The 72,089-nt window shown below is 40.5% G+C and overlaps 1 protein-coding gene across 1 annotated transcript; it reads left to right on the top strand.

Moving 5' to 3' along the window:
- The first annotated feature begins 39,414 nt into the window (after positions 1–39,414).
- Positions 39,415–58,501, top strand: LOC145389542 (uncharacterized). The gene is made up of 2 exons (XM_080264813.1): positions 39,415–39,926; positions 58,375–58,501. Exons 1-2 carry the CDS (start codon positions 39,415–39,417, stop codon positions 58,499–58,501), a joined length of 639 nt encoding a protein of 212 aa, XP_080120939.1.
- The last annotated feature ends 13,588 nt before the right edge of the window (positions 58,502–72,089 follow it).

Here is a 72,089-nt window from a genome sequence, read left to right as displayed (position 1 = left end):
AGGCTATTGCAGTTAACCATATATTTAACCTGTTTTTTGCCATTACATTATCCTTATGAGTCCTGAATGTTTTGTTGTTAGTTTGAGCATTAAACTTTAACTTGTAATTTTACCTAACTCTTTTGTTTTGAACCCGGAACTTTGCGGGACAGTAGTGACTTTTAGTATTCTCACTTAAAGTGAACATTATCTTTCTCTGTTCCGTAACAATATATATATATATATATATATATATATATATATATATATATATATATATATATATATATATATATATATATATATATATATATATATATATGTGTGTGTGTGTTTATGAATTCACATGTACCTACATATGAAATGAAATGCTGGGGGATGGAGGGGTTTGGTCTGTAAACAATACTCTGTAAAAATAGGTGTTGTAGGATTAGTGGTTTCAGCGCAGTAAAGATCATTTCAAAATATCTTCAAGACATTAAGTACTAGGAAAGTAAATAAAACAGGCTTAAAGGACGCAAATATAGAAGTAAAGAAGAAACCAAAGACCAGGAGGCCACAAATAGTTTCCTTCAAGATAAAAAACAAAAACGAGATAACAGAGAGTCAGATTCAAGATCCGTTCATTTCGAGATTCCTGGACACATCTTGTTAGCGTAGTCGTAGGTACTTTCAGGGAGATAGGGAGGTCGGTTGTAGATCGTCGGAGCACTGCCAGAATAAAGTCGTGAGACGTAGCATGGCTCGAACTTGTTGCTGCTTATTACACGGTGTGTCATCGGCTAGACTGAATAGGTAGCTCTCTCTCTCTCTCTCTCTCTCTCTCTCTCTCTCTCTCTCTCTCTCTCTCTCTCTCGCTTACTTTCCCCCTTTGTGTATCAGTGAGGTGAGTTAGAGCACTCTTGGGTCACGGAGGTTGTTGTACAGTTATATCCAGTAATGATTTACAGTGTAACGTAATGTGACGCAAGGCCTCCTAGGTGACCCTTGTGTTACCGGGCCTTCTCTCCAACCCCTTCTGATATGAAGGGAATCTCTCCGACATTACGAAGTATTTACAGCTTGGAGAGGATGTGTGGTGTGATGTAGTGTCTGGTAGATTTCCATTCACGTGGACTAACCAACTAGGGCTGGTTACTCTAAGTGTTTGAATACTTCATGAAATTTTTGGTCGTCTAGACTAAAAAGAGATTGTTTGATATACAGTTTATGTTAAGGATTCGTGATGGTTTGGACAGCAAGATCGTGAATATGCATTGAGTGGATTGACATTCCTAGCCAGAAGCTGTGTATGTCTCCAGCAGGCACACTACATCCTGTACGTTGTGTTATGAGATATATACTAGTGTCTATAACTATATAGTTACGTACTGTAGTTACATATAATATTGTGACATATCATATTGTGCCTATGCACACTGCATTTGAAAGACTAGAGATCATAGGCAGTAGGAAATACAGACAGAGGAAGACATTTCCAGAGTTGACCTCTTTCATACATGAATGACTCAGAGTAACGGTTAACTCTTGCATTAGAGAGTTCGACAGAAAAGGGATGAGAGAGTGTTGCTAGACGGGTGCTACGCGCCCACTGTAGCGGTGGAGGGATGCAAGCAGACAGTCAAGAAATGCAGTTAACACTGAAATAGTGACAGAAAATAAATAAAGATGCAACAGCGCAGCTAAGAGACAGGGGTTGAAAGGAGCCAGAAAAAGGATGAGAGTTAATATGACGTACAGCCTTTGAATCCACCTTGTTAAGAAGAGCTGCATGTGTGGAGCCTCCCCACACATCAGAGTTGTATTCTACACAGGAGCGAATAAAACTCGTGTATAAAGTCAAAAACTGTGCAGGGGTAAAGAAAGCACGGAGTCGGCTTAGCATCCCCAATCTCTTGGAAGCAGATTTTACGAGAGGCAATATGTTCTTTCCGAGGTAAATCCCGAGAGGATGAAACCTCAAGTATGTTTAAAGATGATTCAGGATTGAGCTGAATATTGTTAAAAATTGGAGAATACTCCTGTGAAGATTTTGTCGGACTGATATATGTAAGAACTAATTTTTGATGCGTAAAAAAAAGAAAAAAATTAAACCAATCAGAGATATGAGCCAGTTCAGAGATCAGGTCTGCCATAGCCCCATCCCATGTTTGTTGAAATAACTGCTGAGATGGACACTGCGGGAAGCGAATGGTAAGGTGAAGGGTGGAATCATCACCATATGAGCGGATAGAGTTACAAGTACAACTTTGAAGGTCATTGATGAATAAAAGGAAGAGAGCTGGTGAAAGGACAGAGCGCTGAGGAACACCACTATTGATAGCTCTTGGAGAAGAGCGGAGGCCGTCTACGACGGCAACTATTGAACGACCAGAAGGGAAGCTAGAGATGAAAGCACGGATAGAAGGATAAGAACCGTAAGAGGGCAGTTTGGAAATTAAAGATTTATGCCAGACTCCATCGAAAGCCTCTGACGTGTCAAGTGCAATAGAAAAACTTTCACCAAAGTCCCAAAAGGAGGATGACCAGGAGTCTTAAATTTAGGTGAGAAGATCGCCACTGGAGCGTCCCTGGCGAAACCCGTTCTAATGAATCGAAAGAAGCTTGTGATAGGAAAGATTCTTCAATTTTTCTTTTTTGTTAGGAATAGACTCGAAAACTTTTGAAACACAGGTTGTTAAAGCAATTGGGCGGTAGTCAGAGGGCTTGGAATGGTCACCTTTTTTTGGTACAGGGTGAATGAGAGCAAACCTCCAGCAAGAAGGAAATTGCAAGTTGGCAGACGAAGGCGAAAAAGTTTACCTAGGCAGGGTGTAAGCACAGAAACACAGTTCTTGATGACTGCAGGAGGGACCCCATCCGAACCATGTATCTCTTTAGTACTGATGCCAGTGATGGCAAAAAATATGTCAGTTAAAGAGATTTTAATGTCAGCCATGAAGAAGTCAGAGGGGGGAAATGATGGAGGAACAGTACCGGATATCGTCTCAGGTGGAATTGCAGGAGAAAATCTGAGCGTAGAGTTCTATTTTATCCATCCATCCATCATCCAATCCTAAGTCTCCCCACAGAGGAGCGTAGGAACCCGGGGCTAGGCAAGTTGGTCCTGACATTTAAGATGAGAGTGAATAGCCTCACTCATCCCTGAGTGGCATTACGTGGGCAATAAACCCCCATCAATCCGACTGGAGTGCCTAATTACCCACTAAACCACCAGGCGCCATAATTTGGTTATACGGTTACCACCCAGCGTAGTAAATGGTTTCCTGGTGTACAGGAATCCATTTGGCTTGTCACTCAGTGTAGAGTCACCCATAGGCAGAAGGAAGAGGAAAGAATGAAGGAAAGAAAGACAGAAGAGAGAGTATAAAGTCAGCCGCAGGCAGAAGAAAGGAGAAAGAATGAAGGAAGGAATTACAGAAGAGGAAGGATGGAAGAGAGGATAGGGCAGGATCTCAAAGCAGCACTATATCTAATGAGTGGATGGTGACCGTCCCCACTTACCACATCTACTTTGTCAGTAAAAGAAATAGCTACAGAGCCATCAGAGTAGGAAAGAGGAGAGGGTAGGATGATGAGGTACAGTTGTTAGAAAGATTTTTGGCAAGGTGCCAGGCGGAGCGGGAAGAATTCTAGTTGGAGAGTTCAGAGAATTTAGTACGAATGAAATTATTTGCAGCAGAGTGAAGAACAGACTTAGCACGATTCCGGGCAGAAACATAAAACAGATGTGATTCGGGACTGGGTTGATTTAGTACCTTTCATAGGCCTTCTATTTGTTATGGACAGCATTAGTACAAACGTGATGAAACCAAGATTTTTTTGGAATTAGTCAAAGGATACGAGAAAGGAATATTTGTTTCCATACCGGAGAGAATAATCTCCGTAATATGCAAGGAACACACTGATGGCTCTCGGCCATGGAAACAATAACCATTTTAAGGAAAATCAAAGAAGTACTGCCTGAGGGCCTCCCAATCAACAGCTCCAAAGTTCCACAGCCGAAGTTTCTTTGAAGGGTCCTCAGGCCTTACTGAAGAGATAGGACAGGTTAAAGTGATAAGGTTGTGATTGGAGGAGCCAAATGGAGAGGAAAGACTAACAGCATAAGCAGAAAGATTAGTTGTAAGGAAGAGGTCAAGTATGTTGGAACTCTCTCCAAGGCAGTCAGTGACACGGGTAGAGTGCAGTACAAGCTACTCTAGGTCATTCAGGATAGGCTTGTTCACCAGGTGGATCAGTGAAAAGAGAGGAAAACCAATGGTGGTGGCGAACATTGAATTCACCTGGAATGGAGATTTCAGAGAAAGGAGGATAGTATGTGTTCCATCTTAAATGTAGCATAGTCGAAGAATTATTCATAGTCAGTAGAGTTAGGGGATAAGGAAACATCACAGATATATTTAGTCAGAGAATGACAGGAAAGCCGAAGTCAAAGAGTAGAGAATTCAGAAGATTCAAGTTCAGGAACACGAGATCAAGAACTGTCATTGCATACATATACACAACAGCCACCTTTGGGCTTGAAATTAGAATAGAGAAAGTAGGAGGATACAAAGAAGGGTTTGCTGTCAGTTGCCTCAAACAGCTGAGTCTCAGGAAGAGGAGGTGAGGTTTAGAGGAGGAAAGGTGAAGTTCAACAGAGAGAAAAGTAGAGGAAAGGCCGCGAATGTTGCAGAAATGAAGAAGTAAGGCAGACACTGATTCCAGGCATTTCGCTGGGTCGTCACCGGGAGAGGGGCGGATGGTGGGGGCTTTGATGGTCCCCCCCTAACCTCTGGGGACTCCAAGGCTATGTCTTGAGATGTCATTTTTTTTTTTTTTTACGTGCATGTAGTTTGGTGCTGACAATTAGAGGAACTTGTACTGAAGAGCATGCTGTCCTACTCCCTGTGTTACTGAAACACTGAGAAGGTTCAGCAAAGGGAGATGGTCAGGGGCTAGTCCCGAAGGCTGATGAACGGGAGCTCCAGCTCTCCCTGTCACCAGCTTTCCATCCACCTTGGGAGAACCGCCCTGCTCGACTGGTGCTTCACACACACACACACACACACACACACACACACACACACACACACACACACACACACACACACACACACACACACACACACACATACATGGCACTCATTACCAACATCTCGCCAAACCCTGCCTGTATGGGCGGGCCGAGAAGGACACTGACTCTGGCTTTCATCGCAGACTTGCTTGTAGTTGAGGTTAGCACATAAATTAAGTCAAAGCGTGGAGAAATTTGTGTTGCCAGATGGGTCCGTCAGTGGGGTGGGTGTAAACGTGTTGCTTGGGGAGGCGGGCGAGCACACCACCGCACCACAACATTAACCTAAAAGCATAAGCCGGCCACCTGTCGCCTACACATCTGGCACTCGGAACGGAAATTTTGTCAACCTCACTTCGGGCATGAAAAACTCGTGACGTTAGTCAGCTTCAGGGCTAGTATGTCGTAGAAATTTTTCAGCGTCTGTATCTTGTGAAACTTACGAAGAGCTCAGAGAATGTTTCACTGATTCGTGTTCAATTCTATGCTTAGAAGTCATCGCATCCCTACCGGATAAGACTATTACATCCGTTTATCATAAATTGTTAAAAAATGAAATTTTGCATCGTTTCTATGAATCAAATACACGGAATATATCCCTACAGAACTTGTATGCATTCCCAGTGACTTATTTCACTGACTGTTCTAGGCTCTTCACCTCGTTGGTCAACAGTAAGACTAATTGTATTCATATAAGTCTGTCTTTTCACTTACTGCCAGCTTAGTTTGACAACTTTTTCATCAAACGATAAGAAGACTTGATAATAAAGTCGGTGTCTACCAGAATCCAGCTCATCAAAAAATATGCAATACCCAAAGTATTTGTATGCAGTCTTTTAACGCTGGTAATATTGCTGACCCTGCAACTGATAAGGATTTCTCAGCTCAACAAGATCGTCTGATGATATAAAGAAATATACCCCAATGCGCCTGTTGTAATACTCGTAAAAGGGTAGAATTATTCAACATCTGTTACTCAGGCTGTATCAACTGTCTCGTTCCTTGTTGTAGTTCACATTCCTATCGAGATTTCTGTCTTCTGTCTTCCTTCATCTTCCCTTTAGTCAGTTACTCCTCCCCTCCCCCCCTTTTTACTGGATGGTTCATAAGTGATGCACAGTGAATTATCCTCCATTTACTCTCCCCAGTTCTTCATGAATATCACACTTTTGTGTCTGGTGCTGTCTACCACTTCTTTGTTACAAACTGCAGAATACAAGCTTAGACTGAGACGAGGATGAAAATATTGTAACCAAAGCGCTCTTGTGTTCATCATCGATTCTGACAAGCTTGTTTTAGAGCGCTGAGCACACTTGGTGTCAGCGTTCTTCAAATTGTCTAAAGTAAATATTAGCATTTCATAGTCGCCTTTTTATTCCACCTATGGCCAGAGGATTTTATGCAGCAGACTGTAAGTTAACGAAGCCTGAGAGTCGTAATACCGGTACCATTAACCCTCTCATGGTCGGGACAACCCTAGTAGCTTTTTCCAGTTAGCTCCTGACAATTTTATTCAGCTGAGGTTTAGTAAAAGAATTTGAAAATGTTAATACGCTGTGTAAAAATGTTTCAGTTTCAAATCTTAGGTGTTCTTTCACCGCAAAGTCTAGTTCCCAGGTGTGGGCTGCTATTCATTCCGATCTTTACAATAAATCCATCGTGAAAACCTGAAGAAAGATATCAGCAACCACTGAAATTTTATTTATTTTTTTAATCCTAGATACTCCTATCAGACAAGATATTGAATGTTCACAGTGCACCATTACATTCCAAGCCAGACCAAGTAACTTGTGTGTGTGTGTGTGTGTGTGTGTGTGTGTGTGTGTGTGTGTGTGTGTGTGTGTGTGTGTGTGTGTGTGTGTGTGTGTGTGTGTGTGTGTGTGTGTGCGTGCGTGCGTGTGTGTGTGTGTGTGTGTGTGTGTGTGTGTGTGTGTGTGTGTGTGTGTGTGTGTGTGTGTGTGTGTGTGTGTGTGTGTGTGTGTGTGTGTGTGTGTGTGTGTGATAGATTTTTGCTAATATCATTGTAATGTCCAATTAGTAGTTTAAGAGGGAACTCGCAAATATTTACTAAAAAAAAAAAAAAAATAGTCTTGGGCATACAGATGAACAAATAGAAGCGTTCAAATACGAGCATATAATAATACAATCAGGGACAAAACTTCACTAGATATATCTCCTTTGCTTCTTGAGTCCCTCTGTTGGCTGATATCTTAAGCTGAGAGAGGGTTGGTGGATGTCTTTGGCCACAGATGTTTCTCTTTGATACATTGAGTGAGGGAGGAGTGTGACAGACATGCTGAAACTGTGCATTAGGCGCAGCCAAACTGTGGGGGAAATTATGTTCCTGACCTTACCCACTATTAGACTGATAGTCGTTGCGTTTCATCACCTATATTTCTGGCGTCTGATATTTGCTTGATAATTGTTCAGACAGGCAGTCATATATTTCGTCATTTACATTCATTACTTGGAAGGTTCAGTGTTATGATCCTACACGAGAAATCTTAACAACTTAGCAGTGCATTATACTGCAGCAGATACATGATACCATGTTATCCATAGGTCAAAATACGGTCGTTGATAAAAGGACAACTCCTTTCTTGTACTACTGTTTTGTTTACTATCATTTCAGTTAAACGGATCAACAACGCAATTTGGATCATAAAATCTGATAAATCAACCAGCGCTACGTGTTTTACATTCAGTAATTGCTTTGCCCCTAACTACGAACGTTGTCCCCAAGTTAAGTACAAATTTGAATGAAAGTAGAAAGAAGTCAGCTTTACCAGATTGTACATTTAAATTCACAGAATCTATTATTCAACATTCTTTTTAGTTGTCATCATCGCTTTTTATGTAACAGGTCATTATCACCCGCATTTACAAGGCGGAGCGATAATATTTTTACCCGACTCTGTGTGTGTGTGTGTGTGTGTGTGTGTGTGTGTGTGTGTGTGTGTGTGTGTGTGTGTGTGTGTGTGTGTGTGTGTGTGTGTGTGTGTGTGTGTGTGTGTGTTCCTATTATATCTCATGAACGGCTTGAGCTATCAACATGAAACCTTCAGGGCTTCAAGATATGGCCAAAATCTTGGACGAGTTCGAAAATGTGCACTCGGGGTCAAGGTCAAGGCCACAAAAATGGCTGTCAAAGGTCAACTAGTTTTTATCGCCCGCCTTTTGCATCATTATATCTCATGAACGGCTTGAGCTATCAACGTGAAACCTTCAAGGTATCAAAATATGACCAAAGTCTTGGACGAATTCTAAAATGGGCACTCGGGGTCAAGGTCAAGGTCACCTAAATGGCTGCCGAAAGTCAACTAATTTTTATCGCCCTCCTTTAGCACCATTATATCTCACGAAAGGCTTGAGCTATCTACATGAAACCCTCAGGGTATCAAGATAAGGCCAAAATCTTGGACTTGGCCAACATCATATTCTGGTGGGAGATTAGCATTCGGCTCCCGAATACTTTTCTTTCACTTTGTTTTAATTCAATACCTTTATCTGAAAGGTGCATGTTATGCTACAATGGTATCATCTCTACTTTTCGTTGTCTGTTATCGACTTTCGTCTCTATGATGGGACCTGCAAAGAAATTTTATATTCTACCTCGTAGCTCAACGGATCAACTCAACGCTTTACATAATAATGTATTAACAGAAATTCTCCGTTTGTCATGCATGTTTCAATAGTCGGACACTATTAAACTTGCTATTACTTAATATTCTTCGCTGTCGTAAAACAGTGTTCCCTAACCTTTTCACTACATTCTTGGGGAATCCTAGTGATCCCTGTAAACCCTTCTTCATTTTTTCCATTGTCAGCAAATTACTCATGAAATCAAAGATAGCTTGTTTACAGTAATGCATTTCACTCTCACGAGTCCTCAGTTACTACCTTAGATTTGGGTTGGATGGAATGACTTATGTCACATGCCAAGTTTATAGGACAGGCTCACACAACCTAACCCATATTATAAAGCACTGAACAGCACATGCATTTATCCGTGAAGGAAACCAATAGAACGACTCCACGGGAGCAGATGCTTACCAGTGATCGACGAACCTGCCGAGTTCGGCATGACCAGGGTAGAGCAGCGACCACAGCAACAACAATAACAACATACATGAGCATAATTTTGAGATGTCACTAATTTCACAATAAATCCTAGTAGGGTTTGGATTATCCAAGTTAGCTAGGAGAGATAAAAGAAGATGTATGGATGAAAAGGCTGCAGAGACTGAAATCTTAATAAACAAAAATGATGGACAGAGTCAAAGAATAGCATATGAATCGATTAGAGAACTGAGTGGTAATGCAGGTAAACGCAAGGAAATACCAGTTAGAGACAGGGAAGGAAATTTATTGACCAAAGATGGAGATATTAAAAACAGATGGAAAGAGCATTTTGAGACAGTTCTTAATAGACCAATACCACCAGAAGAGGATATACCGTCTGCTCAGGAAGATTTAAATATAGAAACAGGAGAGTTGAGGCTTGCAGAAGTGGAGAAAGCAGTAAAACAGTTAAAGAATAATTAGGCACCAGGGGAGGATGGTTTATTTCCGGAAATGTTTAAAGTGGAGGGGGATAGATTAATAATGATCTTGACCAAGCTATTCAATAAGATATGGATGACGGGGTTACTACCATCAGTTTGGAAGAATGGTGTAATTGTTAAAGTTCCGAAGAAGGGAAACCTTAGTGAATGTGGTAATTGGAGGGGAATCTCTTTGTCACCAATAGCTTTGAAAGTTTTCAGTAGAGTGTTGTTAAATAGGTTGGAGCCGGTGGTTGAGGGTATTCTGAGGGATGAACAGGCTGGTTTTAGAAAGGGACGTGGTTGCAATGATCAGATCTTTATAGTTAGGCATTTGATGCAGCAAGTTAATGAAATGAGAGTACCGTTAAGTCTTTGTTTTGTTGATTTTGAAAAGGCTTTTGATAGTGTTTCGAGAGAGACTATGGGGAAGATCATGAGACATTATGGAATACCAGAGGAGTTTGTGAGGGTCATTATGAACATGCATGAGGACACATTTTGTAAAGTGAAGGTTGATGGTTGTCTGAGTGATTCGTTTGAAGTCAAGTCCGGAGTAATTCAAGGTGGTGTTCTATCGCCTTTACTATTTATATTGGTCATTGATTACATTATGAAACGCGTTGGAACAGAAACCGGTGCAGGTATACTTTGGGGAGAGAACAGGAAACTTTTGGATTTAGATTATGCAGATGATATAGTTTTGATTTGTGATGGGCCAGAAGAGATGCAGAGAGTGTTGGACTGTTTGGTGAGTGAAGGTCGCAAGGTGGGTTTGGTTATTAATTGTGGAAAAACTGAAATAATCAATATGAATATGGAAAATGCGCAGGAATGTGTAATTGGAGGTATGGTTGTAAAGCAAGTTGATAGGTTTAAATATTTAGGTACTTATTTAGCCAAGGATGGTTCTTTGAACTTTGAATTCGAGGAAAGGTTAAAGAAGGCTAATCAGCCAATGGGAATGCTTAAAAATATTTGGAATAATAACAATTTCTCTGTGCATACAAAAATCAAACTTTATAAGGTAATGGTTAGGAGTATCTTAATTTATGGACACGAGTCTTGGTACAGCACAGTGACTATGGAAAATAAATTCTTGGTGTTTGAAAATAAAGCACTTAGAAGAATATTAGGAGTTAAGTGGTGGGAAAGGATACCAAATAGTAGAATTAGAGAAATAACGGGAGTGCAGCCGGTCGATGAATATGTTAGATTCTCACGATGGAAGTGGCTAGGACATGTGTATAGGAGACAAGGAATAGTACGAGGTACACCAGGGTGGGTGGCACTTGGTAGGAGAGGTAGAGGAAGGCCAAAAGAGACGTGGGTGAGGACAATGAGACGGGAAGCTGGAGATGAGTGTTGGGGAGATCTTGAGGAGTTAGCACAAGATAGGATGTGGTGGTGTGAGTTCATCGAGGCCCTATGCATCCCCGAGGGTGCCACAGGAAATGATTGATTGATTGATTCATTTATTTCAGATTTTTCATGTTCATATAATTTCTAACTATACATAACCCACCAAGTCCTACCGAAAAACCGTGGACTCCTTAGGACCATGCATGCCGTTATGGAAACCCACGTAAAAAAACTTTCGAGGTCCCTATAATTTCTTCATGTCCATATGCATAATAAGCTTTGGAACTTACCACTGGCAAATGTTAGAGGTGAATGAATAAAGTATGCAATAAATGGAGATGCACAAAACAAGGGTATCACCCCATGTTTGACTTTACATTCGATAGAATGGCTTTACCTGACATGTGATATGGAGAAGAATTTACATGTGGAGGTACTGTAGGCGTGATGGAGTCGAGAATTCGGAGAGTTCAATAGTGAGTGAAGAAATGTATGGTCTAATTTAGTGGACACTGTTCTGATTGATCCACTTTCTTGCTGTCCATTTAATGTTTTTTAATCTTACGCACTCCCTTTATATATAGTAAATTGAAAAAGCGATTTTGAAGGTGCTGATAATAATGACTGATAAACATGATAAATTTGATGATGATGATGATGATGATGATGATGATGGTCGTACATTCAATAAAAAAATAAAAGACATACTGAAATCAGTAAGACAGCAGTCCTTTATCTTAGTCTCCTTGTACTGTATTATAAACAATGCATTTCATAATTCTGAATTTAATCCAGCTCTGAAGTCTGTCTATCTATCAAAATTTTGTCAGACACTTTAATCCCGTAAGGGGAGGCCACAAACATATCTCCCCCATGTTGCCCTGTCCCTCGCCATTTCACTGCCCTTCCCCCAGCTCACACACCCCTCTCTCAAATACCTCTCCTTTCCATCACTCCATCTCATCCTCGGGCCCCTCCCCTCCCTCTCCCTCCCTCCACCTCACTCATATACACTCTCCTCGTTAGTCTCTCGCTACCCATTCTCTCCACATGGCCAAACCACCTCAGTGTATTTCTCCTAACGCTTTCTATCACATCCACATCCACACCACAACGCTCCTTCACTTCCTCATTTGTCAGCCCCTCTCTCTCTCTCCATGTAACTCCAGATGTTCGTTTCAAGTAACTCATTTCCACTGCTTTCACTCTTGACTTTTGTCCTTCCATCAAGATTCAAGCTTCACTTCCATATATTGGTATGACAATACTAGCGGCTTTTTTACTTCCATGTTCACTTCCCTATTTCATATCACTGCCAACAACGAACTGCCAACCTTTCTCCACTGTTACACCCTTTCGAGCACTTCACCCTCCAAACTCCCTCCTTACTCGTCACACTAACCAAGTATTCAAATGCACTCACATTTTCCATTTCCTCTTCATCCAAACCCACTGTACATTCAGTGACTTCATTTCTCTCGAAGGCCATAATTTTACTCTTTCCTACATTCACCTTTAGATTCCGTTTCTCCCAAACTCATTCATCAAGCCTTGCAGTTCCCCATCATCTTCACCTAACAACACAGTATCATCTGCAAACAACGGTACAGGAAATTTCCAAACTCTGCCCTCTCTTATTAGGGCCGCTCCAACATCCACTGCCCTACCTTGTATCTCTTTTATATCCCCATCCATGTACAGATTGAACAACCATGGAGACATGACACATCCCTGTTTCAATCCAACATTCAAAAAGAGAAATTCATTGGGTTTCCTCCCACACACACTGCAGCCTTAGTGCCTTCATACATACTCTTCATGGCATTCAACAACGTCCCTTTTATTACACATATTCTTAATATTATCCACATTTCTTGTCTATCCACCCTGACATATGCTTTCTCCAAATCCACGAAGGCCGCATATAACTTTTTTCTCTTTTCTGGAAATTTTTCCACTAGAGACTTAAGAATGAATATTCGATCTACACAACCTCTTCCCTTCCTAAAACCTCCCTGTGAGAGTATAAAATCTGGCATATTATCACGATCGTAATTAGCACTTCATACAGAGCCTCTCAGAATCATCTTCACTCCTATAGTGTGACCTCGGCCTCACTCTTCCTTTCCACCTCTTCCCTCTACACCCCTCCACCCCCACCTCCTAATTTCCAGCTTCCTTCTGCTCCACATCTTACGCTCCAATAACCAGTTTCACGAGTGTCCAGCTGCGACTGCCACAGCTATACACACACACACACACACACACACACACACACACACACACACACCACGCTGCTGTACTCAGTTAGGTGTGGTAATCAAATATACTGTATACCGTAAGTGTCTGATGAAAGTGCAAGGTTGGTTTTTTGAGATGGGCGAATATAAAATCAACAAAATAAATAAATAAATAAATAAATAAAGCAACAATATGATTAATTAATTCTATTGCTTATAAACTGAAGTCAGATATATTTTTTCATAATATTTATTTCATTAGAATCTAATACCGGAGCTAAAAAAGAAATAATAAAAAAAAAAGATTGACCTATAGTAGCAAGAACTGTAGTTTCCCTCTTCAGAAATTTCTCATTGTGAAAGATGTACTAGCACTTTCCTGCACGTGTCTCCTCCTTACAAGTGATAACTGCAGGAAGAATTGGGAAAGTAATTATCGCCGCGACTTCTTTGTTAGTCCGAATCTGGGGTGAAAGAAATCTTGATTAAATCTTCGCCAGGTAATCGGTACACGTAACACTGTATATTTTGGATACCACCATACAGTTTTCTTCAGGAGATGAAAACAGCTAGTGGGCAGAAAGATTACTGAATGTCGTATACACTACTGAACTAAATAGAGCTGAAATCATTTTCAGGGCTAAAGAAATTTTATTCATTAAATGCCGAGTACACATATCAGTTCAGGATAAATAAATGCCTTCATAGCGAGCGGAATATGATTGTAAAATAACACCGCTTATCCTGACGTCAGCTAGGCAAGCATTACGGATATATATATCTATATCTATCTATCTATCTATCTCTCTCTATATATATATATATATATATATATATATATATATATATATATATATATATATATATTTAAATACACATACACACACACACACACACACACACACACACACACATATATATATATATATATATATATATATATATATATATATATATATATGTATGTATATATGTACATACACACACACACACACACACACACACACACACACACATATATATATATATATATAAACAATTAGACAGAAAGATAGACAGATATAGATATAAATATATACAGTATATATAAGCTGAGAATGTGTACCTTTATGATCATTAAAGTTTTGACACATCGGAAATTCAGACAGATATACTATAACATAACGCTAGTTGACAAAGATATAACTTTCCTCACTTTCTATCGACTTTTCCCTAATCATACTTTTAGGGTTTGAGTGCAGCTCATCCCCACAAGTGGACTTTATTATATCTAAGAGTAGAGTGGAAAAGTCGAGGGAGAGACGGCGAAGTAGCACCTCGAGCTTCATTATCATCTCCTGCAAGGAAGCGTGTCATCCCCTCCTGCCAATGTCACACCTTATGTCTTGTCACTCCACGATACACCCAGGAGAAAGAGAGAGAGAGAGAGAGAGAGAGAGAGACTCACACACACAGTATTAGATTATGAAGTGGATTTAAAAGGGCAAAAGTAAGGTGAAAGCACAAGCATATTAGCCTTCAAACCTAGGGAGGTCTCCCAGTTGAGAGAAAAATCATCCAGCGTTGTCCATGATAAACTTGGTAATTCGTCTTCAGATGTTTAAGCTATCAGAATTTAGGGAGAATTTCTACTTCAGTTTTCATTCTAGTTAACCTTTTCTGCAGGATTACGCTTGTTTTTTCTTTATACTTGTCACCACCAGACAGTTGTATTTAGCTTTTGGAAACCTCTCGTAGTCTAGGAGTTAGAAAAACTCTGCTCCCTCTTCAATAGAATAATGATTTTTTTTTTACTTTTATTTTTGCCACAACTAGATTATTTTATTCACCATATGAGGACTAAGTTGCAAAGACTTCTGGTTCATGGTTCAGTAAGAATGTGACGAGACTTCAGGTTTCATGGTAATGCGCAAGACACTGCTGATAACATTGTGTGTGTGTGTGTGTGTGTGTGTGTGTGTGTGTGTGTGTGTGTGTGTGTGTACAACTCTGGCCATAGGCATGACAGTCGGTCCCCAGATGGCCAGCATAAGTACCACACATCTCTTTGCGTCATCACTTCATCGCCAGTTGCCCCCGACCAAACTAAACACTTATTACAAGGCTGTCTCTTTCAGGACTGGCGTGACAGTATTAGCGAAGGTGTTTTATGGCATGTCGGTAGGTACTGGGAAAGATAAGTTAAGCCTATTATAACGAAACTCAAATAACCAGACTGTTTCCTGTCCGAGCCTGGAGTGGGACTCGCGTTCTTTCAGACACCACGCAATTTTTCTGACCACATAACTTACTTGACTTGTGCGCATTTTATCTTCAAACTTAGAGTAATAAACAGAATTATGAACACATTGCTACTGACCGTTTTTACTTTTAGTATTTCAATGTTAGTACCTGTTTTACTACCGTCAGACGAATCTATATAATACAGGGAAGACCTCTCGTAGTAGCCTATAGCTATTAGAAACTAGAATTATCTCCGAAGTCTCAAAGCAACGACCCCTTGTAATGGAGGGAATTATGGGGGCGGCGGTAAATGTAGGGTGTTCCTGAAGTGGGTCCCACTCATCTTCCGGAAGTGACTCACAAATCGCAGCAGCAGCAGGTAGTGACCGCATACCACAGATCATCAGACAGTGGTTCCAATTTCACATAAACCTTTTTTTTTTTCCAAGTATATAAAAACTATCCGAGGTAGGGATATATATTGCTAGGTGACATACAGGTTAAATCGAAGTACATGCTAGCACATAAAGTGATCTACATTTTCACTACATACTAATGTAAAGATGGTCTCATACCCAGTGCAGGAGGAAAGCGTTCAAAGTAATTCATACCATATTGAAGAGTGCATACCTACTATACCTACTAATTCACTACTGAAGCGAAATCTGATATTCTCTCTCTCTCTCTCTCTCTCTCTCTCTCTCTCTCTCTCTCTCCTTCAACTAGCGTTCTGCCACTTGTATCTCTTACCCTTGTACTAAGTGCTGGAGAGGGGAGGCTGGTCATAATCTAATTAACCAATGGAATGTTACACTTGATTGCGTTGAGTGCATTGTTGCATCACTCTCACACTCCACTGGTCACTTCCTTACTCCATCACCTAACAAGCCTCGTACACAGTAGTTCATCAAGTATCCAACTAATAATTGTGGAAAGTACTGGACATTTTACAAGAAATAAGCATTACTCCATAAGCTTGTATTTCGGTTCCGAAATCATTACAACTTCGTACACATATGACAGGTTATTTTCGTGAAGGCTATAATATTCCATATGTAACCGAAGTTTTGACTAATGAAAACAGAAGACTTCGGCAAGGGAAACGGTGTCTGAACAAGATGCTGAGACTGACCTGCAAGCCTATGATGAACTTTAGTGCCTCCCAGCCAACCCACTAAGATGGATGCAACAGTAATTTCAATTGTTAATTGTTACAAGTTGTTTGAGGAGATATACGAAGATAGGCAGACAGAGAGAAATATAATTGACATACATACATACATACATACATACATACATACATACATACACATATGCATGCATGCCACAATACATACATATTATATGGAAGTGAATCACCGTACAAATTGGTAGTTTTTATTTCTCATTTCCCATGAGTGGTTACCCTTCAGTAAATAGATTCTTTAGATATTGATTCCTACTATTCCCAAACTATTTTTATTCTATTTAATGTAGACCTCTTGTGGCTGAAGAGTTAAAAATAAACATAATTTTCCATTTCCGTGTGATCCCATCTCTTTCTTGCTGCTACCAGACGATTTATGTGCGGGAGAGCTTTAGTAGTGAAGGGGTTGAAACCTCTCCAAAATTGAGTTACATTATGTGATTCTGCTAATTTGCTGCAACTGCCATTTTTCACCAGTATAATGCGTAACTTCTTACATGTTTAAAAATCTTCCTAGCAATCGACCTGTCAAATTACGGTCCTGAAGTTAGTAAATTCATTAGATTCTCTCGCGCGTTCATTAGTTTAAAAAAAATAATAATATTCTTACTTTTATAAGCATTTAACATAACTAAAACCATTAACCCTGTGTATACTACGGGGCACGTAGATACTATGTTCTGGTTACAATCGTATGATTGCAGTCAGTTAGATGTAACCATTGCCACTGAAAGGGGTATTAGGGGCACAACACCAGACAAAGAGATTTAACTGAAGTCGACCGTATCGCGGGTAAAAAAAAAAAAAAAAAAAAAAGTTTTATCTTCCAAGTGTCCCTGTGCTATCGCAGATACTGCTCCCACGCGAGAAGAGAAACTTGAACTCGTATTCATGTATTATCCTAACCATTTCTTTAGGAAAACTGATCGAGAACTGGCAAGTTAGGAAATCTTTCCAATATTTCGTAATCACACAGACCAGTATCACTGCTTTGTAGATCACCCAGTGGTAGAGATGCCATCAAGTGGTGGCACTGATATAACCTGGTGGTATTGTTCCTGGGTTAAACAAACATCCCTCAACTCCCTTCTTGTCCCCTAAAAGGGAGGGGAGTGGACTGCAGGAAAAGGGCAATTCATCCTGCATTTCAGATGAGCCAGTGGGTTACAAATACTATTGCAACACCCAAAATTATGGGAAAACTGATGCTAAAGAACATTCCCCCTGTCTGATTCCCAACAGGGATCTAACCTGAGCATTCGACCACCACACATCATTTCAAGCTGGTCCAATTCATTTTACATAACTTCATCAAGAGGCAATCAACATAAGAACCACACAAGCAGCACCCATCATAAGCAAAGATTTCGAAATGGTCCAGAGACATTCCCTAATAAAGAGTAAAATAATAGGTAACCAAATTCCCTCTCGGGAAGATTGGCCAAGGTGCTCTACCAAAACCAAAGCCACATTCAAAACATTACCTAATCGTATCCCACAGGGCTCAGCCCTTCCAACCTTTCCTTTCACAACCCGCTCTTCTTTCGGTAACAATGTTGTCCTTCGCCGGTAACGTAGCAATAGTTTTACAACAATCATGAATTCAATAAGCAGCAGGCCAGCTACAACAGCATCTATACCAACAGAATCACTGGCTTAGACAAAACAGAATAACTGCTTTACTAACCGTATCAATCATCGTCCTCTTAACTCCATACAGACAAGACTCTCAGTAACACTTTAAGTTAACACACCCACTGGCAAGAAACTCCAAACTCTATGACTTAAACACAACACGCCCATGCCCATTTCTCAATATACAGACGCCATCTGTGGAAGGATATCTCATTAGCTTTGCACCTTGAAAAAACTCACATGCACTATTTTCGGACAGCAGGACTCTGAAAATAGCCTACAAGCAGTATATTTAAACGCCAGTGAACTATGCTGTCCCAAGCTGGGCACCCACTTTACCCTCCATAAACATGGAAAAGCTTAAAATGAAACACAGATCCTGAAGAATAATAACAAAATGCATCACGACTGTAAACGCTGATCACTGCCATCAACAAACAAAAATACTTCATATCATGCAAGCCACACAGCTTGTCGCTTCAGCTCAAAACCCATCCCATCCATGTAACTTTATGTTGTCACACACATCCATTACATAGAAAAAGTAAACGAATAAGCGTCCAGTACTACAGATAGTACTGTGGCTCAGTAACATCCCTCCTCCACCTACCACAACACTTCACAAACACGAAGCCACCACAGCCGTGCAAAACCTCCAACCAAACAGCATCCTTCGTGAACCACCACCAGACATCCAATCCTCAGAAACTACCCTTCCCAGAGAGACACGAGGGCGTCTAGCCAGATTACTACGTTTCATCACTCTTCCCTGCTACAGTACCAACAGATAATAAACTCACAAACAATCCACTGTACCCACACTTCATGGCAAACTCCCTTTTCACAAATACACACCACATCACACTTACTTACCTCATGCACCACACTACCAAACAAAGCAGATTATCCTTCAACAGAGGAGTAAGATTCCTGGAAGGGCCCGGTAAAGTTGTTACAATCCTGCGGTCCACTGGGTTGATAAACAGTTGCCTATCTAGCCATCATTTATACAAATCAGAACACACATAATTATCCAAGGAGTTTAATATGTTACACGTCTAATTGCACTATACTACAACATATGATAGTTGTGGTAAACTGCAACTATTATATCAGCACTTATTCGTTTCGTTTCCTCTTCCTCTTGCATTGTCTCCTCATTGCTGTCACACACCCTCACAATGGTTTCTCCTCTTCCGTTAGTGATGTGTGCCCTTAAAGCTTTTGTCTGTAGATAGATAAATAGATACATAGACAGATAGACAGATAGCAAGCCAGACAGACAGGCAGACAGATACACAGACAGACAGATTGAAAGACAGACAGACAGATAGATCGACAGATTGACAGACTGATAAGCAGACGGATAGACAGACATAGTTATAGGCAGAAAGATGGATACCTAAATAAACAATGTGGTTAGTTGGTGCCGTCTAAGGAGCAGATGGTGCTTCCTACCCTTAGATGGCGTTAATAGCCAATATTGTAAAATGTTTCAATTCTTGTTAAAATTAATTGGTACAGTTCTTCATTACCAGAGGTTCTGACTTGTTAACCTTGGGCTCACCGCTCGGCTCGGGTTTCAGTTAAGGCTCAGCCACTGCTTTGTTAATGTACACATTAAATCCAGCTTAGGAAACCCAGAGTCTTCTCCCTCGATGGCTTGAGGTTACTACAGATAGACAAACAGATAGACTGACCGATTGACAGATATATATAGACAGGTAGAGAGAGATAGACAAGTACGGAGAAAGATATGATACCATATATGACTCCGAAGAACCATGGTGATTATATTTCGTTCTGGCTGGATAACAGTGAGAGCCGCAAAGTCAAAGGATTATAATTATATATATATATATTTTTTTTTTTAATAAATATGAGAACGGAGGAAGGAAAAACAAATGAGTAAAAATAAAATAATCCATTCACCAGATTACTGGTGTCCTCTGTTCATAAAATATCTGTAACAGTTAGACTTGAACAGCTGTGGGTTGAAATTTGGAGGGAAACAACTCTGGGGAAGCGAGTTCCAGAGAGATGCAGTTCGGGGGATGAAAGAATTCTGATAGGCTGAAGTTCTGCAATATGGCTGAGTGACATTCCAGTCATGAGCGCTACCAGATGCCCGTGTAGCACGAGGGAAGGCATGGAGAGGTGGCACCATGGACGCAACTTCACCTGAGCATTTGCCAAAAAAATATCTGTAAAATAATGCAAGGGAGGCAACATTTCTTCTTACTTGCAGGGGAGGTAGTTTATATGTAATGGCAGGGTTGTTAATTATTCTAATAGCTTTGTTCTGAATTTTGTCTAGTTGTCTTAATGCAACCTCTCCAAATATTCAAGCTGAGACCGCACATGACTCTTATAAATTATAGCTAACTGCTCATCGGCGAAGAAGTTACGGACTCTGTACAATAATCCAAGTTTCTTTGAGGTGGTTTTAGCAAGTGATCTGACATGAGAGGTCCAGCTGAGGGCACTGTTAAGTGAGACGCCAAGAATTTCAATACTTTTGGAGATGGGAATATTAGTAGCACTGAAGGTAATGTACGAATCTGGCAATATCTGCCTATTAGTAAACTGTATATATTTAGTTTGATTAGCATTAAAAGAGACAAAGTTATTTTGTCCCCATCCACTGATTGTAGGTAGATCTTGATTTATGGAGATGGCTGTACTGAGTTGAGAGGTAGAGATATTAGACTTTGTAAATGGATGTCTGAGTGTGAATGAACTATGTAGTATTGAGTCATCTGCATATGAGTGAATGGGATTGTGGGTGACAGATAAGAGATCATTAATATGAACCAGAAATAGGGTTGGCGCCAGAACTGATCCCTGTGGCACGCCGGAGTTAATTGAGTGGAAATTGGAATATACATCATCTACTTTTACTCTTATTTTCCTGTCACTAAGATATGAAGAAATCAAAGGAACAAAAGACTTTAGTCCATAGCAAGGGCGTTTGGACAGCAGGGAACGGTGAAATACTCTGTCGAAAGCTTTAGAGATATCAAGAGCTACTGCATCAGTTTCTCCAAAAAGATCAATTGATTGATGAATGGTATGAGTTAAGAGATTGAGTATGTCAATGGTGGATCTTTCGTGGCGAAAACCATATTGTCTATCACTAACTAAGTTGTTGGATTCAAGATGTTTAACAATGTGCTTATTAATTAAAGTTTCAAATACCTTGCCAAGAGAAGATGTAACAGCTATTGGTCTGTAATTGGAGGGGTCAGACGAACTTCCTTTCTTCGGAACTGGGTGGATATTGGCTTCTTTCCATGAATTTGGGAATTAAGAAGTACGTATGCATAGTTTGAATAATTTAGCTAGGACAGGCAAGTTCATGGGAACACTTTGTCAAAACAATTGGCGGAATTCCATCTGGGCCTGGAGCTTTGTTGGTAGGTAAATTGTCTAGGATGGATTTTACGTATCTTGTTTGTATTTTAAGTGGGTTAATTTCGGGAGAATCAAGTTCCAGTACTGGGACATTCTGGCTGGTATCGTCTATGGTAGAGTTTCTGGCAAAGGTTCTAGCAAAGATATCTGCTTTCCCACGTGGGTCATTTGTAATATTGCCATCTGAAAATTGTAGTGGGGGAATGGAAGATGACTTGTTAAAGTTATTATTGAAAGAATTAAGAGTTGACCAGAATATTCCATTGTCATTAGGGTTGTTAAGTAGTTTTGATGCTTGCTTTTGAAGAAAGTTTGATTTAGATAGATTTAATACAATTTTTGCATGATTTCTAGTAATTTTAAATTGGGAGAGTGATTCAGATGTTTTTTATTTTAAGTTAGAGTTATATATGCTAATGACTTTTGGGCTGTTGCTCTGGCACAGTTGTCATCAAACCATTTTGGAAAGTTCGATCTTTTAGTGAGTCCATAAGTAAGTACAGAAGCAATTATTAGCCATTTCATACATCATCTCAAACTCACAGGAAAGCTAAACTTACTTGAGAAAATCGTTGGGATATTTTATCACTAAGTCTATCGGTTCTGAAGTCGCGTAAACACAAAAATAATATATGATTGGCTATATATTAGTGTTCTTCTTTACCTCATCTCCTTTACACGGCAGCCACAGAGTTAAAGGAAACATCCCTGAGAAGTATCATTCTTATCTCGTTATTTACACAGCAATCACTGAGTTAATAAAAAAGAATCCCCAAGAAATATAATTCCTATCTCGTCATTTGCTCAGAAACCACAGAATTAAAGGATGCATCCCTAAGATCCTATCTAGTCGTTACTTAACTCCAGTTCTGCTGCCGTAATCCGTTCTCTACGATGATGATCCTTTTTCTCCTGTTATATGCAGCCAAGACTCACCCGCGTAGGGGATCTTTCGTAGTGAAAGGGATAAACACAAACTAAATCAATCCCTCTGAAACATAGGACTCGTTATTATACTGTAAGTACTAATTCCAGATGGTATTATTTAGTATAGAGGAGACATTTCGTACTGTAGTGGATAGAAACTAATCAGTCAATTCCCTCAAGACGGTGCGGCAGTTTACTGTATATCCCTTGCTGCCTCCATACCTTTTATTCCGCATAGGAAATATTTCTCATAGTAAAGTGATTATCAAACCTCGGATCCCCATCTTTATTCAACCAACATCATCTTTCTTCTCCATTGCTTTACACCTATTAAACATTGTGCTCCTCCAGTGACTGTTTCTCTTCTCATGCTCATAATCAGTCATATCATATTATTCCAACTATTTCCTCTTCATCATCTCAGCTTGATGATGTCATTTTTTAATCTAAACTTGCTACAGACTGACTGATATCTGAGGGCGATTTTCTGCTTCACACATACTGTCTTGACCGAATGGAATACTAAGTGTTGTTTCTTATCCTAAAACCATTTTTTTTTTTCCTTACAGCAATCCCATTTTATAACAAACCTCCCTTTACAGAATTATGCTTTAACGAATTCTTTCAGCCAACTGAAGTATCTGTATAAATAAAAGGGCCGCGTTGTTTGTCCTTCAGTCACGCCCAAACCAAGGGCCAGAGATGCCCTGACCCATATACAAGTATATTCTGAATCAGGGTGTCCCAAGGATGGTTTTAGGGGGGGAGTCAAAATTCAGATCTGGGTCATCTGAGGTCACCGGTGGTGTTCGCCTTTTTGGCCCAGGCAACGCCGGGTACTCCTGCGACCCAATTTTTGGCATGGTGACTCACACGACCTCCAGTTCGGACATAGGCTATGTGAGGTTGACCTCTGAGGTCATTTGAGGCCACCAGTCGGAGGTCATTTGAGGTCACCGGTAATAGTAAACAAGTGCTCACAAATACTGTGCGTTAGTCTGAGAAAGCTGATATAGAAAGTTCCTCGACCACTTACATATAATTCCTCTTCAAAACCATAGGATGTACATGGTCTTACCGTAGCGAAATGAAAGATTGAACTAGAACAAATAGGATTAGAGTGTTCGACGTTTGGCCTGGACAATGTCGGGTACCCCTGCTAGTCTTTTCATACACCTAACCTTATACAGGATACGCTACGGATGAAGCCAGCCTACTGACCAGTAGCGTAGCTCTGCTACTTACCTAGTTAATTTTGTTGCAGTACTGTCCTTTAATTCATTACTGACTTGTATATCTAGAGATTTATAAGATATATGTGTTTTCTGTATACATTACGAGTTGTTCTGTACAACAGTCATGGAACTAGGTTAGATACGGCATATACCAAACCTAGGTTCATAAATTAAAATGGACATCAAACTTCAGATTTACCCAATCATTAGAGTTAACATTTCACTGCTCCACCCAATTAGTTCGTTATGAAGAAGGTCTCATCCTTCTTTGTCCATCCCATGAGCTCCAGGACGTCCTAATATGTTTTTGCTATCTGTGTACGATTCAGTGAGTTGCAAATTTATTTTAATGTTGGGGTTAGATGCAGTGATTGTTAACCCCTCCACTACTACATGTCCCTCATATGCTTAAAAAAAAAAAAAAATCATCCAGAAGCTTCATAAACTGTAAATATAAGGATGCCACTGTACAAAACATGGAGAATTAATGGAATAAAAAAAAAATCTGAGAACAGAAGCGGGCTGAATGGCACTTTCTCTACACTGAAAGCTCTACATGTTTTTTTTTTTTTTTTCCTCTCAGCCAGCTGTCTCCTTTCCTGTCTTCTGATATTGCCCAGTATAATTACCCTCCGGACCCTAGAAAAGTGAGCCGAGGATTTAATCTTCTGAAGTATCTTAGTTGAATAATTGCTAAATGAACAGTTTTTTCTTTAGTAATGAGTATAAGTGATAGTTATTGAGAGAGAAGGTGACTTCCAGTGCAATGTAACAGTGAATGGAGAGAGACTGGAATTGGTGAGAGAGTTCAAATACCTGGGTACAGTGATGGAAAAGAGAGGAAAATGTGCAAAAGAAGTTGAAAGTAGAGTGACACAAGGAAGAAAAGTAGCTGGTGCACTGAAGGTCTTGATAAGAAATAGAGGCTTGAGTGTTGCAGCTGCACGAGCCTTACATGAAGGAATGTTAGTGCCAACTTTATCATATGGATGTGAGACTATGGTGTGGCATGAAAATGAAAAGTCAAAAGTAAGAGCAGTGGAGATGGGACTGCTGAGGAATGTATGTGGAGTACAGAGGGTGGATAGGATACGAAATAATGTGATTCGTGAAAGATGCGGAGTAAGGAAGTCGGTGGACACAAGAATTGAAGAGAGTGTACTGAGATGGTATGGTCATGTGGAGAGAATGGATAACAATAGAGTGGTGAAGAAGGTATATCTGAGCGAATTCGAAGGAGGGAGGAGGCGAGGTAGGCCAAGGAGAAGGTGGAGAGATATGGTGGATGAATGTGTGAGGAAGAGAGGTTTGGAAATCTGTGAGGCTAGGGAACTGACAGGAGATAGAGCTGGCTGGATGAATTTTGTGAGAAGTGCATAATCAGGGACTTTTGGCACCCCTTTTTAACGTGGCAGCGTCTGGATTGACTCTGTCGGATACGATTATGTGAAGCTACAGAACGTGGTGAATGTTTTTGGCGTATCCGATAGAGCCAGGATTCCGGGGGCTTGAATGATGAGTGAATGGAAGCATGGCCCATTGGATTGGGCAATTTTGGGCTGTCTGGACATTGCTACTCCTCACCCTGCCCTTGGGTGGGAAAGGAATTCCGGATGATGATGATGATGATGATGATGATGTATTCTGCATTTTTTTTTTAAAGGACATGTGCATATTAGTACGTGGACAGCAATGTTATGATATATATCCCTATCGAGAACTCTCTGAAGTTGTAAGGGCTCTGACACATGTTATAGTTTCAGAAAACAAAACGTTATTTACCTTAGCATTATCCTTACGAGTCAACAAGTGGATTGGCGGGGAGTTAGTGCCCCTTCCCATAAAACAGCTAACTTAAAGACAAACGGCCACCCTTTACGGACTTATGGAGTCGGTATAAATACTGTAGACAGATGGGTCATAAAGTTTCCAGTTGGCTTTTTATCGAGCCAGTTACACGATCTAACCTTCCTATTTAGCAATAAACTTCGACTAATGACACTTTCTTTTATTTTCAGTACCAGATGATTTTACTCGACACTGTAAAATATCCTGAGGAGTAAGGTTTACTCTTTCTTTTTTTTTCTCAGGTGAAATGAATTTAACAAAAAAAACAAAAATTCTTATCCTCTACTTCCTGCTCCCCTTTCTTCCAAACAATACTCTCTCTCTCTCTCTCTGACAGTCATTCTTTCTCGTTGATCGTCCTCATTCCTCTCAGCACTCCATGGTTTCTACGTCTCTTTCTTTATGGGGCAGCCCCCTCCCGTCCCCTTCTCCCTTTCACCAGTTGATACATCTTTTTCCACTTGTCAGGGAGAAGCATTCATAAAGGATATTTCCCTTTCAGGGTATCCATTCTTGCATCCTTTATTTGTATTATGATCCTCTCCTGTACCTCTGACAACCTACTTCCCATCTTACCTGTGTCTTCATATCTCCTTTTCGACACAATTGCTCTTTTCTCTGGTGGGGTTACATTCTACCACTGACAATTTTTTTCTCATTTTTACTCCGACTTTCTGGTAATTTCCATTTACTGCAGCGTTTCTCACAGTGTATTTTGCAATCCATCACGTTTTAAAAGGCCCCCTCCCTCATTTATACTTTCACTCCTACTCTTACGTCATTCGTAGTCTTTTATATGTTTTCCTTCTTGCTTGCGTATATTCCTCTCCTTCCCCAGTTTAATGACCCTTCTCTCTACCCCTGACAACCCTCATCTCTTTTCCTTTTTTCCTTAATTCCTCGGCAGAGCTTTCGTAATAACTTTCCTCCTTGTTTAATAACGGTTTCCTCTACCACAAAGTCTTCTTCTTCTTCTTCTTCTTCTCCTTCTTTTCTTCTTCCTCCTCCTTCTACTACTACTAACAAAATCCCCCGTCCCAACTGTATTTATTTTCATTCCTGTTTGCATATTTTAATCTCCTACCCCTGTTGAATGATCCCCTCACTCTTTCTCTGCACCCCTTTTCTCTCCTGTTCCTCCAAATCATTCTCATCACCATCATTTCCATTGCTTTCTCGTTATCGATCTAGCTGTCTATCTATCTGTCGATATAGGTAGATAGATAGCTATAGATTTGGGTAGATAGATATAGATATAGGTATTGATTATATTGTATTAGATTTCCATTCTTTCTGCATTTCTCGTCCTCGTCCTCTGTCTCTTCCTTATTCACTCCTTTCTTATGTTACATTCCTTTTATATCAGTTTTTCTCTTCTATGCTCATTCCAACCATTTTGTTATTTCCTGTTTTATTACCTCTCCTCTGTGTTGGAATATTTTCCTCTCCGTCACCGACTTCCCTTTCCCCTCCCTCTCTTTCCCTTTCCTTCTCTCCCTTCTTCTCCTCTTTTCTCACCCTTCTTCCTGCAAATCATGATTATCGTTACTCCTCTTCTTATTTTCCCTCTGCACTGATTTTCCTCCCTGTTTGCATATGTTCCCTTCTTTCGTCTCTAGTGTACTCCTTCTCCATTTTCTCCATTCACTCCCTCTTATATATTTCTTGCATTAGCTTCATTCCCTCTTTTTATATTTTCAGTTCTCTTCCTGCTTAATAAACTTTTTCCACCTACCATTACTTTTGCGTCATACTTCTTTGTTATTGTTTTTTCTCACTAGCTTCTATTTTTTTTTTTTTCTTCACCCCTGCTCCCTTGTAATTTTCATAATCCCTAAGCTCTCCTCCCTGTTTACACATTTTACTCCTCTCCCCTGTTTAATGACAATCTTCTTCTCCTCTTACGTGTTAATTTTCTTTCTTGTTAGCTTTCCTCTGTTTATGCATATTTCTCTCCTCTTCTTAGCCTGTTTAATGACCCCATACCCCCCCCTCCCTGCCCTGCCCCTGAAGTAGGTGTGGGTCAGGTGGCCGGAGTGACCACACCGCAAACAACACCACAGCTCCACATTCCCGCCACTCCCAGCCCCACTGTGCTCTGCTTACCGCCTCCCCCCCCACACACACACACACACGCACGCACGCACGCACGCCCAAGTACGTTCGTACGTACGTGCTCGGACAGAGAGAGAGAAAAAAAAAATGAAAACCCTCTTCTTTCTTCGGGCATTGGCGTTTAGGTTATTGGAACTGCATTCATCCTACACAACTTGTGATTACAGTTGCATTGTGTTTAAGCGTAATGAAATCATTTTTTTTATTCTTTCAGTGTACCTTGGCCTCCATTCCAGTGTGCCTTTTGTTAATACAGTGTATAAATATTACTATGTGATATGCAACATTTGAGTTACAGTGGCTATTATAGTCGGTGCTTCAATACAGGTTTCAGCGTAGTCTATCAATGGGTTATATGATCATTCGTTTATGAGACGTACACTTGAACTGCTCTGTCAACAACAGTTAGTGGCCATACAAGCATTTATACATGAGGTAAAAGAGCGATGTCATTTGATACTGAGAATTTGCTTTTCTGAAGCATTATACAGTCCTACCCCCTTAACCAGTTTTTCAAAATAACCATTACACCCAGTCTTCCCCGTCACCACGCACAAATATCTTCATTCCATCCCTTTTGTCTCCTTCCCCTCCATCGCTTCAAAACGCCCACAATATCCCTTCAACATAACCCCTACGCCCTCTTTCCTCCCAACATCCCTAAAAAAGAAAAAAAAAAAATTGTCCCCTTTTCATACCCTCCTACAATCCCATCACAACACCCCATGCCTCCCCCTCCCCAGTAACACACACATCGTCGCGGCTGCTGGTGGTGCTGTGGCATTATCACGCTCCCATAACTCCACCTTCCACCGCCCGGTAATTAACAACTTTCCCTCAGTAATTACCTCATCTCACAGCCTCCCGCGCTTCCCGGATGTTCCAGCATTATCGGTTTCTCAGTCTCTCTCTTCGCCTCCTCTTGTTTACTATTCTTCTTTTCTCTTCATTATCTCCCTCTCTTTCCAGTCGCTCCTCTCTGTCATTCTGTTATCTCTAATGTATGACCGTGAAACTGTTCCCATTTTAAATTTGTTTAAATTAGTCATGTTCCCAATGTCTCTACAGTCTAAAATGAAATTATTGTTTATATAGATTGAAAGCTAATTGGTTATTTCCTTTAATTTTGAGCAAATGTTTGTCTTCGAGGCATACATTGTCGGTTTAAGTGCTTCTGACATAACACTTTCGATTACATATTGTATATGTAAGTCTATATCCAAGAAGAATAAACCAAAGAATGAGAACTACTAATTACGCGTCTCCCTAGGAAAGTCAAACAAAAATACTAAAGAAGTCGGCATTAGGAAAGACAGATTGAGGATAATTATTCCAGAGTTAGCCAGTTATGTACAAGCTAGGGAAAACCTACCAACACTTGCACTACAGAGCTGGATATAAAAGAAATGAGAGTGAACTTACATGTGAGCGTTACGTGTCCTTCTGAAAGGATGGTCTTACAGACAGAAAGCTCGGAACAACTCACTGCTTACATGATACAAATTGCTGTACTAAGGCTCTTGATATAAAGTACACGAATATTCTAGGTTAAGGCAATCTGGTGAAGAATTTAGTCTGCACTAGTTATCGTTGACATATTTGATTCTTAGCAATTTCAGTCTCAAGGAAAACTTTGGCTGGCTGTAGTTGAGGTAAATTAAATATGTTTGTATTCATAATGCAGTTGTTAAAGGAATTGAATTAAGTGCGAGGAAACCAGTGAAGGGATAGTTTTGAGCTTGATTTCTGTTTGCCACAACAGTAACTCACAAGCACGTACAAGCAGGACTACTATGGCACCACTGTATGCTAATTATTAAGGTTACGGATTTTGCAATACAGATAGATTCTCTCCTCCAAACCTTCCTCTTCCCCAACTACATCTTCCCCGCAACTTCCTCTTCCCATCTCTTCCTGTTTCTTCAGTTGCACTGTTTCTCCATTCCTTCACTCAGCTTCCTCTCTATTTCCTATTCTGTCAGCTTCCCTTTCCCCTTATAGCATCTTCTTTCCATTTCTTCCCTCCATTTCAGCAACCTTCTGCCACTGCTGCAGCCACTCCCGCATTACTCATCCTTTCCTTCTTCAGTTTGTCTTTCCTTTTCCTCCACTCCCCACCGCATCCTATGTATTCTCAAATCACACTTCAACCTGATAAATAGGAACAGCACACCATGGAAGCTTACGACCGCATTGTTATAACTGAGTGAGGAAAGACACAGGCAAGTCCCATATTTTGACGGTCATTTTTGGCGCAATGAAGCACCTGTAATTGTTAGATTTGTGATCAACCTGCACCTCACACGACAGCAGTAACTATAAAGAAAGATCAGAAACGCCCTATCATCAGCACGCTTCATAATTCATCGTTAAAAACAGGATGATTGTTCTCACCTTTGCGCTCTCAGTTTTAGCAATACGACACAACCTCTTTAGTGCGAGGACGACTCTGTGTGTTTGGTGGGGAGAGGCGGGGGGGAGGTTCCTTGCTATTGGCAGGAGGATTTACTCATCTTTGGGCAGACCTCTTGTAGTTACGGGTCCGCAAAAATATCAGTTATCCTCAGCGGCATGATAACGCTTGTTTCATTGCTACTTCAAGACGATTTAAAGCAGCTCAATGAAATAAACGGGTTAGAATGTGTCATACCCAAATGTCTCTGCCAGAAGGGGCGCAAACCTGAGCAGACAAGACATTAATCCTTTAGCTGCAGATTATCAGCTTTATGAGGTGGAGTCAGGATTTTGCAGGCTTGAGCAATGTGCGAATGACTGTACCTCATTTCACTGAGCAAGCTATTCACATACTTCACAGTTCTACCATTTTACTACTTTCCCTTTCCTTGTTTCTTCATCATACCTTATCTCATAATTAGGTAGGGATGATGATGATGATAACGATAATGATGGTGATGATGATGATATGATCTCAGCTGTTAGACGATTTTATCCAATTCCGACAAACCATTGAGATTAACGCTGCTACCGAGAATAACTTTGTATTTAGTGCCACCTGACACCAGACGATTTTATTCAGCTCAGAAAATTACCGAATCCAAAGGGTGAAGTTAATTACCTCAGCACTCGGCCTCTTGACAATTGCGAGTCCAAGTCGAATGAAGCCTCCTTTTTGTATTCAGTTCTTGCCACCAGTAGATGAATTATACTCATCTTGCAGAAAACCACTCGTGTTGAGGGTGTTATTGAATGCTACCTCTGACTCCTACAACTCTTTCCTAAGCTAGAAAAGCAATCATTGTATGGCAGCAAGACTAAAGCACTGAAATTGTCACTGTATTGAAAAGGTTAAATCCTTGAAACAGTCAGTGAAAAAAGAAAATGAAAAAAAGGTCACCTCGATGTTCTCTCTCTCTCTCTCTCTCTCTCTCTCTCTCTCTCTCTCTCTCTCTCTCTCTCTCTCTCTCATACTGCCTTCAGCCGATTTCCTTCAACACAGAAATAATCTCTTCTGTAGTTAACCTCTCCAGTCCGAATAGGCTCACCTAATCTGAGTAAAATCATATGAATGTAGAAAATAATACGTAAATATACATCGTATTAAAAGACTTAATTTGCACTTGAAAATGGCAAACATATATTCCCCTTCAGTACACGTGTATTAGTTTTATTATCATTACTCATTATTATTATTTTTTTTTTACGCGTCCGACTCTGGGCAATGGCTTCAAGACCTATTCCCAAGTCCCAGTAGTCCTCCTTTGGGCCCAGTAGTCCTCGTACATCTCCACATGTCACCACTTCTGTACTAACACCCATCATCCATAATGAATACTAGGGCTGTCTCATACAGGATTGGTGTACTGGTATTAGCGGGAGTACTTTCATGACATGTCGGCGGGTCATCTGGTAGATCAGAAAAGTCTAATTTTTAACAATTTCAAATCCTTAAACTGTTCTCTGCCCCAGCCGAGATTCGAATCTGGGTCCGGTAGGACTGCAGGCCACCTCTCTACCGATTGCGCCACCGCCAAATGATTTCTCTATATTAATTGTTGGTGCCTCGTAATGAATTGAGTAAGTTCAATCACTAAGAAAAATGGTGAAAAGCTGAACAATGCCATTGTGAATTATGTTTGCTTCCATGACTTGGAGAGAAAAACCATAAATCCATGTTAGAATTTAAACAATAAATAAATAATTGCAACTCCTTCCTGGACTGCCTCTTATTTACTCCCAGCCATTCCTCTTTTAAGGTGTAGATGCCTGAGGCTAAGCTACGTACAAGGGTAGATGACAAGCTAACTCTCCGTGGAGGTATTACGTGACATGAACACAGAGCACAGTCACCTCTTGGGGATAGAACATTTGCACAGGACAAGGCCGTCACTCTGACTGGGACGTTGAAACCAGGCGTCTAAACAAGAAAATGATGAAAATGTCTACATGAATAAATATAAAAAACTCTTGAGTCAATGACAAATGAAGAACAGGTGGCCAGTGCCACAGTGTCCTATTTCATCCTTCATGTTGGGAGTAGAATCAAGGAGTTAGCCATCTGCCTAAATTTTGGTGAACTCTTTGCTGAAAAGTTGAACCATCCAAGGCATACATTAGTCTGGTTAAGGCTTTTGCTAAGTGTTGACAGTTTTTCATAATCTTCAGACAAAACTGGGCAGGAATACGAGTCCCTCACCACACAGTATTATCGAACCCCCCTGAGGTACGGTGAGAAGATGAGAGGCCCTTGAGGCAGTGTGTGGGAGACCCTGGCCGGTGGACACTACCCTCTTGCTAACACTTGCCACTTTGGACTTGGTGACACTAAGCTCAATTACTTAAGTTTTCAGTTCAGAAGCCCTAAGTCCATTCATTGAGACAACATATGCTTCTATCTTGTTTTTTTTTTTTTTAATCTCTAGAAATTTTATTCAGCTTGGGAATGATGTCCAGCACTGAAGGGGTTAAGGAGGACTATATCTTGCATCTCATGACGAGCCTATCCTAAGCTGAATAAGGTCGCCTGCAGTGAGTACATATAAAGCTAAAAATATGTCATTGTTGTGGAGAGTTAACATTGGCTATAACACAAGAGGGGTGACAGAGGATGCATGTAACTACTTAGGTTTTCATTTCAGGCGACCTTAATGTAATCCTGCGTGACCTGCATCTTGGCAGAGGTTGTTAATCGTTTTAGTGTAATGACGTCTTGTTTTACTGTATTCATGCCTCCTGATTATTTCCTTCAGGTTTGAAGTGACTTCTCATTTTGGAGGCGTTAATGAAAGCTACATACAACCCTTCCAGCCTGTAAATTTTCTCACCAACTAAATAAAATCATTTGGAGAAAGCAAGACGTTATTTACAAATACATAAGCGTAGTTAATATTCAGTCATGCGAACATAATAATACTTGCATCATTAGCACTGCAACTTTTCCAGTCATTACTATTATTCGCGTTACGCCATAAGAGGTACTCACAGTCCTTCACGCAAGTAAAAATAACTATATATACAGTATTTTTAATCCTATCATGATGGCGTCTGCTCTAAAATTTTAGTCCAGTCAATGACAGACGATTTTACTCAGCTGAAAAGGATTCATAAGAGCCTGAGTGATAATGACGTGGAACATTTGAGAATTGTTTCCTTTCCATTTCCTTTCATCCTTATCCTATTATTCATTTTTCCTTTCTTTTCATATCATTATTTCCTCTACGAGAGGTTCTTCTTGGGTTAAATGAGGTCGAAAGGTGGCGGCAAGAAAAGATTAGAAAGATCGTCAGCGTGATGAAGAGATTAACTTTTTTCTTTCTTTCTTTACCATTTCATTCACAAAGACTTTTCTTAAACTGAGTAAAATCATCCGTAGGTAGTCAGAATACGATATTTTAGAGGTCATTGTAGTGAAAAGGCTAACAATTAAACAAGCTTACCTCTAACTTTGAGGGGGAGCTCAAGGCCTCCAGGACTGCTATGGAAGTTTAAGCCATCCATAGTTTACATGGGAGTCAAGCCCTTCATAATTTATGAGTATATGGGAATTCAAGACCTCCAAAATTACTAATGACTGGGATTTCAAAGCCTCCAAAATTTACATGGCAGTCAGGGACCTTTGAAATTATCATGGGCGTTCAAGACCTTCAAAATTTATATGAGAGTTCATGATCAAATTTTTCATAAACGCTCATGACCTCTAAAATTTACATGGATGCAAGACATACAAATTCACACAGAAATTAAAGGCCAATTGAAGACCTTAATTTGCATGGGAGCCCACAGTAATCCGCTACAGGGCGTATTAACACTGAGGAGACAAGAGTCGGACTTACTCTGTCGCAAACTATCCGATCTTGTCTATCTATCTATCTATTGCCAGACGCCTCAATCCCGTTTGGGGTGGCCACAAACAAATCGCCTCCAAGTCGCCCTGTCCCCCGCCATTTCACTGCCCCGCTCCCAACTCACACCCCCCTCTCTCATATACCTCTCCACCCCATCCCTCCATCTCATCCTCGGCCTCCCCCGATCTTGTAGGCTGTGATAAAAATTGAAAGAATAACTAATTTCACTGGGCCACCTTTTGGATAAGACGTTTTCCCACCGACAGACGTGATGTAGGTATTAGATGGAGTGATAATTTTAGTCACAGGTTTAGAACCCACTGCTCTGTAAGTTGAAGCTCCCCTTCTCTTGCAGGCCACTTTTCTCTTTTTGGGGGATAGGGAAGGAGCTGAGGAACGTTTACATAACCGGACAGTGGAGCTGCCCAGTTATATCGGTGACCCCACGTGAAGGCGTTCCTCTCCACCACTAATACTGTCGGTGACAATGAGAAACGGACTGCCTAGTACGTGAACCAAGAAAGTGTTCTTTGTTCATCTGGTAATACGATCAGTATCAATGAACAACTTGGGTCAGTATTTTCGATAATAGGCCCAGAGTAAATAGCCGTGGCAGACGAAGGTTGGAGCTCCACAGTATGTGTATTCAGTCAGTGTTGTGTTCTGTATAGTGAGGTCAGGTAACCGGGCCTGGCTCTCCCATACCTGTCCTGAATGCATCCCAGGGGTCTCAGCCTCCCATATCCTACTTTCTCCCCTTCCCAACTTTGCTAAGATTTGTTGCTGCCATCTGTGCTGAATTCGCCTTCACTTTTGTGTACGAGTATTTAGTTTTATTCTTGCTGTATTCAGTAACTTAAATTCAGATTAGGGAAGACTCTTCACATGTTGTTGTTGATGATGATGATGGTGATGATGATGATGATGGTGATGAGCTTATAATATGCTGAGAGTCAGACCAAAAGGTGAACACGCACTAGTTTCCTGCTCCTCGTTCACATCACTCGTCCCACAGTCATAAAAAAAGAGAGGCTAACAGTGTATTGGTCCAAGTCATGTGTGGGCAAGCCATAAACAACGGTGGGGTCATTTCATGCTTCGTAAGCGCTGGGCCATTGCTCTCTGTCTATGTTTGTGTTTTACTTGTATATTTACTTGGTACGCCGGACGGATAAATTTCAATAAGAGGACTTTTTTTTATTTTTCCTGTTTCGAAGAACGTATTTTGCTTATGAGTAACTTTTAGCGTTGGAGGGATTACCTATAGAGTTCATTCTCTTCCTCACCGCTAAAGCCTTTTCTTAGTTCAGTTAAATCGTTTGGTACTTGAGGAACTGAAGGGGTTAACGTCATAATTATTCTTTGTAATCTGTGTTTTGGTTGCCTAAAAATATGCCCATGTTCATGTGTACAGATGAAATAGGATACAGAAACAATCTTCTTATGACGGCTAGAAGCTTTTCATATTTTGCCCAGTCCTTCTATATTGGGCTCTTTGGGTATTTCGTAGAACCCGAATCACTTAGCCGTTTATGGGAGACACGCCTTAGATTTTGACATACATGCAAAATATTGTTGTTTCTTCCAGGAAACAGCTTTTAACAAAATGCTTTTGTATCATTCATCTTAATTCGATCAGTTTCTACTCCAGCTGCAGAAAGCTTCTTTTTGTGTTCCTTTTTGTTCTGCCTCCCAGTTGCTGCCTTGCCTTTCCCTTCAACGTCGTTATTACGAGCCACAGCCGTAACACCAAGGTACAAATTAATTCTCTAAGTGCTCCACAAGACTATCTCCTCTACAACTGTGTGGTAGCACTTTGTCTCTGGCATGACTCCGGGGGATGACTGAAAGTTTCTGCGGGTTCTCCATACTTAATGTGTTATTTTTTCCCAGCACGGGCTGCTGGCGAGGAAACCTTAATAAAAGGTAACAACTACCACTTTCTGAACCTTAGTCGGAAACAGTTTTGTACTTCCTTGGGGCTGCTCATTTTTAGGAAGACCCTAATATACTTAAGTCTTTATGGAAGCGTCCCTATTTATCCTGTTACTATTATCGTACGCCGAACACAGTATTACCAGGTAGTGACACATAATTGTGTACAGTATACTCACTTTCGCCCAAGTATATTGTGTTATATTTTTAGCAATAATAATAATAGTAGTAGTAGTAGTCGTTGTACTAGTAGTAGTAGTAGTAGTAGTAATGATGATGATGATGATGATGATGATAATAATAATAATAATAATAATAATAATAATAATAATAATAATAAGCATCATGTGTATTTTCATTATTTAAATTTCTTACGTCATATGGGATGAATGAAAGCTGGTGGGAGGAAAACTGGCCCATCGCAGCAGAGGAAAACCTCATGTAGGGTTGTGGTGTGCAGGACGGCCCATAACATACATCTTTACATACAGTCGCTTCGGTATTCTGCTTTCCATTCTGAAGTTGTATACCCATCAGTAGAAGGTAAACAAAATCATACTGCACTGTGAGTAAAAAGGAATAGAATCTACCGATAAATACTGATTAATGGGAGCGGTTTCTTCAGCTAGTGTGTGCGTACTTGGCAACCTCTGGGAAATCATAACAGTGGTGGTGACGTCACAGCGTTTGCCCCTCCCACACCGGCGACTGACTATATAGCCAGAGACGCCATTCAAAAAACATACATTCAAGTGTAATATCAGCAACTGGCAAGCTGTGGCAATACAAAGCACACAAGAGCCAAGGTGAGGAAACAGAATTTTGTGACTGGTGCATCCGATGACCGAAGATTTTGGTGATTTCATGAGGCCGTGCGGAAGTGATCCACGAGTACACTGACGACCAACAAGCTGGATATACTGTATGCTACTTGTACTTCTGTGCTAAGGACTCTGTTACATTGTGCTGTGTGTTACCTGAAAGAAGTATAAACTGTGGTACTACTTGGGATTCTATAGATTAGTGCGCCGATAGAGTGCAAATACCAGACACTCTTATAATGAACCATGAAATCCTTTAATAAAGAAGTATATAATATTCATGATCAGCAAATCACGTTTCGTAGAACGTCTGTTGGATGTTCAAATATTAACGGATTCTAATGCCCGTCATTTTTAATGCATCCCTAGTCGTAATCTCCTTTCGTGTAATCCATCTAAAGAATCTAACCATCCTGATTACCCTCGCTAGGTCACATACACATTCTTTTCCTCTCATTATATAGCTAATAGATCTCAGGCATAATTTTTGCCGGATCACCCCATTAAGCCATTACAGTGGAAGTAGCCACTCGTGTGCAACTCCACGATGTGACAGCGCCGTGAGGGAATGGACGTCCAGAGCCCCCAGGCGGTGGTGGGTGGAAGGAATCACGGTGCCTCACGCCACACCGCACCGCACCCCCGTTATCCCCATGCCGCTTGCTCACCAGCGACCGTACTCTCATTGGCATAAGAGGCTTCGTAAGACGCATCTTGATATTAGTCAGCAACAATAACATGTATGCATTAGGTAAAAGTCATCGGTAAGGAAGAGGCGTTACAAAATACGGTAAGCCAAGGAGAATATAGACCTGTGATGTAAAAATCTTGCCGGCAGTTCCTTGAATTAATCGGGGGTTTTGGTGTGTATGGTGCCTACTCAGTCCCGTTGAATAACCCTACTGTATGTCGTAACTGTAAGGACACTCTTCCCTCCTCAGTCAGTTAAACAATCGTCGTTCATTCCCATAAACATATCATGTTGCCGTGCATTCATTCGTCTGCCTAAGCTTGGTGGAGATTTCCGTACTTTTATAAGGAATCTTTGGGCTCTTCGTTCTTTCCACAGCATTTATTCATGACTAACATCATATTCTAGTTTAAAACTACAGTTCAACAGTCAAACTGGAGATGACCATTTTAGGCCAAGTTGCAGCGGCCAGCTTTATATATTTTCATCCGTTTTGTATAATGTTTTCTTATATTTTGCATATTAAGACGTTCTTTATCACACAAAGTAGTGTACTCATATACTTTCTCAAAATATTGTCAAGAACGACTTGGTCTTAATAGAAAAGGACATAAAGAGGAATTCTGAATGGCTTTCTGTTAAAATGTTGATTCAGTAAAACCGACTAATTTCTATACTGTCTGTTCATTAAATTTCTCTGTATTTATCTGTCAACTACTAATGAGAAAAGATGCTATGAGCCCTTCAGCTCACAACACGTTAAGTACACAACAAACGTCGGGAGAGAAAGTCTGAGACATAGCAGTAGGTCCCCAGCCCGTCCCATCTTCCCTCCTGTCCCACAAGACACTGGCCCGGGTAGAGCGTTCTTCGTTACGTTATGTCCTTCCTTTTTGCATTATGTATCCATCTTTCCTTCTAGCTGGTCCGCCTTCGCATAATACAAACCGCCATGCACACACCGCTTAGTTATCGGGCATTCACCGAAGTTTAACATTAAAGCTCGTGTAATGTGGAAGCGATCTAGTTAGCGTAATTACCCCATGACGCTCCGTTGTCCCGCTCATGGCTGGTATATAAGGCAGGGAGGAAGTGTCACCCGGCAGTAGAGCGTGAGACGCCAGTGCGGGAGGACTGTGTCGCATTTTTACATCTTGCCTTGCTTCTTTTTACCGTTGTTAGTATATTTTCTGTTGACTTAAAGCGTTATAACAAATTAGTTGTTTATATATTAAAGTAACTTTCACTGACAATGGAAGCTGTTTGGGAATGTCACGTAGTAGTCTTAGTGTATACATGGATACAGTAATACTTCATACATACGAACAGTTCAACACGATAAGGCAAAATAATGATCAGAGCATGACACGAAATTATTAATTTTGAAGCTGTACGTAGACACCAATACTTAAAGTTTAGAAACCCACCCAACTTTATAAGCCTATACTCTATAAGGTATTAACTCTAAGAGCTTCCACTTAATTGTTTTTACCATCATCGCCCTGACCTAAGAATGAGGTTTGGGGATTTACATATCTAAATCGGTGGTGCTGTGATTGGTGTACTGTAGGTGTGGGATTAGCGGCAGCAGCAAGGAACTTAGGTTGCATCCTAACACCCGTCTGACCGGTGGGAAGGACGTGCCCCTCGGCCCTTGCCTTTATGTTGCCCTGGCCGGTTTGGGGATGGTCGAAAGGTTAGCTATGGGTGGCTCGGGTTACTGAGGAGACTGGTGAAAAAGAGACCTCACTGTCATATATTATAAATGAAACTGTCTAATATTTTCTGAAGTTTACTGCTATTTTAATAGTTGTTCGGTATAACTATGTTCTGTGATACGGCACGTGTCAGGTGTACTATAACCTTATAACATATTTTTCCTCTTTTTGCACTTCCAGATGCTGAGCAAGGTGGTGTTCGTGGCAATGGTGAGCGTGGCGTGTGCCGCCTCCGTAGCTGTTGAAAAACAGGGCCAGGTGGCTCAAGCCAGAGACACCCACGGTGGCGGTGGCGGGCACGGCTCCTCATACGCCGCCCCCGCCCCGGCACAGTCCTATGACGACGGCGGTTCCCAGGGCAACCTCTACTATTACTACTACCCCGTCTCAGAACACGATACCTACGAGGTCTCCGATGGCGGCTTCGACATCTTTGCAGCGATCATCCTACCTCTGCTGATCCTGGGCGGCATCTTGCTGCTGCTGTCTTCTCTCACCTTCACACTCACCACCCAGAGGTCTCTCGCTGACGACTCTCTCCAGCCCTCTTTCATGGATCAGCTCCATGACGAGATTGAGCGAGTTTTCTATGTCTATCTTAACGCCTTCGAAAGCGAGCAGTGCCTGCAGAGGACTATCTGCGAAATGGGCGCCTACTCTAAGGACTTCAAGGGGAAGGACTTTGTTCTCGAGTAAGCTGCTGCTATTTTCAGTTTGCATGGCGCTTCATGTACCAATTAACTTTTGTATCCTTCTCCAAGTCTAACTTTTCCTTGCGCAAATAATGATAAACCATAGCATTCCAATCTTTACTACTAAATGATACTGGCAAATTTCTCAGTTTTGCACGAGCTTTGTTCACCATATGTCTATCTATCTATCTATCTATTGTCAGACGCCTTAATCCCGTTCGGGGTGGCCACAAACAAATCGCCTCCACGTCGCCCTGTCCCCCGCCATTTCACTGCCCCGCTCCCAACTCACACCCTCCTCTCTCATATACCTCTCCACCCCATCCCTCCATCTCATCCTCGGCATCCCCCTCCCTCTTCCCCCTTCCATCTCACTCACATACACTCTCTTCGTCAGTCTTTCACCATATGTCTAAATTTGAAAATCTAAATACCATTTTTATGAAACACCAAAATACGCATTAAAGTAATTTATCCGATTAACCTACCTACAATTATTCAGAAATATAGTGAACACGATTCTTTACTGCACCTTAAAACGAAGCTACTTGAGAAAAAACTGACACTTGCCTAGTGTACTACCTGGCTCGTAAAGAACGAAATAATGCATCCCTCTCCAGTAACTCACATGCTAGTATTAATGTCTTTGCCAACAAAACACACACACACACACACACACACACACACACACACACACACACACACACACACACACGGACCTTAACTCAAATATTATATAACATGATAAAGTAAATGCAACTAGGTAAATATATAGGTTTGCTCATCTGCTGCACCCTTATTATCCTATCCCTGTCACACCTATAATATTCAACCTTTGCCAACCCATAACACCCAGTCCCTGTCACACATATAGCTCCCAACCACTGCCACACTCTGTAACACCATTCCTCACACACCTACTGTAGTAACCATCCACCCCTGCCACACAGTAACACGTATCCCTGCCACCCCCATAACACTCCATCCTTGCCTCACCCAATGATACCCACCCCTGCCACACACAGTGACACCAACCCCTGCCACAAACAGTTGCACCAGTCCCTGCCACACCCAGCTACACTCACCCCCGCCACACTCAGTAACACCCACACCTGTCACACCCAGTAATACCCATCTCTACCACCCCCATAACACCCCACACCCACCATACTGATGACACCCCAGCCCTGCCATTCCCATGACTTCCACCTCTGCCACATCCAATAAAACCACCCCTGCCATACCGGCAACACCCCACCCCTGCCATACCCACAACATCCCATCCCTTCAATACCCACAGAGACCCTATCCCTTCCACACCCATAAACTCCACCCCTACCACACCCAATAACACTCACCTCTGCTACACTCATCAACATCCAACCCTGTCACACCCATCAACACCCATCCCTGCCACACCCATGAACACTCATCCCTGTCACATCCACAACACCCATTCCTGCCACACCCATGAACACCAGCCCCTGCTACACCCATCAACACCCACCCCTGCTACACCCATCAACACCCACCCCTGCCACACCCACAACACCCACCCCTGCTACACCCAACAGCACCCATCCCTGCCACACCCATTGCACCCAACTCCTGACATAGCCACAGCATTCCACCCCTGCCATACCCATAAAACCCCATCCCTGCCACACCCATTGCACCCCACCCCTGCCAAATCCATAAAACCCCATCCCTGCCACACCCATTGCACCCCACCCCTGCCACACCCAACAGCACCCACCACTGCCATACCCATAGCATACTACTAGCATCCCTTCCCTGCTATACCCATAACATCCCACCCTGCCACTCCCAACAGCACCCACCCCTGCCACACTCAATAAAACCCACCCCTGCCTCATCCATAGCATCTCACTGCTGCCATATCCACGACACTCCACTCCTGTCATGCCCAAACCACCCAACACTTGGTACGCCCACAACACCCCACCCCTGCCAAATCCGGTAATACCCGCCCCTGCCACACCCAGTAACACCCCACCCCTACAACACCCATAACATCTCACCCCTGCCACACCCAGTAACAACCCTACCATTCCCGTCCAATCCTCCCCTGCACTTCAACTCAGGCTTATTTCTTATGTATGTCGTAATACCATTGGTAATGTGTGTGTGTGTGTGTGTGTGTGTGTGTGTGTGTGTGTGTGTGTGTGTGTGTGTGTGTGTGTGTGTGTGTTGCACTCTCAGCTTGCATCAAAGAACCTCAGATTTCTCCCCACAAGTGTGTCAGCATTTTTTAAGAACACTTTCATGATTTAACAGCTAGTTAACCTATCTTAACACTTACCACTGTATTCTTTCAAGATTAGCACACTTAACATGACTGGCATTTTACGTAGCCTAATATTTGTGTCCTTTGTTGGAGAGTTCCTTATTGTTCCATTACAAGTTGCTGCTGTCTACAACCAAACATTCAGTACTGAACATTCGTTACTTCACGATGAGCTGAGATGCCAGAGTGAACAATAAGACAGTATCCACTACCAGTGCGATGTTGACGATATACAGTGGTTAGTGCCTAAATGATTAAAGGCAGCGCATCGAACTGCACGTTAAGCGTTATGAACATTAATTATCATGCACAAACAAAATATAAATTAAAACAATTATGGGTCAATTGGCCAAAGTTATATTGCCTCACGAAATATTGCTTATACTGCATAAGGAATCTCAATTGTGTACCTCCATCAGCGTCCAACGGTTAGCGGAACTCTGTACACTGGTCATTGATCCCAAGACGTTGACCGGTGCAGCTCTGTAGTCTGTCCACGCCGCCAGGACTATAAGCCCATACCAACACGGTGGATCACCAACAAGCTGTTCCCTTTATCGCCCACACTACCTGATGTCTTCTCCATCCACCCCCATTCCCCTCCGGCCCTCCGTCTTCCCTCTGTAGCTTTTCCTCCTATCCTAATGTCTCTCTCATTACTTCTCCAATGCCTCTTTTCATTTCTCTTTCTCTGTGTGCCTCTTCCATTCCTTCCTCTGTTGTCTCTCCCCCTCCTCTCCAAGCTAGTGCTCTTTTCCTGCTATTTCATTTCCTCTCCCACATGTCTAGCCCCCTCCTGTCTGATGTCTCACCCCGTTCTTCTTCCTCCTCAAGGTTATCTCTTCTCCGTTCTCTCTTCCTTCAATGTATATATCTTATCTCTCCGTCCCATACCTACACTATAGTTATTCTCCCCATTTGGTATCATTCCCCTCCACCCTCGCCTAATGCCGTCTCCTCATCCCCCCCCCCTTGTAATAACTTAGGGTGTTCCCCTCCTACTCCCCCCTCTCCTCTCCTTGTTGATATTCTTTTCACACCTCCTTCCTCCTTGATATACTTCTCCCCCTCCTTCCCACCACCATTAGACCCCCCCCCTCCCTTCCCCTGGTGTGTCCCACTGCCTCACTCTTCCATGACCCTCTTTTTTCTGTCTTGGATCGCATGACATCACCATATCGCCTCTATCCTAGAGTCTCCTCTTTCGTCTGCAATACTAGTGCTGTCATCCTTCGCTGGTTTTGAGAGCATGAAAATCATAAGTGAGGAAGTATTTACATTTTGATATGCATGTAAATGCATATCAAAAATAATCTTTCCGTGTTTATTTTCTTCTTCACACGTCTGGTGGTCTAGTGATGAAATGCGCCAGACGGACCTACGGCCTTGTTCTGCGTGCGTGGATTCACGTATCTTAAAGGTGCTCGTGGCTTTTCGATCAGGGAATGCTATCAAGGGGTAGTTCTATCTCTTACCTTCAAAAATACGTTCTACGGTTGTCTGGTATACAGCCGCTATGCTCCTAGATGAAAGGGGGAGGAGAGCACTATGTGACTGGCATTTACTCTTCTAGCAGTTGTTTGAATAATACCTCCAATGGCCACCCTACAACTCATTCCTCAAAAGGACAAATTTGTTCATCATAAACCACCATAACTGTTCGTTTTTATACAATATTCCGCTTATTTTTATCAAGTAATTACAGAAAGCAGTTCCTTTGACATGTTTATTCTCATTAATAAATAATAATGTTTGACAAATATTTGATAGCACTAGTACTACCTGTTAGAAGATATTAAAATTTTCCATTGCCTAATTACTGAATGCCATTGCTCTCTCAGATGACACACGTCATACAGATGAATCGTCATGTGCGGTCTCAAGAGGTTTGTTTGAAAGCACAGTTTACTGATTATGACTTGAGTCGCTAAAAGCAAGAGAAAATTGCATTGTGGTATCGTCACTGATTAGCTCTCATTGTAAGAACCGTGAAGGTGACATATTTGTAGTCATAGTTCGTTTTGGCAAATGATCCACTGCTCAAGCTTCATTTAAGGTAAACCAATGGGTAGCTTAGTATTAGCAAAACCGAACTGCTGCAAAGCTCCTTGAGAGGAACAGAATGAGAAAGAGGAAATGAGTACATTAACCCTTTCCCCGACAGGGGTTTCTCGCTGCTCGATAACGTAGTTTGCTGTATCCATTATAAGATCCTAACTGTCAGTTCACTGTCAGAGCAGATGTTTTTGCTCATTACACACCACTACAAAATGAGATGAAGAGAGTTCACTAGGAAACTACGATACAATTTACGCAGACATGCTGTATGTGTCAGGAGAATTATACTTTTGATTTCATTAACCGCGATGAACTACAAGTTCACAGATGAAATCAGAAATGAGACCGTTTTGAGTATTTGCTAATAATACTACAATTGTTGCCTCTCGGGTTGTTCAAGATCTCTAGTGTGAGTTACCTGACAAAATGAACACCACTGTGACTAACTAACATTGTTAAACTCTGTACTTCATATAATGATTGAACGTCTCTTCCATTGTTAAGCTTCATTTTTAGATGAAAATATTCACTTCACGAAACGTAATTCGTAGTGAATGGATCATAAACTATCACAATTCGTCCCTTCACTGCGAGAACTCTCCTCAGAGCTGGCTATAATCATCTGTAGGTGGCAAGAGAAATATAAAAAGGTGTCATCATACTGGAAGAGTTAAGATATGTTGACATCGCTTTAAAACCCATCCCACTAGCGCAAATACATAGACAGCAGGAATAAACAAACTGTTGAAGGAGGATGTAAACTTATGACCGGCACCACGGAGGCACTCTCTCGACATGCACCAGCCGTTTATCCAAACCACATGTAGGCACGCACCGTACACTGGACAAGGAAAATATTGAGACACCTGCTGTGCTCTACATTCTCAAGCAAAAGACGAAGAATTTTAACGTACTGTATGGGTTGTCTTGCCGTAGGTTTTTTTTTTCTTTTTTTTTCTTTTTTTTACAGCGCCACTCATGAAAGTAAACTAATGCCAGGTATATTTTCAACCTGAATTTTAGTTAATCGGAAATCCCAGGCACACTAAAGCAAGCAGCGAGATATACATAATTTTGATCAGTGGGTAAAGATGCTTGTGTTGACTGTTCCTTGAGAGACTTGAGGACCTTTATAAAGTCTGACCAGTACATCGCGGAAATGTCGAACACTTCAAAACAATGTATTAACACAGAGAAGACTTTGGATAGATTCCATTATTTTTACCCTCAGACCTCGTTAACTTTCCTGGTGAAAAGTAAAATTGTCTGGTGAAGGACAGAGTGAAATAGATAAGTTGTTGCCTAACGGTTAGGGTTAAATCAGGACAGCTTTTTGGAATTCAAACCTTGAAAAAATTTTCTGTGGCGAGTAAAATTGTTTAGCGTTAGCCAGAGTATAGACATATTGCTCCCCAAGGCTAAGAAATAACCCGTAGGTCCAACTGTATTACTCAGGAATACCAAGCAGCCCAGAGTATTTGGAGAAACATCCTTCAAGTTCAAAGTTGTTACTCAGAATCACCAAGTACACTAAAATATGTAGAGAAATCTCAAGGCCAATAACATTTAACGTGTGGCTGAAGCTACCTCTTTTACTGAGTATAATAAACACTCTCAACAAGTATAAACAGTAAACACGCTCAGACAGGCCAGGCACACCTAAGCATATGGAGAAAACATCGTTCAGCTCCAATTTTGTCACCCATAAATACCAGGCAACAAATCATTTAACCTCCTTTTGGTCCATGTTTGTTACTGAGAAAAAACATGCAAATCAAAACATACGGGAAAACATCGCATAAATCTGGCTTTTTTACTCAGAGATATCAGACACACCAAAATTACACTGTACTTCTTTTGTTGACCATACCTCACACACTTTCTCAACAACAAGCAGCACAAGCACGGATCAGGCAGGCATCTCCCAGCCGTCACCGCTCTAGATCCAACTTTCGAAACCGAGCGAGAGTGCGTGTTGACCATTTTCCCGCGACGGATACTTTTCTCCGGACAATTAGCCCTCGTGACGGGTTCCGGGAGTGACTCGAGTGCTTACCAGGAGGAGAGAGTTCGCTGGCGGTTTCTGTCGCACGCTTTTTAATAAGTCTTGTACGCTTCCCACGAGTGTTTTCAGCTAAGGGGAGATTTTTCGAACTGGGCGGCTTACACTATTATAACCTTCATTACTTCATTATTGAAGCTAGTATGGTAGCACCTGACTAGTATAGCTCCACTGATCACTGGGATGCACAGGCTTCTTCGTCACGTCAAAGCACTGCCCCTTCGAAGAAATCAGGAATTAGTTAGAATATTCCCAAACATATTTAATCGCGTTAGAGTTTCATCTCTGCTCTAATTATTACCCTTTCACAAATATTGGTAGACAGACCCTTTCCTTGCTTAACAAAAGAATCAGCTTGAATCATAATCGTCGTACTGATGATGTTAATGGACTGTTTGTAACTCCTTCAGACAGAGAGGTCTTCAGTTAGATGAGTTTGCTCTCTTACTTCAAATATATCTTTTCCATTTCAATCATGTAATCACTGGGCAATTACGTTTTAGTGACATAGCAGGACTTCTTACAGAGACGGATTAATCAGTTTCAATTTATAGTGCCATCAATACACGACATCTTTCCCAAGGGAACAGAATGGCCTGGGTCTCAACCTCATGATGATGATGATGTTGACGAGGAGGAGGAGGAGGAGAAGGAGGAGGAGAAAAAGGTTAGCGAGAATAAAACACGATAAGTGCCGTCATAGTGAAGAGGAATAGTTGTCCGGCAGCGAGAAGATATTATAATTATAAGCTGTCACCATACCGACGGAGATAGCTCTTTTATGGTCCGGAACAGCTCTAGTATCTTAGTCCAGCTAAAGCCAGACTGTAGTATTCGGGTAAGAGTAATTGACAGGAGGCTGAAAGTGTCAAGTTACTGTTTGGAACTTTAGTCACTGGAAACAGGGAAACCCGCCCACTTTCTGCATGGTCGACAGAGGCACTAGTAATGGATGTTATGAAGGCCTCACCATATGGCACTTCACTTTATGCCCTCTGTTACTACGATTTCATTTTTATTATGTTCTTCAGATTTTTCTATTACTTTTTTTCAGCTTAGGGGAGGTCTCTTGCAGTGAAAGAATTAAAAGTAATACCCATTAGCTTCTTTCAGTGCAGTGACGTCCTTTGCGTTTATTCATAATACCCCCGAAGGGAATTATTCAAGTTAAGAGGGACCTTTGTAACGCATGGGTAACAAACACTGTCCATTGAACCTTTCACTTTGATGACGTTTTCTTCATTTTCTTATTGTTACCGCCAAACGATGTTATTCAGATAGCCCCAGGACGTCTATAACCTTTTTTTTTCGGTTTATTGACAGTTTTATTCACCTTATGAGAGATTTTCCAAACCCCCTTTCAACATTGGACGTCTTTCCTGAAATTGATAAATCGTCCTGAAGCAACAAGAGTATGCTGTACTCATACAATACCTCAATGTTCTGGAAAAGAGGCATAATAGCATGTTAATGTAAATTACAGAGAAAGACGTGATGAAGACCAGACCATCTTGCTACTTTTTAGTTGTCCTATGTTTTGATGCTCACTTCTCAGTCGTCCTGACCAATAACCGACACATTTTAAGCCGAGTTCACTTTTCAGATATATATATATATATATATATATATATATATATATATATATATATATATATATATATATATATATATATATTCATTTTAATTAACCCTACCAAATTTCCAAAACGTCTACTAATTGCTGTATATTGGAGGAGAAATGAAAAGCTAATTTCTGTTAGCTGATTTAACTGTACAAACAGAAAAGTATTCCTGATAACTGATGCAGCTATTCCATAGGCTGCTAATCCGTCTCCATATCGTTGTGTTATATCAGTGGAGAATTAATGGCATCAATAGATGCCCCCTGCGTCTTTTTAATCCTTCACAAAAAGCGAACGCAAATTCAAGACATTGTTAGTTACATTTTCAGAAAACTTGTGACTCTAAATGTTCACACCCCATGCATATCTATCCAGCTTTTCCAACTCTTACCATCCTTCTTCCACCCCCCCCCCCACCCTCCATAACCAGGTACCTGGGGCTATGTAATGATAGGCAAGAAATTTTTTTTTTTTTTTTTTTGCCAGACGCCTCAATCCCGTTTGGGGTGGCCACAAACAAATCGCCTCCAAGTCGCCCTGATTATTGATAAAAATAGAGGTAGTGCATTTGTTGCACTTAAATTCTTAAATTACTCAACAACATGAGGTACAGCTAAAAATTTTACGTTGACTCAAGTTCATAGGTCTTTGCATTTTGAGCTTCTCATAGTTGTATAAATAATGGTTGACTGGCTGCATCGGAAGTAAACAGTATCATAAAGTAGAGGGAAAAACGTTGTCTTCTCGTCCACGTCATAAAATCCGTACTCAGCGTAATCGTAACGGCAGTTCATCTTTAATTTAAGTAACAATTTAAATATTTAAATATTATAACATTTAAAAATATAATTCAATTTGAATATCTATATATTTAATTTAGATATTTAAATACTCATACTTGCACCTACATATTATGTGCAAGATGAACACAGTTTATATAATCATAACTGTGTATTGCTGTCACGATTAAAAAGCATACCCTTGGTGGGGCAGTGACAGTATCGTTCTTACTTGGATCACTACTTCACGCAGAGCTAAAGTCCTGAATGCTGCCAAATAATTTACTTAGTACAAAAAATTATCTTGTTAACCTTAAACTGTGTTTTAGATTCAAGAGTCATTGTTCATCTTAGGAGACTCCTCTGTTGAAATCCCGGTGTGGTTTGTGTAGCTGCGTAACAACCTAGAGATTGTAATATAATCGTAATATTAGGGTAATTCTGCTCGGGCAACTCGTTTTTCCATTAATAATCACAACGGTAGTCATACGTGCTCTCCTGTTTAAGTTTCTGTTTATTCTTTCGTCTGTGTACGGCAAAAGACATACCCCAATCTCATCATTACACAGGTATGTTTTACATTTTACACTTAGACTGTAAAGGTTGCCCCAAACAGGATAAATTTACATGACTTTACACAGGAAATAAATACCTGTGCTAAAGTGCGTCAACAGCAGAGCGATAGCTAAGGACCCATCTCGGTACAGTACCAATTTTCTCCTGGATCTGCGGCCTGCCATTATACCCAGTGATGTTCAAAATAAAGCAGCAGTTTGGGATCTCTGTTCAATATGTACGTTGCCGTAACAGCCTAGTAATAGGTCAGGGCAACCTTTACAACTCCTTTAAGGCTGCAATTAGCGTGGAGGTGGATCATAACATTCTGGTTAGACCATGTTGGTGAGGTTCACTTGTACGTTCTCGCAGCCGTCCGTAAAACATTAAATGCGCTTTCCACTTAATAATAATAACAGTGATAATAATAATAATAATAATAATAATAATAATAATTAATAATAATAATAATAATAATAATAATTAATAATAATAATAATAATATTAACAATAAAAATAATAATGATAATAATAATAATAATAATGCAAGTCTGCAAATACACTGGCTGTTGTATTTATACTCTGCAAGAAGTAGCTCAGTATGTTGTGAAAGACAGTTTTTTTGTGTGTTCAGCATAATCAAAAGTGTGGCAGGTGGCTGGGCTGAGTGACGCGTCGGGCGGTTACAGACAGATGGTCGCCCCGAAACTCGTGTTGGACCGTAATGCTGGATCTCTCTTTACCGTTAATGCCTTTGTACATCCACCCTACTGTCACGGACGAAAGTTTCCGAACGTTCACACCACGTAATGCCGTATGTTTGTTTCGTTCCTCTCGGTGAAAATGACAAACGTGAGCTTTACCCACTATCATCTGATGGCAGTTAGTGCTACTATACGTACTGTATGTCCGACTGCATGTATCTAAATCCCCCCTCCTCCACTTATGAAAGAGGGAAACAGGGTCAGGATTATGATGATGATGATGATGATGATAATGATGATGATGACGATGATGATGATGATGATAATGATGATGACGATGATGATGATGAACAAACACTCAGTAATCTGCCCATACTTTTTCCACCAGAATGTACCACTGACCATTACGATCCTGTTTTCAGAAAACTCCCTTACACTTTGACGCTAAATCTTTTCAGGAAAACATTGCAAACCTACAACAAGGACATACAGAACTTGAACAGAAAATGCGTTGTGTCTGAGCAAGAGGCCGAAAATACAGGTTTGTGGCTTTCAGTGACAAGCCTCCCTGCTAACCCCCCACCCTCCCTCCCGTGTACCCCCAGCTGAGTCATGCCATCTGCGGTTATGTTGCCTTAATCGTGTTTGCTGAAGCTCATGCTGCGTATCTTCGCCGCTCCTCACAGGCGATATTGAGAAAAATACTTTAGTACAGTCGGATCTTCGAAAAGTAACATATGATAATCTTATACATTAATATGTCATCACAATGCTACACCCCTCTTCCCCATTTATACATAGCATCGAAAATAATAACTTTGCTTCTTTTAATAAAAATGGGAAATTATCTTTTGTAATTTCGCGTAAAACCACTGATCTTGCTATGGCAGATGTTCAAATATGGAACTGCCAGATGCATTAGGCAGTTTTCCTGCACTTTATTTACTGTCATCACGTGAAACTATAATCACAGAATTCAATATAAAGGTCGTGCCCAATTGTCGCCATGGAAAAGCAAAGTTTCAAATAATTAGTTCTCTAAATGAACAAAGTGGATAGGAGGGAAAACACAGGAAATAATTATATTTCCCTAACGCTACTGATTTACACAAAGCCAATCCCCGCACCAATTGTATTGTCGGCAAACTGTTCAAATTCTCTTGCATCCTTTTATGTCAACAGTTTAAGATCTGGAATGAGAGAGGTCAGATGAGGACGTGTTTTGTCTGGAGCCTGTAAGTAAATGGAAAAATATATGTAAGTAATGCTTTTTGCCCGCCAGGGAGACTGTATACGTTATGGTTCATGCATCCTCTATTACCGTCAATCTAAGTCTGAATAGCTGAATAGGGAGAGGTCAGATGAGTAAGAAGTGAGTGTGTTTGCTGCCTGCTTGAGCACACACACACACACACACACACACACACACACACACACACACACACACACACACACACACACACACACACACACACACACACACAAACACGCACCTCCGTTATGTCAGCAAACTGTGCGACGTGTTGCTAGCCCTCCAGCTGTGTTTGGACCCACAGGTACACAAATGCTTCCTGGACGCACAACCCTCTCCCCTCTCAGTGCGGTGACGTATACTTTACTTTATTCTTGATGTCTACACACGATTTTCTGTAAGGGAGAATATGAATAATATCTTTAGGACGTAGGAAAAATAAAATGAAAAATACATCACGCGGGTAAAGACAAAACTTCTCAGTACAAGAACTTAATATTTTATCCCTGCTACTTTCAGGTGATTGAATTCAATTGATGAGTTAGCTTCAGTAGTAAAGAGGCTGGTGAGGCTATATATAAAACATTTTCGGTGCGAAAAGTCTCTGTGAAGAATAAATTTACCTGAAGATAGTAAAAGTAGTAGTAAAAAAATACCTTATGTTGCTAACCAAGGAGACAGTCATGAACAGAGGTGTCATCTAAGGTGGTGGATTTTCATTCGACTTTTGTTACAACTAACCTCATTGTGATGCGGAATAACATTATAATGCAGTAGGTAGGTAAATAAGACAGACGGACAGACACAGATTGACAGACAGACACACAGACATAAAGACAAACTAATAGACAAACAAAGACAAACTTACAGACAGACATAGAGACAAACTGACACAGACGCAGAATGATATGTAGACAGGCAGATAAACTGACAGAGAGACAAACTGACAAACAGACAGACAGATAGATTGATTGATATACAAATAGAGAGGCAGATAGATAGATATAAATACAAAAAGAAAAATAGAAAGATAGAAAGACATAAATCAACAACTATGCCAGCGACACACACTATTTCATTCTTTCTTCGGCACCTGACGATTTTATTAAACTGTAAAGGGGGAGGGGGATCTTACAATGAATAAGTTAGTTAAGGTTATATCAAATTTCTCCAATTCGAGAAGTTTCTCCTAAGATGAATATAATCGTTTATAGGTAGGAACAGTAAAATAAGCTTCTACGATATATATATATATATATATATATATATATATATATATATATATATATATATATATATATATATATATATATATATATATATATGGAATGAGAGAGAACTGTATTTCATTCTTCGGGACAAGCAGATGCACCCCTATAAGAAGTGCTAATGATTATCCCTTTGGTATGACATATTTGCTTTGCATTTTCAATGGTTAATATGTAATAGATTCCATTGAAACCTTGAGCAGCATAAGGGATACAAATTCTCTTCACTGACCGCGTGACTGAAAATTGAAAATAAAAGAATCGTGAAATACTGATTTTAAAGAAATTCAAAACAGATGAAGGCTTAACTCGTTCAGCCTGAAATCGTTTTTTGGAGCTTATTCTTATTGTCACCTGAGGATTTATTCAACTTTAGGGGCGGCATCTTAAAGTAAATAAGCGAATACTATATCTATTTCCTCCAATTCGAAATGTCTGTCCTAAGCTGAATAAGTACGTTTGTAGACAGCAAGAGCATACTAAGGTACTTCGACATCGTACAGAAAAAAGTAATGGTCGTCCCCGTCACCAATCAGGCAGCACAAATCATAACTCAGCCACTGCAACACGCTCTGATTTTCAAGTCCTATGCCAGCCAGATGACACCAGCTGGTGATGCTCTGTTACCTGCTGCCTGTACTGGAAGTATGTTGACCACATAATCGGCCGTCTACAAGCTTTTCTGTTTTGTTGGGATGTGATAATATATGCTACAGTTCATCATTATCATCATCATCGTCACCTAAAGATGCGATAATTAAATAGCCCAAAGGTGATAACGGTGACGACAATATTTACCATTCTCTCACTCTGTAAACCGTTACTTGTAAAACAATGTTCCATTTCAAAATATGTATCACTTTAACTAAAGTGAAATCATTATTATTTTGAGCCTCAGTCTTGTCCATTGATTCGAAGTGCATATAATTATACTTTGAGGGTCACCACTAGTTTTCCAAACAGTGGTTGAGAATCACGAATCCATAGTTACCTCGGTCAGCCACGACAAGTAAGATATAACACTTCATAATACGACTGTCATTTTAGAGGACAGTCTTCGTTTCTCACGCAATGAACGATGGAGACTGGTAGTGGCTGATAATTGCTTTAGCCACCTTAGGAATAAAGTCCCTCCATACCATTACTGTTCACAGCAAGCCATTTCATACATTAAAGAAAAAAATCATTACGAAAGGTTTTGACTCTTGAATACGACTGGCTTGTGGTTATTGTAGTATTATAGTAAAGAAGAAATAATCGTACTGAAACTGTTAATGAAGATCATTTCTATCCCCCCCCCAAAAAAAAATGTCAGAGCTGAATGTCATTGCGATAATAGCAATAATTTAATTAAAATTCACAATTGCACCACGTTTCTAATCTCCGCATAAACGACATCACTAATAAGCTGATTAAATTGGTGTGGCGGTAGCAAGAGCACAGTATAGAAGACGCTACAATAGTAAACGGACTGAAGCCTGGTGCGCTGTACCATGGCTGATGAGTGGGTGGGTGAACGTCCTCTGCCCTGTAGTGTAGCGTCCCGTGGTTAAAATCTCACATTAAATAACAGTATCTCCGCCGCCAATTACCTCACTTGTAACGAGGGAAGCAAAACAAGCGGTTCATTATAATGCTGGTGTCCGAACCAGGGAAGATTGAGCTGAAGCAGACAACCCATTCAGTACGAGAACGCATTTTCTATTTTATTCGACATTTGAAAAGACGCAGGATGTATCACATGCTGAAACAGGGTAGAGTCTGGCGATATGATTTTCGTTCACACAGTTTCAAAAGTTATTCCTCAAGTTTTAACGACATGTGAAGCCACCCCACAAACACTGTCACACCGGTCCAGAATAAGACATCCCAGGCATCTCTTCGGTATGGACGGTGGGTATCCGTGCCGAAGTGGTGGCATGACATATGAAGATGTGTGCGTCATCTGTTGCACGCAGACTGCTCGAGAACAGACTGAGTAGTCTCCAACCAGACCCATGGACATGAAAAATTCACGAACATGAAATTTATCATAGATGAGACCTCCCACGGTGAACAGATTAGGATCAATCTCCTTTAAAGTCTTCGGTGCGATGATCTACTTTACTTTAATCTTGCCACCACCAGACAGTTAGCAAATATCCCCTCGTGTTTATGGAGTTAACTCCTCCAGTCCGATAGCGTAATTTTTAAGACTCTTGTTACCTGCAAACGACTTCATTGAGCTTCTGATTGACTTTCTAACTAGAAAGGTTAAAAAGAGCCTCCATTAACCTCTGCGCTAAAAGAAATCTCGTCCAAACTAAAAGTAGAAAGCGCTCAGAGAGCGCATACCTCAGCCAATGCCATTTGCCATTAAAAAGGATCCCAACCCGGATCCGTGGATGTAGGATCCGGATCCGAATCCGCCTCAAACTTTTATCAATTCTTTCTTGGTGCATGGCTCACCTTTCCACAAAATTTCATTGAAATTCATTTAGAACTTTTGGAGATATTGTGCGGGATACTCCGGAGTTGGATGCGTATCCTCCCCCAAGTTTAATCATTTCTTCCTTCAACCATGGCCCACCCTTCCACAAAATTTCATCAAAATCCGTTCATAACTTGTTGAGTAATCCTGCTAACAGACAGACGGACAGACAAGCAAACAAACCAACGCGGGGTAAAACATAACCTCCTTGAATGAGGTAATAACTGGGGCACCAATGACACACCCAAACAAGACTTGCTATGGTTAGCGGAGTTAATTACAGACATCATGGAACACTGAACTCCTCCTGGGAAACTCATCAACCAGTCATGCATATCCAGGTTAGAGTCATTAATGAAACATTATATCTCGATGTCTCTGTACCTAAGTCACGCTAGAATTATTTGACCTCTTCAGTCTTTTAGGCTTTCCTAAACTAAATTAGAAAAGTAAGTGGGCAGCCAGAATCTTGAATAAACCTCCCTCCCTCTCTCTCTCTCTGGGAGGGAAAAATTATTGTGGGCTTCTTGTCTTTGGTTCTTTCTTCCCTGCATAAAATAAAGAACAGAATAATTAACATGCCGTGGTTGATAATGAATTACTGGTTCATAATCCACATGTATGGGAACTCTCCCGACTCACCAGTAAGACGATGAAGATTATTTTGGCGCAGCAAAATTATAACAAAATTGGCTTCATCATACAGAAGGGTTATGTAAAAAAAAAAAAAAATCATCTATCATTTGAAAATTTTGTGTAACGGATGACCTCAGCTCGAGCTCCCCTGACCGCGGATATAACGGACTACCTCACCTCCCTTCATCATTGTCCAATTTGCTCAGCTATTTTTTACCTGATGCCTAAGTTTATAAGGCCACATTATATTTAGCTTTACATGTGGCAGTGTACGTAAATGAAATTATTTTTGACATGATCATGGTTCTGTAAAATGCTTCACCCAACATTCAGTAGCAAAATGTTCCTCTACATTGAAGAAAGATATGCCTGTTACTAAGTCATATTAAATCATATTAACATTAATATCATTGCAACACGCGACTGCTACTTTCCGTTTGCACAATGTACGTAAATCATCATGGAACTGCGGCGTCAGTTTATTCTACAGGATATGCACCGACACTGAAGGAAAAAAATCATCATGAGACCAGTATGAAATTTTGACTAGCTATGCAGAAACAATGGGAGGTAAAATACCGCTCTAAGTATTCTCAGGTATTGTTAATCACTTGATAACCTGATACTCGTATCATAATGAGAAGAACCGGCAGTTAAAAGGTTAATGTGCAATAAATTAATTTCTGTTAACCTCTGACATTTTCGTTGTGTGGTGTAGTCACGGAACTGTTAACATAATACCAGCCCTGTGCGGAAGCGGCTATTATTAGCAGCCATCCTGCCTTAGATGAGCCAGACACGAAACAGTGTATGAAGTAGGAAGTTTGTTCCTACTTCTAACATCCAATTTTCTTAACTTTTAATGAATATAGTGTTGAATGAGCGTGTTTCATCAAATTTATCAACCTCGGAAAGTCCTTCCTGTCTTTACTCCTCCCCCCTGCTTGGGATTTAGGGCACCGCACTCCTGCTGTCATCAGCCTACTCTGTCATGCTGCCTCTGACAAGAATTTTTCCCACAACTACAGTGATGTTTATCTGGGACGGCATGCTATTTCTCAAGTGACGGGCGCGTGGTAAGCACTGAGTCGAACTGTGTGTGGCTGACCCAGATATCGGTGATCAAATTGTCGTTCATCCCTGTGCAGTAATATGCCTGGCAGGGCCTGGTTCGGCGACACAATTCCCTCGCCGGTGTTGTGACACACATTCAAAGTGGGAACCAGTGCGCGCCTCATTGTAATGGTCGTGTTTACCATTGTTCCACTTGAATAGCTGTAGAAGCTGACCTCTGTACACAGCAGGGGTCATGGTCGAGCTGGGAAGGCTGTACGATGCACTGACTTTACGGAAGTGGTGAAACTGCAGCGGAAAACGGTACTTTCCAAAAGTGTTGTGTGCATTTTCCTTCACAGCCAATAACACTTCAGATCTGCGTCACAGTTTTCACACTGACTACCGAGTATGCTATGCATTAACTAAATACAAGCCCATGGACTGTGTTGATCTCAGTCGCAAGTTTGGTAAGTGTTCACAGATTACCTCACAAACAACAATACAAGTGTTCAGTATTGCCACCGCTGAATACTCTTTTCAACACTTTAGCCTCGTTATAGCCTGGAGAAGCTCACATCACCGCCTCATTGTGACAAAATTACATTGTGTAAGAAAAAAGTCATGGTTTTCACGCATGTCAGTATACATAACCCTCAAGAGAACCAGTTTTTGCTAAATAGTGAATTTGGGGGCTGCGCTTGGGTTCGTATTTATTAAAGATCTTAAGCAACTTGCAGGACATACAAGTGTCGCAAGCATCGTACAGTTATCAGAAATTGCTTTGTTTTTCTTTTCTTTTTCCACTTTAACATTTGCCCTAGTTTAGTTAGATGTGTTAGCATCTATACGAGTGAAGATAAAATAATGTTCAGGCAAACCCGCAGCCAACTGAAGCTCAAGATAGTTCGCAAATATAAAACCACCTAACTCTCTCCCAGCAAGCGTGAATTGACTGAAGCCGGAATAACCAGTCTGCGACGCCGGAACCACATCTCGTAACTTTTACTCTCCGTGAACTTGAAATCTTCTCGGTCAGGCCGGATCGTTATCTTTTTTATTTACTTTTTTTTTTTTCTTATCCTATAAATTCCGTGGGCGTGACCTCATGACAGAGACCGATATCTGGCGGTCACAGTAACTGTTCGTTGCTTTACCAAGAACACAAAAACTGTAACAGCCAATCACATTTTATCCTCTTTTGGATGGAGGGCCTGAGGCTAGGCTACAGTTGCCCAGTACTTTATTTCAAGGGAAGATGACTTGCCTACTATTCATGGGCCATTCCATGACTTCCTTGGAATGAAACCTGTGGAAGGCCTTCATCCCCACTGGAGCTTTGTATCCACTAGACCACCAGATGCCAGGAACACCACTATTTTATTTTTTTCATGTGTAAACCTTGCCCCTTGTTGCTGGGTCTGGTTTGAATTAAATTATATACACACAGGGGTTAGTGTAATATGCAAGCTCGATGGTTTTCAAATCTGATAGTGTAAACTCATCATTTGTATGATACCTGAAATTTTGAGGGCCTAGGGCATCCAAACACTTTGGAGTATATCCCACTGGCATTATTTTCTTATGATCATGACGGGCTTGATTTCCAAGTTTCATTCTCTGGTGCTGTTCCTCTCTTTTTTTAAGATAATGTTTATCTTATAACTTAAATTTTTTGCAGCCTGGTCGAGCCTCTGGTCCCTGAGGGCATGAAGAACAACCTGGCCATCTTCAAGAAGGCCGCCAGCTCAGGCTACGAGACAGGCAAGTGCAAGAAGTTCCGATGTGTGGCCCCCAAGCTACTGTAGAAGGGCCACCACGGCAACAGGAAGGACTTGACACATCGCTGAGGACACGGAACTTCAATTTCATATACCGGCTCTCATAAACCCAACAAGTTTCTTATCATCACATTTAGTCGTTCACACGTGGGTCTCGCAGCACGTTCCCCGGGAACACTGCTGGACAGAGTTATACCCGTCAGTCTTAGGACTGTCGTCGTTCGCTGCTGGTCAGCAACGACGCTCAGATCAAGAAAGCATTCAATAATTTATTTTTTGTATATTACTTTGAGTATTTATTATATCTTTTATACCTCCGAGTGATCCATGTTAAGTTTTTCTTGCGACTTTCTTCATATTTCTCAGGGTATTACTTTGTGTGAGCTTAACTTGCTTCCCCAAATTACACCTACTGCAGCACGACGTCCAACACGTCCAACCAGGCTGCAAGTGGCGGCATCCAGGCTTCCCCAGACACCGGGACTGCCGCCACACTGGACAGTATTAGCACGTCTCGTCTCTGATTCTTTCAGTGCCATGAATATCTCTTACCTTTGGAAATTATCTTAACATTAACAGTTTTCTTCACTGTTTAAAAAAGTAATGATAGTTTTCTTTTTCCTTTGTGTTACTGATAAAAAAAAAAAAAAAAATCTTTCCTTCCATTCACTTTCTAGAGTTATAAGATTTTTTTTTTACTTTTTCATTCACTACAGTGTTAAGAAAACCGGAAAAAATAGCTTTCTTTCTCTCTCTTTCCATTCAGTGATAAGAAAAACTTTGATGTCACCAGCCGATACAGGAACCAACCACGTAACTCAGTGGATTGATGTGACTGATCGATTACCATCCCGTTTAAGAATTTACACCACATCCCGACTGCCCGGCTCACATCTGTACATAGTTACATATCCTAAGTCTTTCACACGTCCTCTTCTTCCGTTTGTTTGGTTTGTTTCTGTATCAGTATGTCATGTGTAACCTTATTGTTTTTTACGTAAATGCACCTATAGTAATACGTTACTAATTTAGCTAAAAGGCTCAAAATACTTTGCAGTTCCTTTATTTTGTTAGAAATGTTACCCAAAATTTCACCATGGAAATCTAACAGAGCTTTGTAAATACAACGGCCTTTTCAGTAATTTGTGGTTTTATTATGTTCCCCATGATGCTATCTGTTTATCTATTGTCAGACGCCTCAATGCCTTAAGAGGTGGCCACAAACAAATCGCCTCTATGCCGCCCTATCCCCCGCCAATTCATTGTCTTCCCCCCAGCTAACACCCCCCCTCTCTCATATACCTCTCCATTCCATCCCTCCATCTCATCATTGGCCTTCCCATACCTCTCCTCCTCCCCCCCTCCACCTCACTCACATACACTCCCCTCGTTAATTTTTCGCCCTCCATCCACTTCATATCCACATCAACACCACAACGCTCCTTCACATCATTTGTCAATCTGTCTCTCCATGTAACTCCACATGCTCCTCCCAAATAACTCGTTTCCACTGCTCTCACTGTAGGCTTGTGTCCTTCCAACAAGGTGCAAGCTTCACTTCCATATGGTATAGTTGGTATCATAATACTCTCATGCAGCGACTTTTTTACTTTCATGCTCACTTCCCTATTTCTTATCACTGCTTTCAAAGAACCAGCAACCTTTCCTTCCTGCGCCCATTCAAGCACTTCTTCCTCTAAAGTTCCACCCTTACTCACCGCACTACCCAAGTACTGAAATGCACTCATTTTTCACATTTCCTCATCATCCAACCTCACTGAACAATCAGTGACTTCATTTCTCTCGAAGACTTACGCTTCCCTACATTCACCTTTAGATTCCGTTTCTTACACACTCTGTATGATACTGTATAGTGAATATTTATTTCTTATTTTCCTATTCCTTAGGCGCATTATTCAAGAGGTATTCTACCAGCTACTACTTACCCGAATAAGAAAACGAATTTCCCAGTATGAAAACGGACTCAGAAAAAGTAAAATAATAATGTACTCGAATTAAGTTTTCGCTATTTATGCTGTGAGACAAGGTACACATTACTCGTATAGTTTCTTCTTAGTTGAGTTTGTCAGACAAAATAAGCAATCAGTATATATGATTTCCCTCTTTAAGACCATGTGTTCCACTGCTTGATAATTCTGTTTATTCTGCTTTCATACTGAGCTTCGCTAACTCACGATTCAGTCAAGTAAGCTGTGATGAGAAGATATAATTTACCTGTTCAATGAATGCGTACAATACTGAATTTAAACTTTTCCTATCTAATGATGGAAAATACTAGAATAAATCACTGGGTAATATAATATTAGTTTACCGGTGTACAAAATAGCAGTGTGTCTCCCGAAAAGGCATCAATGGCACGAGTGAAAGTGGGTGTGGGGATGTGAAAATGTTGACTTATGGGATGGCAGCAGACGATGAGGAATTGATTAGAAACATGGTGAAGAGAATGCAATAAATTGTTACTCAGTCCCACTATATACAATTTCTCAACCATGATTTTTAAAGGGTCATCCCCATTGCCAAATAAAAAATTCTCAGAAACAGTGAAAGGGGGAGGGGGCGATATGGCTTTGATATCTTAGTACAAATTGTGCAATGGATTATCGTCCATAATGTGATATTCGGGGAGTGTCATCCCTGCACCAATGATTCTCGGGGTCAGCCCCTTCCCAAAAACAAAAGCGTTCAGAAATAGGAGAAAGATTTGAATGAACCTTCCCAGGTGAGTTCCTCTAGTTACTCCTAAGGTCTTTCACGAAATTTAAAATACTCAGGAATAGTGAAAGGGGGGCAGATATGACTCTGACATCTTAGTACGTGTTGTACAATGGACTCTCATCCGTAATGCGATATTTGGAAAGCGTGACACTCGCAGTAATTCTTGGACGGTCAGCCCCCCTCCCAAAAATATAAGTAATCAGAAATAGGGGGAAAGATTAATTCTGACTGATTTTTCTCAGGTGAGTTAGTCTGGTTACTTCAAAGGTCTTGCACTATATACTACCGTTCATGATTTTCAGGGGAGTCAGTCCCACCCACCAAATTTAAAATTCTCAGAAATAGTAAAAGGAGCGCAGATAAGGTTTTGATGTTTTAATGCATGTTGTCTACAGAGAACTCTCATCCGTAATGCATTATTTGGGAGGCATGATCCCCCCATTGATTCTTCGGGGATTCAGCCCCCCCCCCTCAAAAAAAAAAAAAAAGTGATCAAATATATGGAAAAGTGAGTACGTGGATTTCAACGAAACTGACATATATAAGACTGGGTATGCAGTTTCCACATTTTCTCGGAATACTCAGGAAGAAAATACACATTTGTTTCATGAAAAATATGTCAAACGTAATCGAAGTGAGTGCAAAATCTATCGGGGAAAAGTCTGTCGAGTGTTTTGGGAAAGGCGTGTGGAAGCAAATGATTGAAAAGGTAAGAAAGCCAGCAGCTCCACTGGTACCTGATGCATAGGCTAGCACTAATGGAGACAACGGAGAATGCAAGAGAGAGGAAATGTAATGTATTCATGGAAATTATGGATCTGGACGCTGTACATGATAAGGGAGAACTAAGGAAAATGGATGAGATGGGGTTACTTACGAGTATATATGAAGTTGAGAGAAAGTTGCTTAATGTTGTGAGGAATTCTGCCGATGTAAACCAAGCATGTGTAAAGATAAATGGATGTCTGGTTGACTGATTTATTATCAGTAATAGAATAACGGAATGAGGCAGAGTTGTGTGATGTCCATACACACACACACACACACACATATATATATAAATCTCTCTCTCTCTCTCAATTTATATATATATATATATATATATATATATATATATATATATATATATATATATATATATATATATATATATATATATATATATATATATATGCAACATCTAAAGGTGAATGTACAAATGTACATAGAGTTAAGTACATAGAGTTAAGTATACTGTAGAGAGACAAGATGACTCGCAGTGATGGGACGGTGACTGGTAAATAATGAAAGATTTTGAGTAACTTGCTGCTGTTGTAGAAAAGTAGAAGGACTCGGAAAATAAAGTGGCTCAAGAAAGGAAAGTGACAGATACAATAATGACACTAATATAGAGAACAAAACTGAGTTTGTTACAAAGCCTGCATGAGGGCGCGCTGGCGCTCATCTTAACTTATGGGTATGGGAGTGGTAAGGAATGACCATTAATAATCAGGGATTGCAGTGCACTGATACTATGGGTGCTGAGAACATACGTGTTATTTCCAAACACTGGAGAGGATTACATGTGTGGAGCTTTGTGAAAAATGTGAAGCAAAGAGGTTTAGTAATCCAAGGCTATACTAGCAAGAGTTTAGAAGGTACCGTAGCTTCGAGTGGGTGGTAATGATTTAGCTGATGAAATGAACTATGTAGATAATATTCAAGGTAGCACTAGTCGTGGAGGGTAAAAAAAAAAAAAAATTGTTTGATAAGTGAATGTATTGAAAAGCAATGCATGGGGATTAATTAGAAAAAAAATAAGTGAGATGATGAATGATAAAGATGAATAAAGAAATGAACAGTGCATGAGGATGTACATGTCAAGATCTGTTCTTTTTTACTGGACAATCGATGCGATGGGTCAGTCCTACAGTTGTTAAGAAAACAACTAGAAGTCGAAACAAGTCTAGTTTTTTATAGGTGTAACATGAAGAATGAAGCTGGGAATTCGAATGTAAGAATTAAAAGGCCTGAATGACGAATGGATGGATGTGTTACTCATTAAGTACTCTGTTCATAGATTTTCACTTTTGTTACTTTTGCTTCATGTTTCAGGATCCCATTCAACCACGTCATGACAGTGGGAAATTATGTAATATGAAGATAATAATGAAGGTGCTACTTCTAGAACAATCGAGACAAATCATGATATGAAATCAAAGAGCTTATTTTAAAAAGAAATACTTATAATTCACTTCTCATAACGCATAATAGATGGAGATTTTTATTTGATGATATCCTTCTAGGTACAGGTACAACTGTCTATTGTTTAAACATATTCATTCCTTTTCACATTCATCTCTCAATATATATTAATTCTGGTTCCTAGGTTTCAATAATGCATCCACACAAATTCGGGTAATGCGCGACCACACTTGTCCCGTCTGAATACACTCGTATCCTGGGGACAAATGTGATGATACAAGTATCTTTTTAAATCCGATTAGGATACATAAATCAAAACTTAAGTTTATCATTTAGAAAAATACAAGAATATTTTTAAAACATCTTAAAATCAAGTGATAAGTATAACAAGGATTTTGATATTTCTACCTCAGCGCCTGCAGTAAACTTGAGTGTCTCTGATGTATCAGATTTTCATTATCGCCCGCCTATAGAAGACAAAGCGGTAATGTATTTGCCTGTCTCCGTGTGTGTGTGTGTGTGTGTGTGTGTTCCCATTATATCTCATGAACGTCTTGAGCTATCAACATGAAACCTACAGGGTATCAAGATATTGCCAAAATCTTGGACGAGTTCGAAAATAGGCAATCGGGGTCAAGGTCAAGGCTACCAAAATGGTTGTCAAAGGTCAGCTAGTTTTTATCCCCCGCCTTTAGCGCCATTATATCTCATAAACGGTTTGAGCTATCAACATAAAACCTTAAGCATATGAAGATATAGCCTAAATCTTGGACTTGGCCAACAGCATATTCTGGCGGGAGGTTAACATTCGGCTCCCAAATGCTTTTCTTTCATTTGTTTAGTGGCCGCACACATCTGCAAAATTTAAACCTTTCAGATCAATAACGTCATTAGTGTATTTTTACTATATGTACACACGATTTTATTCACCTTCAGAGAGATATTTTGAACAGGAGGAGTTATAATCTTCAATAAAGCTTTCTATGTGAGGGGTATCCCAAAAGCAGAATACAGACGTCCGACGGTAGCTTGAGGATAATCTACAAATTTAATTTCTTAAGTTCTCCCTCTCTCTCTCTCTCTCTCTCTCTCTCTCTCTCTCTCTCTCTCTCTCTCTATCTATCTATCTATCTCTCTCTCTCTCTCTCTCTCTCTCTCTCTCTCTCTCTCTCTCTCTCTCTCTCTCTCTCAAAGAATTATTAGAAAAAATAAAGAATTAATAGTACAACACACATACTGCCGTCCATGGTAAAACTGGCAGTCATATACTGTGTGTTCTTACTCTTACGATTAGCCCCTTAACAATGAGAGTTCTCCTCAGCTTAATAATATTGTCTTGTGGTAGCAAGAATAGTTTAGAATAGAAAAATAATGCCAGTAATTAGGTTGGCAGAGGCTGCTTTTAACTCTTTCACTGTGATGACTTTTTTCTTTTTGTTTTCTTTCTTTTTTTTTGTACCATATGCTTGTTATCGTCAAATTAATTTATCTGACTTACGAGAGACTGTTTGAACTAGTGTCAGATATATCTTTCACTAACTCCTTTGCTACTAATACGCTATTCTAAGATGAATATAATCGTCCAGAGAACTAATCGTCACAGAGCTAAAGGAATTAATACCTGCGGTCGGCGAGATCGTTCTTGTGCTGAATCAACCGTCCAGAAGCAGCCGCATTAACATGACGACGTCGAAGTGGAATGGTTATTATTATTTTTTTTTTTCGACTTATGAGCCAATTATTGTATGTTTTTTTTTTTTTAATCACATATCTATAGAGCTGCAGAGCCGATTTTATTTCAACATCTCAAGTTCAGATTTATCAGTATAATTTGAATGCCTGGTTAAAATCAAGATATCTTCGAATCAGTATTATGTAAGACTTGTGCAATTAATAATTCGGGCAAGTGATCAGTATTTTTCTTATCATCGAACTTGTTCTACGTTTTACAGTAACCTGATATTACTGATTTCCTAATCAGAACTTGAATATTGCCATAATAGAAAAAAAAAATGCAGAGTTAGTTACAGTACTGCACAATTAGTCATTATGACAGATAACCACTATGGATTTCAGGTGTCAGAAAGGAAGGCTTTGTGACCTGCTCCTCTTTTTCCCTTGAGTACCAGTGTAGACCTACTAATTCTTCATAAATATATTTCTTGGTTTGATGTCATATATTTCTTGTTATAAATTTTTTCTGTCCTTTTTTTTTATAGCTAATGAATGGAGGAAGGGAAAACAGTGAAGAAAAAAAAGTCCATATGCCTAAAGGCATCCTCCTTTATAAAATATTTCTAACAACTGGATTTGAATTGAAATGGATTAAATGTTTGTGGGAAGCAACTCCCCGGAAGTGAATTCCAGAGAGTAGTAGTTCTGGGGATAAATGAATTTTGATAAGCAGAGGTTTTGCATTGCGGGGGAGAGAGTGTGAGTTCATGGGCGCTCCCAGCTGCCCGAGTATTTCGGGAGAAAATGTGAAGGGAAGGCACAATTGAAGCCAGTTCGTCAGAGCACTTACGGTAAAAATATCGATAATATAATGCTAAAGAAGCAACATCTCTTCGCACTGATAATGGAGGAAGGTCCTGCGTAATGACAGGATTATTGATTAATCTAATGGCTTTATTTTGAATTTTGTCCAGCTGCCTCAGTGCAACTGCTCCATATCCACTCCACAGTGGTGAACAGTATTCGATCTGAGAAAGCACATGACTTTTGTATATTGTGGCCATCTGCTCGTCAGTGAAGAACTCACGAACTCTGTACATAAGTCCCAATTTTTAGAAGCATTTTTAGCAAGGGATTTAACATAAGCTGTCCAGCTTAGGTTGGGGTTTAAAGTAACACCTAGGATATCAATTGTAGTGGATATGGGAATACTGACATCATTTAAGATTATATGAGAGTCTGAGGGATTCTTTCTGTTGGAGAAATTAATGTATTTAGTTTTCTAAGCATTAAATGAGACCAGATTTGTTTGTCCCCATTGATTAATTTTAGAAAGGTCCTGGTTCAGAGAAATTGCTGTGTTTATTTGGGAATTTATGATATCAAATTGTGTAAAGAAGGTACTAAATGTGAAAGAACTATGAAGGGTCGAATCATCAGCATAAGAGTGTATTGGGTTGTGAGTGACAGATAGGTCATATATATGAATGAGAAAGAGGGTTGGTGCCAAAACTGATCCCTGAGGTACGCCAGCATTTATGGAATGAAAATGAGAATAAATTCCATCCACCATGACCCGTATTTATCTATTATGAAGGTAAGAAGAAATTAGAGGAACCAGTGATGCGAGACCATAGTGTGACATCTTAGACAATAAGGCCCGATGCCATAAGCTGTCAAATGCTTTTGAAATATCAAGTGCTGCTGTGTATGTTTCACAGTGTTGTTCTATTGTTTTGTTAATCTGATGGGTAAGAAGGCAAAGAATGTCTACAGTTGAGCGTTCTTGTCTAAATTCATACTGCCGATCATTGATTAATTTATTGATTTCTAGGTGCTTGACTATGTGTTTGTTAATTAGTGTCTCAATAACTTTACCGAGAATGGAAGTTATTGCAATTGGTCTATAGTTTGATGGATCAGAAGTTGCCCCCATTATAGGAACAGGATGGATGTTTGTTTCTTTCCAAGAGGCTGGAAAACTTGAGGTACGGATGCATAGGCGGAAAAATTTTGCTAATACAGGAGCCAACACTGAGGAGCAATTTTTAAATACTATTGAAGGAAATTCATCTGGGCCACTAGCCTTATCTACTGAGAGATTCTGTAATACAGCTTGTACGTATCCTATGTGAATCTTGAAAGGAGGTATTCGAGGGAAATCAAAATCAAGTACAGGAATATTGTGATTTTCTGTATTTAGGGTTGAGTTTGTTGAAAAAATGTCAACAAGAAGGTTAGCTTTTCCACGTGGGTCACTTACTAGATTTCCATTGGGGGACTGTAACGGTGGAATGGAAAAGGTGGTAGTGAAGTTAGTTTTGAATAAATCAAGGATATACCAGAATATTTTGTTATCATTTTAGGTTGTTTAGTAGTTTGTTAGCTTTTCTAAGTAGAAAGTTTGATTTAGAAAGATTGATAATAGTTTTGGCATGGTTTCTTATATTTCTATAATAGTTAAAGGCTTCTTTGGTTTTGGTCCTTGTATAAGTATTATTAGGCTATTGTTTTATGTTCTGTTACTAAAGCAAAATTGTGGTAAAACCGTTTAGGAGAATTACTTCTTTTTCTGTAACTATGATGGGGAATGAATATTTCCATGCCGACTTTAATAAAATCCTGTATGTGGCCCTATGTGGAATTTGCATCTTGGGAGAAAAAGGAGGTCCAAGGAACATCCATGAAAAAATTTTTGGAGTCCCTCCCAGTCTGCCCTGTTGTAGTGCCATTTAGTCATCACGACATGTTCAGAGCAGCAGGGTGTGGGAGGTGTAAAACTGGTGGCTTGAATCAGACAATGATCTGAAGATCCGAGGGGGGACTTCACTTCGACATTATAATTATTTGAATTGGTTGTTAGAAGCAAGGCCAATAGGTGGGGATTTTGATCGGGATTGTCTGGTACACGGGTGGGTTGACTGAGTAACTGGGTGAGATTAAATGAATCTGCAAATAGCTCACATTCAAGAGCAGAGACATCAGTTCTGGCTGAATAAGTGAGCCATTCAACATTATGGACATTAAAATCACCCAGAATAGTAATTTCTGATGCAGTATTAATATTGAGGACACTTAGTTGTGAAGACAGTGAGTCAAATAAACTCGGCTCTGGAGGGGCATTAGGGGAACGATAAACACAACAGAAATGCTTAATTTTACCAAAAGAATTTAGTTTGTGTATGGATTCGTCGAAATAAGGACAATTAAATTTAGTAATCTCCTCCAGGACAATTTCTGATTCAGCAAGGAAACATACGCCTCCTTTGGGTCTGAAATTTTGAATCAAGATATAACCAGGAAAATTAAATCTAGCTAAATCAGAGGTGGAGCTTACTTGTGTCTCTGTCAAAAATAGCAGATCAGGGGATTCAAACTGGAGGAAATTTTGAACAGAGTTGATGTTGGAGTGAAGTCCACTACTATTGCAAAAGAAAATCTTACTGCACTGACGAGCAGATTTAGGGCGCCGCAACACTGGAGGTGGCACAGTCGCTTGATGACGACCGGGAGGGCCCCGTGCAGACGACCAGCCCTGCCTGTGGTGGTCACCCGAGAAACCACCGCACTGATTCCCAGTATAGCAGCAGCCATGGTTCTTTTTATGGAAAGGAGAGCAGGGATGTGTTGTGGATGTGTATGATATGTAATGACAAGATCGGTGTTTTATGGAGAGAGGATAGCTGGTTTAAGGCAATGTAATGTAATGTGGATGTGTGTGTTGTGTAAAGAAGGCAGCCTGATGCCCTCTGATGTTTGAGGCAGAAAGATGTGTAACCAGCTACCAATGCCTAGGAGAGAAACTGGAATCCAGGTTATTCCTTGAGTCTCCCGTTACCTTGGCGGTAGGACTTCCCTGGGCGGGGCTGCCTACCCCTACTACTATTGAAAAATAAACTCTAATCCAACTAATATATTAGAAAAGAAAGGCTATCCAGTTATACTGGAATATTATAGCGTCCGTGATGTCATTTAGGCAACATTTTCGAGCGTGGACCACGATATATTTTTGAAGGCATTGCAAGTGCTTGAAAACGTCAGTAAGCTAAATCTGTGTACATAGTTTAGGAGCTATTATATATGTTTTCTTAAACCCAGTTACCGACAAAGCCAATAGAATTTTTTTTTCTTTTCAAATCATGGCACTCGAATCACGTCACAATAATTTTGCTTCGATTGCAGTCATTTCCTCTCGACAGCAAAGAGCAACAACATTTCTATCAGCATTTGTCGTCTTGCACTGGACCGAATCATTGTTGTTTACCTCAGTTTATGGGTAAACTCTGGTGTTGTTGGTGATAATCCTATTTTGAACTCCGATTTAATTCTGCCATCCGCCCGGCAGGCAAAATCTCTGCACCTCTCCGTGGGGTAGGCCCCTGGACTTGGTGAGGCGCTGCTTATCATGAGGGGCTGTCAGTTCCCTGCACGGGATATGTACCGTACTGTACCTGTATGATGGCCCCATAAAGTTGCTTCCCTGTGGTCAACGGGTCTGTTTGGCCATACAGACCTGGTTTATGCAACAACAACAACTTCACAGGAACACTTGTCTCGCCATCGCGGAACTGTTTGTGTCTCTCATAGACAGGACATTAATCCCTTTAATCCGATGACGCTATAGTTAGCAAATCTGTCCTTCCATCAGACGATTTTTGCTCCACTGAAAAAGGATTTCTATCTCTAATGATAAATGGATTAATGAATGCTACATCTAACCCATCCAATTCGAGAAGCCTCTCCAAAGCTGAAGATGTTGTCTGGAATTAACAAAGTGAAACAAAAAGTCCTTTCTTGGGTTGAAGGGATTACAGAAATTATCAGTCTTAAAAGCATTTTAAATATTACTGTGGCGTCAGGCATGTCATTGCCTTTCTTATTTTATTGTGCAATGTTCCTGACAACTTGTACGAGTATAAAGGTCTTATCACTTAACTAAACGACGGCTCTCCATTTGCCACCATCCGTCATTACAATCACGGTAGATGTCACAATCGAGTAAACTCTAAATAGTTTGACAGTTACAGTATGATAACGCTTAAGCTGAAGTTCATTGTTTCCTCGATGATGCTCAGATATCACTTTCTCAAAATTGATACATGGATTTTTGACGGTTGGGGAAAATTTTTCTTTTATTTTAAAATCTTTTACTTGTTTTCTTTTCCAGAAGTTAAGTTTCATCAGTTCATCTATGCCGAGCTTTCTCTGAGACTCACTCATATATACTGCATACGCAATTTTCCAGAAAAGCATCCTTAGTCCCTTTACAGATGTAAACAACTGGGTAGAGAGTAAATAATTAAGTGATATGTAAATATAATCTTAGTTAAGTACATAGAATTGACACGTGTATTTTAACCGGCAAATTGAGACACAGACTGTAAAATTATTTTGCATTTCTTAGCAGCATATCATTCTTTAGGCAATCGCCAATGATTATTCTTTTGTTGTAAATACATAAATATTTTGATAAAAACTGCTTACTGTAGGCACATTTGTTATCTGTTTCATTAATTTTGATTTGGTTTCATGGTACTGAAAATCAACTCACCAGTACAGAAAATGAATATGTTACTCCTAAAAAGTAAATCCATGGTAAAATTCTTTATGATCTCTGTTAAAGTATGAACAGTCTACCCAAACAGTCTACCCAAACCGGCAAATGCAGTTATATGTAGTGCATTCCGTCAGAGAGGCAGTCGATCTTGAATTCGTTTTCCTAATTATCTTACTGGTCAGGTATTAATCAGTTATTGCCAATTTCACTTGATTTTCCTTTAGAAAAAAAAAAAAAGTTTATTATCGGGCAATCGTATGATTTCAAACTGGACGTGATAATGATCTGCGGACCACACAGCAGAGCGTGACTCATTGCGCGAGTAGTACCTCATCACAGTTGACTGTTGCTGGCCACCTCACTAACGATTATCACTATCATCACTACTAGTTTTACGATTGTCATCATTGTTATTGCTACTATTATCACCTATGTCATCATCAAGACTATCACTATCATAATTACCCACTTCACCACTATCATCACTATCACTATCATAATAACATTGTCACCACTCTCATTCTCACGAATATCACCATTACTTTCTACCAGTTTCACTGTCATCACTACCGATTTCTACACGATCATCATCAGCATCGTCAACATCACCACTACTATCACTGCCACTGTCATCACTGTTATCACTGTCATTATCGCCAGTATCATCCCCACCAGCTTATCTGTGGCCTCTATTTATGTAAGAGTTTTAACCTGCCTCTGAAAACCCTTCCGAACGTGAGAAAACTTACCCCTTTTCTCTTGTTTCTGGTAGACAACTTATTAATCTTAATATTGGTCATTTGTCGTCTAATGCTGAAATATGGGGTTACTGGAGGCTGTTTTAATCCTTAGGCTACGAAAGATTACGCAACAGTTGAGTATAATCGTCTGGTAGTGGCAAGAACTTAATGGCTAAGATAATCATGCCTTATCTGTCTATAGCCGGACACCTTCATCCCTCCTCTTGTACTCAAGACCTGAGCTTCTGTGCTTACACCCTGCCCAGGTAAACTCTTTCGTCTTTGTTTATTAACTTGCACCTTTCCTTCTTGCCGGAAGTTTGCTCTCATTTAGCCTGTCCCAAAGAAGGGTGACCATTCCCAGCCCTCTAATTATCGCCCAATAGCTTTAAAATCCTGTATTTCAAAAGTTTTTGAGTCTATTCATAACAAAATAAATTAAAGCACCTTTCCTATCACAACCTTCTTTCCTGTCGTCAGTGTGGTCTTCTTCCAGGGACGCTCCACTGGCGATCTTCTCACTTACTTTTCAGATTCCTGGTCATCCTCTTTTCTGGACTTTCGCGAAAGCTTTGCCATTGCATTTTACATTTCAAAGGCTTTCGATCGAGTTTAGCATAAATCTTTAATTTCCAAACTGCCCTCTTACGGTTTCTATCCTGTTTGTGCCTTTCCTCTCGAGCTTCCTTTCTGGTAGTTCAATAGCTGCTGCTGTAAAAGG

Source organism: Coenobita brevimanus, chromosome 14 (assembly GCF_032717465.1).
Source record: "Coenobita brevimanus isolate Jiangsu-jjx chromosome 14, ASM3271746v2, whole genome shotgun sequence".
NCBI classification, from domain to species: Eukaryota; Metazoa; Arthropoda; class Malacostraca; order Decapoda; family Coenobitidae; genus Coenobita; species Coenobita brevimanus.
The sequence above is the reverse complement of the archived record's forward strand: the minus strand, read 5'-3'. Positions and strand labels throughout refer to the sequence as shown.

Bases quoted from the DNA above. Each gene is read 5' to 3' on its own strand.
- LOC145389542 (XM_080264813.1), top strand. From the start codon at position 39,415: ATGCTGAGCAAGGTGGTGTTCGTGGCAATGGTGAGCGTGGCGTGTGCC. The intron at 39,927-58,374 runs GTAAGCTGCTGC...AATTTTTTGCAG, and splicing joins GGGAAGGACTTTGTTCTCGA to CCTGGTCGAGCCTCTGGTCC.